The following is a 72,089-nucleotide window of genomic DNA, read 5'->3' on the forward strand; positions in this document are numbered from 1 at the left end:
CCACTTCCTACCATTGTCTGTTTAGCTTAGAATATTGTGTCTGTACATGCGTGGATTTTATGCAGATTACAGGTATTGGGTATCGACTTCCCTGAATTGCCAGGATGAGCGTACCCTATCGCATTATCTCAATGGTAAGAGAGGGGAGACAAACTCTTAAGTCCAATTCCTAAACCCTTTAGCCAATTGTCCTAATTGATAATTAGGGCGAGTATCTGAGTTAAGTACCCTTCGAATGCATCAAATGATGTTATTTCATGATTATAACCCTTTTTGTTTGATTTAGTATGTGTTCTTCTATGATGGGTTTTCATATATTGTCTTTATGAGTCCTTGATGTATTTTCTATTAATTAAGTTTAATTAGAAAAAAGATTAATTAACGATTTAATTAATAGAAAATTATTATGATATTTTAATAATTGATTATATTTAATTAATTGAGAAATTAATTAAATAAAAAGAATTAAATTTGGAGATAAAAGTTTTAAGTATAATTTTAGAATGTGATAATATTTATTTAATTTAATTATAATATATATTTAGAGTTCATTTTTAAATAAATGCTAAATATTATTATAAATTAAATTAATAAATATTTTATCAATTAAAGTTTCTTAAATAAATTAAAAGTGAAAAAGATATTAAATTATTAAAGGTTTCTAGATCGTATGATCTAAGCATGAGTTTAAACATAAAAGAAATTAATTAAAATGATTAATTAATGATTTAATTTAATTGAAGATTATTATGATATTTTAATATTTGAGTATATTTAATTAATTGAGAAATTAATTAAATAAAAAGAATTAAATTTGGAGATAAAAGTTTAAGGATAATTTAGAACATTATAATATTTATTTAATTTAATAATAATATATTTAGAGTTCATTTTTAAATAAATGCTAAATATTATTGTTATTTAAGTTAATTAAATATTTTATCAATTAAGTTTCTAAAATAAATTAAAAAGTGAAAATGTATTAATTATTAAAAGTTGTAAGATTGCATGATGCGAGCATGTGTTGAAAATAAAGAAATTAAAAGATAAAATAAGAGGAAATTATAATGTTGTTTTAAATTCATAAAGTGTGCATGGGTTTAAAAGTAATAAAGATTAAAAATAGAAGTCAAGTGGAAAAATTAAATAAAGTTATTTAATGATTCATTTAATATGCATTAAAAAGATAAAGCAAAGATTAATAAGAGTTAATCTTGAGTTAACTCAGTTGAGGAAAGAGTCATCTCAGGTGAACACACAATTAGTGCCCTGATTTGAGGAGAAAACTCTTTATCACAACTTTAGGGGACGAAAGACATTGGACATGGGATTTGGGAGACAAAAATTTTGGGAGACGAATTTTGGAAGTGAATTTTCAGAAGGAGAATTCTAGGAAAGATTTTTCAGAGGAAAGTTATTCTCTCAGGATTTTTCAGGGATTTCATATTAGCATCAGGAGCAGGTAGGGTCTTGTAATTTTTACCACTAAATGATTTATGAAATTTAATATGTTATGGCTACTTCGTGCTTGTAAGAAAATTGATTTCTCAAATTTTGTTACATGAATCTTGTTGCCCTTCGTTCTCCATCTTTTGGCTACTCGATTGCATCTATAAACCTAGATTGAAAAACTATTTAGGAAAAATCCCGTCTTGTAGATTAAAGTAAGTAGGATTAAAATTGGGAAGGTTCGAATTTAAAGATAAAATCATAAATTGAAAATCTATATGGTTGACAACATTTTCTCTATCAGAATAATATGGTGATCAAATTAAAAGAATATATATATATATATATATATATATATATATATATATATTTATAAAATTATATATATATAAAGAGAGTTATTTAATTAATTTTTATATATTTATAAATCTTGTTAATTAAATAACAATGTTCTATGGTCCATGTTTTTTTAAATTCTAAATGAATACAAAATTTAAAATAAATTAAATAAATCAATGTATGGGTGGGGGCTATCCCATGCACACCCCCCCCCCCCCCAACGTAACATTGTTTCTTCCTTTTGCAGTCTGATTGTTGTACGCAGTCGTACCTACTGACGCAAGACGACTGCGACAGTAGCCTGCGCTGCAGTCTCTGCAGTCAGAGACTCTGCCATCAGCGATTTAATATCGCTTGATGTGCATTTTTTAAAAATGTGTTTAAATTTTTTAATTATTAATATATGTTATTAAATTTTAAATTATGTTTAAAATTAAAAGATTTCATTGTTAATTTTATTAATTAATAGTTATTAAATATTATTTAATAAATGAATGTCAATTATAGTTATTGAATTAGTTAATAATTATAAATATTATTTATTAGAGATTTTTTTTAAAAGACGTTGTTTATTAATTATTTATTTATTATTAAATAATTTATAATTATTAAATTAGTAAGGTAAATTGGTATTGGGATTAACTAAAACTAATAAGAAATATCATAATTATGTTAGTATTTAAAAATTTGATTGAGATTATTATTATTATTATTTAATAATCAATTATTATTATTTTTAATAATTAATAAATGATTATTATTGCTCTTTTAGTGATGATTTTCTAAGATCGAGTATGAGTTTAACTCATAGGGTAATCTATGAAACTTAGTGTCTTGAAATAAAGATTAAACTGGAAAACTGGACTTTACTTTTAACTCAAACAATGTGTTTTCTAGATTAAACCCAACTATGCCACTATGATGTTTTCTATGTTCTATCTATGCTTTGAGGTGTTGGGGGTCGACTTAGTTTGACCAGTTTAGGTTGTTACCAGAGGCTCTGGGTTGTGAATGTGATGTTAGGATGATTTGGTCTCGATCTTTCTTAACCCGACCATGGTAATGTGATGGAGTGCTCTATGACATGTTTGTGACTATTGTTTGTTATTGCTTTCCAGTTTCCTGGTGTGAAGCTGAAGTGTATGTATATAAGATACTTGACTTAACCATTTTTGAGTCATCGATCAGTTATATTTCTTAACCATTTTTGAGTCATCGATCAATTATATTTCTTAACCATTTTTGAGTCATCGATCAGTTATATTTCTTAACCATTTTTGAGTCATCGATCAGTTATATTTGATAACCATTTTTGAATCATCAATCAGTTATCCTTGGATTTATTTTCGATCGCTTGAGAGGACTGAAGTGTTTGTTATGTTCTTGATGATGTCATGTGTTGACTTGACCATTTTGGAGTCTTTGATCAGTATTGTGATTTATTATTGGGATACTTTCTGGTTGCTCATTGGAGGACCATTGGATTTTGTGATTTATCATTGATGCCTTCAGTTGCTGATAGAGAACTGTTGTGATCATATGATTATTATTTGATGCTTATCTGTTGTTCATGAAGAACTGATGTAATTTTTGTGGCTTATCTTTTATGATGTTTTTCAGTCGCTTGTATAGGACTGAGGTAATTTTATTATGATTCTTTGATTTGTGATTTCATGAGCCTAGGGTAGGTTATCTATGTGTAGTGTCGGAAAGTGGCTTGCAATGGGGATCGGGGCCCTAAGAGGCTGCCTGGAGTAACCCATTGTAAGTTGTTTTAACAAGTGAAGACATCTCACCTAAATACTGACTTAAATGAACCTAATAAGATAATTATATGTTTTGTCCCATACCTTGAGTGCTAGTACAGACTAGGATGGGGTAGAGAGAATGCTTGGTTACGACCTTGCATTCTGCAGTATGCCTCGTCAGTACGAGAGGATACTAGTGGCCGCAGGAATCACTAGGGACCCGAGATTCCTAAGGGATTGCTCAGGTAACTTCTACGTGACTTTTGCGATGACACTTTCCCGCTTGCATAGCAGGTTTCCTACGTGTCTTTGTGGTGCCTCTGGGTCTAGATGTCTATCTATGTTGGAACCTTTGCGTTAGTGTACTTTTAGGATTTCCCAGACTTAGAGAGTACTTGTGTTTTGTGTTTTGATACCTTGTTTGGGACTTGAGACTATCTCCTCAGCACGGTGGGAGTGGACCATTTAGGTTCCACGCGGTCGGGTGGTAGTGCTTTTTACTCTAACCATTGAGATCCGTCTATGGTCACCGTGGCTGGAGCTTTCTTGGTTGGCATTTACCTTCACTATGTTCTTGGATTATTAGGATGGATGGTTAGATTTTATGATAGATGTTTTATCATTATGGATGTATGGATGTATCAGGTATGTTATTAGTTTCATTTATTCTACTGTACTTTGTATCATGGATTTGAGGATGATGTATCTTTATCTTTACATATGTATATTCTTTTAAGCCTTTCATACCCTATGACATGTATAGTGGATGATTGAGCATTCCGAATTAATTTTCCAAGAGGCATTCGGAGCAAATGTATATTATGGACATTGGACTTTCTAATTATTCTTTCATATGTATGTGGTAGTTGTTAGACTTAGAATTAATTAAATTTAAATGTGACTAAACGTCTTGGGATCCTTAAGGAATGTAACTTGTGATGTATGTTTGTTGATGATTACATGTTATTGCTTCCGCTACTATGTGTTTGATGTGTATGTTATACATTCTTACTTTTAAAAAAAAAATGTTTAGCAAACTTAGTGAAACTCTAGGTTAATTCTTTTGGATCCCTTGGCGGGGCGTTACACAATAATTCAATGCAAATTCTCATTCAACCTTTCAAAATGAAGAGATGAGGGTCTCTTAAATAGACTTTCATGGAATTCATCAACGGTTCAGATCGATTTCAATCAATGGTCAGGATTAAAGGTGAAGTTCAGTCATAAAGAGAGATTTCCAAATTAAAGGGAGTTAACAGATTTAATTTGAGTAAAATAAGGAGTTAACTTATTCAATTTGAGTAGAAAAAAGAGTTAACTGATTTAACTCATTTTTGATCAATAGTGAACTGAAAATTTCCTTTTTTGAACTGAAGAGAGATTTTTTTGAAATATTTAATTTAATAAAATGAGATATGCTCTCATAATTACTTTTTCTATTTAATTAAATAGTCTTTAATTACTTAGAGACACTTTTCTTTTTTAATTAAATAACTTCATTTAATTAGTTAGGATTGGCTTCTCATTTAATTAAATAACTTTGTTTAATTAATTAGAAGTAAGTACTCCATTTAATTAAATAATTTTGTTTAATTATTTCAAAATTCTTTTCGAAACTAGTCAACTCAAGTCAACTGTGGTTAAATCTGGTCAACTTTTGGTCAAACTTGATCTTTGCGTATGTGAATATGAGCAAATGTGAGTATGAATTCCAGCAACAATTCCATGCAAATTCTCATTCAACCTTTCAAAATGAAGAGATGAGGGTCTCTTAAATAGACTTTCCTAAAATTCATCAACAGTTGAGATCGATTTCAATCAGCGGTCAGGATTAAAGGTGAAGTACAGTCATAAAGGGAGATTTCGAAATTAAAGGGAGTTAACATATTTAATTTGAGTAAAATAAGGAGTTAACTGATTCAATTTGAGTAGAAAAAGGAGTTAACTGATTTAACTCATTTTTGATCAATAGTGAACTGAAAATTTCCCTTTTTCAACTGAAGAGAGATTTTGTTGAGATATTTAATTTAATAAAATGAGATATGCTCTCATAATTACTTTTTCTATTTATTTAAATAATCTTTAATTAATTAGAGACATTTTTCTTATTTAATTAAATAACTCCATTTAATTAATTAGGAATGGTTTCTCATTTAATTAAATAACTTTGTTTAAATAATTAGAAGTAAGTACTCCATTTAATTAAATAATTTCGTTTAATTATTTCAAAATTCTTTTCGAAACTAGTCAACTGAAGTCAACCGTGGTTAAATCTGGTCAACTTTTGGTCAAACTTGATCTTTGCGTATGTGAATATGAGCAGATGTAAGTATGAATTCCAGCAACAATTTGATGCAAATTCTCATTCAACCTTTCAAAATAAAGAGATGAGGGTCTCTTAAATAGACTTTCCTGGAATTCATCAACGGTTGAGATCGATTTCAATCAACGGTCAGGATTAAAGGTGAAGTTCAGTCAGAAAGGGAGATTTCCAAATTAAAGAGAGTTAACAGATTTAATTTGAGTAAAGTAAGGAGTTAACTGATTCAATCTGAGTAGAAAAATGAGTTAACTCATTTAACTCATTTTTGATCAATAGTGAACTAGAAATTTCCCTTTTTGAATTGAAGAGGGATATTGTTGAGATATTTAATTTAATAAAATGAGATATGCTCTCATAATTACTTTATTTATTTATTTAAATAATCTTTAATTAATTAGAGACACTTTTCTTATTTAATTATGTCATGCCCTAAATTTACCCTAAGTGTACATTAATCACAAATTTTTTATTTATTTTTTAAATTATTATTATTATTATTATTGTTAATTAATTAATTTCATAATCCTAAATAACCTCCAAAAGACATATGTGTGTTACAACTATATCATCACTGAGTTGGACATCCCTCTCACATCTACTGACCCAAGGTTTGGAAAGAGAATACTCATACCTACTACTTCAATCTGTACTCCACATTTCAATGTCATCTTTACTAATTTTTCATATGAGTTAACATTTCTTCAATGCATGTAACCCTCGATTAACCATCCATTAAAACTATCATCAACTTTGATGCCAACTAGGCAATCGATTCAATAGTGAACTGAAAATTTCCCTTTTTGATCTGAAGAGAGATTTTGTTGAGATATTTAATTTAATAAAATGAGATATGCTCTCATAATTACTTTTTCTATTTAATTAAATAATCTTTAATTAATTAGAGACATTTTTCTAATTTAATTAAATAACTTCATTTAATTAATTAAGAATGGCTTCTCATTTAATTAAATAACTTTGTTTAATTAATTAGAAGTAAGTACTCCATTTAATTAAATAATTTCATTTAATTATTTCAAAATACTTTTCGAAACTAGTCAACCATGGTTAAATCTGATCAACTTTTGGTCAAACTTAATTTTTAATATGTGAATATGAGCAAATGTGAGTATGAATTCCAGCAACAATTCGATGCAAATTCTCATTCAACCTTTCAAAATGAAGAGATGAAGGTCTCTTAAATAGACTTTCCTGGAATTCATCAACGGTCGAGATTGATTTCAATCAATGGTCAGGGTTAAAGGTGATGTTCAGTCATAAAGAGAGATTTCCAAATTAAAGGGAGTTAACAGATTTAATTTGAGTAAAATAACGAGTTAACTGATTCAATTTGAGTAGAAAAAAGAGTTAACTCATTTAACTCATTTTTGATCAATAGTGAACTGAAAATTTCCCTTTTTGAACTGAAGGGAGATTTTGTTGAGATATTTAATTTAATAAAATGAGATATGCTCTCATAATTACTTTTTCTATTTAATTAAATAATCTTTAATTAATTAGAGACAATTTTCTTATTTAATTAAATAACTTCATTTAATTAATAAGGAATGGCTTCTCATTTAATTAAATAACTTTGTTTAATTAATTAGGAGTAAGTACTCCATTTAATTAAATAATTTCGTTTAATTATTTCAAAATTCTTTTTGAAACTAGTCAACTCAAGACAACCATGGTTAAATTTGGTCAACTTTGGATCAAACTTGATCTTTGCGTATGTGAATATGAGCAAATGTGAGTATGAATTTCAATAACAATTTGATGCAAATCCTCATTCAACCTTTCAAAATGAAGAGATGAGGGTCTCTTAAATAGACTTTCTTGAAATTCATTAACGGTTGAGATCGATTTCAATCAACGGTAAGGATTAAAGGGGAAGTTCAGTCATAAAGGGAGATTTCCAAATTAAAGTAAGTTAACTGATTTAATTTCAGTAAAATAAGGAGTTAACTGATTCAATTTGAGTAGAAAAAGGAGTTAACTGATTTAACTCATTTTTGATCAATTATGAACTGGAAATTTCCCTTTTTGAACTAAAGAGAGATTTTGTTGAGATATTTAATTTAATAAAATGAGATATGCTCTCATAATTACTTTTTCTATTTAATTAAATAATCTTTAATTAATTAGAGACACCTTTCCTATTTAATTAAATAACTTCATTTAATTAATTAGGAATGACTTCTCATTTAATTAAATAACTTTCTTTAATTAATTAGAAGTAAGTACTCCATTTAGTTAAATAATTTCATTTAATTGTTTCAAAATTCTTTTCGAAACTAGTCAACTCAAGTCAACCGTGGTTAAATCTAGTCAACTTTTGGTCAAACATGATCTTTGCGTATGTGAATATTAGCAAATGTGAGTATGAATTCCAACAACAATTTGATGCAAATTTTCATTCAACCTTTCAAATGAAGAGATGAGGGTCTTTTAAATAGACTTTCCTGCAATTCATCAACGGTTGAGATCGATTTCAATCAACAGTAAAGATTAAAGATGAAGTTCAGTCATAAAGGGAGATTTCTAAATTAACAGGAGTTAACCGATTTAATTTGAGTAAAAAAAGAAGTTAACTGATTCAATTTGAGTAGAAAAAGGAGTTAACAGATTTAACTCATTTTTTATCAATAGTGAACTGAAAATTTCACTTTTTGAACTAAAGAGAGATTTTGTTAAGATATTTAATTTAATAAAATGAGATATGCTCTCATAATTACTTTTTCTATTTAATTAAGTAATCTTTAATTAATTAGAGAAACTTTTCTTATTTAATTAAATAACTTCATTTAATTAATTATGAATGGCTTCTGATTTAATTAAATAACTTTGTTTCATTAATTAGAAGTAAGTACTCCATTTAAATTAAATAATTTTTTAAAATTATTTCTAAATTCTTTTCGAAACTAGTCAACTCAAGTCAACCGTGGTTAATTTTGGTCAACTTTTGGTCAAACTTGATCTTTGCGTATGTAAATATGAGCAAATGTGAGTATGAATTCTAGCAACAATTCGATGCAAATTCTCATTAAACCTTTCAAAATGAAGAGATGAGGGTCTCTTAAATAGACTTTCTTAGAATTCATCAACGGTTGAGATAGATTTCAATCAACGGTCAGCATTAGAGGTGAAGTTCAGTCATAAAGGAAGATTTCCAAATTAAAGAGAATTAACCGATTTATTTTGAGTAAAATAAGGAGTTAACTAATTTAACTCATTTTTTATCAATAGTGATCTAGAAATTTCCCTTTTTGAACTGAAGAGAGATTTTGTTAAGATATTTAATTAAATAAAATGAGAAATGCTCTCATAATTACTTTTTCTATTTAACTAAATAATATTTAATTAATTAGAGACACTTTTCTAATTTAATTAAATAACTTTATTTAATTAATTAGGAATGGCTTCTCATTTAATTAAATAATTTCGTTTAATTATTTCAAAATTCTTTTTGAAACCAGTCAACTCAAGTCAACCGTGGTTAAATTTGCTCAACTTTTGGTCAAACTTGATCTTTGCATATGTGAATATGAGCAAATGTGAGTATGAATTTCAGCAACAATTCGATGCAAATTCTCATTCAACCTTTCAAAATGAAGAGAAGAGGGTCTCTTAAATAGACATTTCTGGAATTCATCAACAGTTGAGATCGATTTCAATCAACGGTCAGGATTAAAGGTGAAGTTCAGTCATAAAGAGAGATTTCCAAATTAAAGGTAGTTAACCGATTTAATTTGAGTAAAATAAGGAGTTAACTGATTCAATTTGAGTAGAAAAAGGAGTTAACTCATTTAACTCATTTTTTATCAATAGTGAACTGGAAATTTTTGTTTTTGAACTGAAGAGAGATTTTGTTGAGATATTTAATTTAATAAAATGAGATATGCTCTCATAATTACTTTTTCTATTTAATTAAGTAATCTTTAATTAATTAGAGACACTTTTCTTATTTAATTAAATAACTTCATTTAATTAATTAGGAATGGCTTCTCATTAAATTAATTAACTGTGTTTAATTAATTAGAAGTAAGTACTCCATTTAATTAAATAATTTCGTTAAATTATTTTAAAATTCTTTTCAAAACTAGTCAACTCAAGTCAACCGTGGTTAAATCTGGTCAAATTTTGCTCAAACTTGATCTTTGTGTATGTGAATATGAGCAAATGTGAGTATGAATTCCAGCGACAATTCGATGCAAATTCTCATTCAACCTTTCGAAATGAAGAGATGAGGGTCTCTTAAATAGACTTTCCTGAAATTCATCAACGGTTGAGATTGATTTCAATCAACGATTAGGATTAAAGGTGAAGTTCAGTCATAAAGGGAGATTTTCAAATTAAAGGGAGTTAACAGATTTAATTTGAGTAAAATAAGGAGTTAACTGATTCAATTTGAGTAGAAAAATGAGTTAACTGATTTAACTCATTTTTTATCAATAGTGAACTGAAAATTTCCCTTTTTGAACTGAAGAGAGATTTTGTTGAGATATTTAATTTAATAAAATGAGATATGCTCTCATAATTACTTTTTCTATTTAATTAAGAAATATTTAATTAATTAGAGACACTTTTCTTATTTAATTAAATAACTTCATTTAATTAATTAGGAATGGCTTCTCATTTAATTAAATAACTTTTTTTAATTAATTAGAAGTATGTAATCCATTTAATTAAATAATTTCGTTTAATTATTTCAAAATTCTTTTCGAAACTAGTCAACTCAAGTCAACCGTGATTAAATCTGGTCAACTTTTGGTCAAACTTGATCTTTGCGTATGTGAATATGAGCAAATGTGAGTATGAATTCTAGCAACAATTTGATGCAAATTCTCATTCAAACTTTCAAAATGAAGAGATGAGGGTCTGTTAAATAGGCTTTCCTGGAATTCATCAATGGTTGAGATCAATTTAAATCAATGGTCAGGATTAAAGGTGAAGTTCAGTGATTAAGGGATATTTCCAAATTAAAGGGAGTTAATAGATTTAGTTTGAGTAAAATAAGGAGTTAACTAATTCAATTTGAGTTGAAAATGGAGTTCACTGATTTAACTCATTTTTAATCAATAGTGAACTGGAAATTTCTCTTTTTGAACTGAAGAGAGATTTTGTTGAGATATTTAATTTAATAAAATAAGATATGCTCTCATAATTACTTTTTCTATTTAATTAAGTAATCTTTAATTAGTTAGAGACACTTTTTTTATTTAATTAAATAACTTCATTTAATTAATTAGGAATGGTTTCTCATTTAATTAAATAACTTTGTTTATTTAATTAGAAATAAGTACTCCACTTAATTAAATAATTTTGTTTAATTATTTCAAAATTCTTTTCGAAATTAGTTAACTGAAGTAAACCGTGGTTGAATCTTGTCAACTTTTGGTCAAACTTGATCTTTGCGTATGTAAATATGAGCAAATGTGAGTATGAATTCCAGCAAAAATTCGATGCAAATTCTCATTCAACCTTTCAAAATGAAGAAATGAGTGTCTCTTAAATAGACTTTCCTGGAATTCATCAACGATTGAGATCGATTTCAATCAACAGTCAGGATTAAAGGTGAAGTTCAGTTATAAAGGGAGATTTCCAAATTAAAGGGAGTTAACAGATTTAATTTGAGTAAAATAAAGAGTTAACTGATTCAATTTGAGTAGAAAAAGGAGTTAACTGATTTAACTCATTTTTGATCAATAGTGAACTGGAAATTTCCCTTTTTGAACTGAAGAGAGATTTTGTTGAGATATCTAATTAAATAAAAGGAGATATGCACTCATAATTCCTTTTTCTATTTATTTAAATAATCTTTAATTAATTAGAGAAACTTTTCTTATTTAATTAGATAACTTCATTAAATTAATTAGGAATGGCTTTTCATTTATTTAAATAATTTTGTTTAATTAATTAGAAGTAAGTACTCCATTTAATTAAATAATTTCGTTTAATTATTTCAAAAAAAAATTTGAAACTAGTCAACTCAAGTCAACCGTGGTTAAATTTGGTCAACTTTTGGTCAAACTTGATCTTTGCAGATGTGAATATGAGCAAATGTGAGTATGAATTCCAGCAACAATTCGATGCAAATTCTCATTCAACCTTTCAAAATGTAGAGATGAGGGTCTATTAAATAGACTTTCTTGGAATTCATCAACGGTTGAGATCGATTTCAATCAACGGTCAAGATTCAAGTTGAAGTTCAGTCATAAAGGGAGATTTCCAAATTACAGGGAGTTAACAGATTTAATTTGAGTATAATAAGGAGTTAACTGATTCAATTTGAGTAGAAAAAGGAGTTAACTGATTTAACTCAATTTTGATCAATAGTGAACTGAAAATTTCCCTTTTTGAACTGAAGAGAGATTTTGTTGAGATATTTAATTTAATAAAATGAGAAATGCTATGATAATTACTTTTTATATTTAATTAAGTAATCTTTAATTAATTAGAGACACTTTTCTTATTTAATTAAATAACTTCATTTAATTAATTAGGAATGGCTTCTCATTTAATTAAATAACTTTGTTTAATTAATTAGAAGTAAGTACTCCATTTAATTAAATAATTTTGTTTAATTATTTCAAAATTCTTTTCAAAACTAGTCAACTAAAGTCAACCGTGGTTAAATCTGGTCAACTTTCGGTCAAACTTGATCTTTGCGTATGTGAATATAAGCAAATGTGAGTATGAATTTCAGCAACAATTCAATGCAAATTCTCATTCAACCTTTCAAAATGAAGAGATGAGGGTCTCTTAAATAGACTTTCCTGGAATTCATCAATGGTTGAGATCGATTTCAATCAACGGTCAGGATTAAAGGTGAAGTTCAGTCATAAAGGGAGATTTTCAAATTAAAGGGAGTTAACAGATTTAATTTGAATAAAATAAGGAGTTAACTGATTCAATTTGAGTAGAAAAAGGAGTTAACTGATTTAACTCATTTTTTGTCAATAGTGAACTGGAAATTTCCCTTTTTGAACTGAAGAGAGATTTTTTTGAGATATTTAATTTAATAAAATGAGATATGCTCTCATAATTACTTTTTCTATTTAATTAAATAATCTTTAATTAATTAGAGACAATTTTCTTATTTAATTAAATAACTTCATTTAATTAATTAGGAATGGCTTCTCATTTAATTAAATAACTTTGTTTAATTAATTAGAAGTAAGTACTCTATTTAATTACATAATTTCGTTTAATTATTTTTTTAAAAATTTTGAAACTAGTCAACTCAAGTCAACCGTGGTTAAGTCTGGTCAACTTTTGGTCAAACTTGATCTTTGCATATGTGAATATGAGCAAATGTGAGTATGAATTCCAGCAACAATTCGATGCAAATTCTCATTCAATCTTTCAAAATGAAGAGATGAGGGTCTCTTAAATAGACTTTCCTAGAATTCATCAACAGTTGGGATCGATTTCAATCAACGGTCAGGATTAAAGGTGAAGTTCATTCATAAAGGGAGATTTCCAAATTAAAGGGAGTTAACAGATTTAATTTGAGTAAAATAAAGAGTTAACTGATTCAATTTGAGTAGAAAAAGGAGTCAACTGATTTAACTCATTTTTTATCAATAGTGAACTAAAAATTTTCTTTTTTGAACTGAAGAGAGATTTTGTCGAGATATTTAATTTAATAAAATGAGATATGCTCTTATAATTACTTTTCTATTTAATTAAATAATCTTTAATTAATTAGAGAAACTTTTCTTATTTAATTAAATAACTTCATTTAATTAATCAGGAACTGCTTCTTATTTAATTAAATAACTTTGTTTAATTAATTAGAAGTTAGTACTGGGTATGTGCAGGATCATGGTATGCCAAAAAGTGGCGATGTGAAAAAAAAAGAGTTTGAAGACGCCTAAAAGTGCTTCAAAATCCGCTCTGACTTTTTTTTACCTATCCAGGAACCAAACCTGGTATGTTAAGCCGAGCCTTATCGGATATCCGATTTTAAATCCAATATCTGACTAATAATTAAAATCATAATAGTATGATATATTATTTAATATTATTATTATTATAATTATTATACTATAATATAATAATAATATTATTATTATATTATAATCATATAATATTATACTATAATAATAATATAATAATAACATATTATATTATAATAATATAATATAATATTTCATATATTATAATATATAGTAATGTAATATTATATATATATATATATATATATATAATATAATAATAAAAAGTAATATCTTATAATATAATATATAATAAAAAAGTATAATATATTATAAATTATAATAATATAGTATAATAATAATATTTTGTATTATAATATATAGTAAATTAATATAATAAATATAAAATATAATATAAAAATATATAAAATGTAATATATATGTTATATTATATATATTATCATATCAGATATTCGATATAATATCGAATATCCGATACCTGTGTATGGATTGAACACAAAATCACAAACCCAAGGCCCTTATTTTCACGCAAATTTTGGCCAGTCGGATTGGATATTAGATACCAAATCGAATATCAAATATCAGGTATGTTTCCCCCCTTCCCCCCCCCCCCCCCCCCCGACTCATTTTCAACCTAAATTTAATAGATTTTAACATAATTTTGTTTGTTTTAGTTGAATCTAGGGTTTGTTTGTTTTAGTTGAATCTAGAGTTTTTTTGCAATTCAATAGGAATGGCTGATCAAAATAATGACACTGAGGTAGGGAATAATATTCCTCGCAACCCACCACCAAATGATCCTCTACCTCCTCAAAACCCTCCTCGAATCAAGGATTTGATAAATGAAAATCTCACTGAGTTGAGAGGTTTGCATAGAACATACAATAATGTACTTGCACTGGCTCCTATGTTATCCACGTTAAACACCATAGTGGATAACATTGAAACCCTTACAAACCAACAAAATGTCGGTCTTCGTTGGCATGATGAAATGCACTAGATGTTTGATGATGGTTTGGATTATGATGAGGTTGCGGCCCTCAACATAACCAAAGACAATTTGGCAAGCCTTTTTTGCTAACCCAAAAACAGGTATACTAGTTGACCCATAAAAAACCAAACTATCGATTAAATGGTGCACAAATGACACCATACGTGCAAATTTTTAGGACCGTTGGTGGATGGTCTTTGATATCCCTCCACATGGCAATTTAGACATACCATTTTTTTCCCTTAAAAAATTATATGCAGAATTTGTGTTGAAACTTAAAATGAACTATTGGAGCATGAAGCCCAACATGAGCTTAGGACTAGGAGCTCCTCAGGATAGACCCTCTTCCCAGCGAAAGAAACTTGGCACTTACCCCCCCCCCCCAATATATCCCCCCCCTCCTTAAGTGTAGCATCCAAATATTATGGCAGAGGCTAGCTCTCAGACCATCAGAGCCATTCATACACTGAGTAGCCTAATGATATCTAAGGCTAGGTCAGTCATGCCTCCTCGTGTTGATGATGTTGGTGCCAGTTCATCATAGGCTAGCTCATCACACATTTGTGTGCCTCACACTTGCATTACATGCAAGAATATTTTCTTGGGTCCCATAGGTGATCTTCCTGAGTATCATTTTGTATTAGACGAGGATACACCAGACGCACGTGCAGAGGCTACAGACCCTGATGCGAGAGAGGAGGGGAATGCAGAGGCATGGACTCCTTCGGTGTTGGTATGTGTATACATTTTTTTTTTATGACATATGTGATTTAAAGTTAATTTTTATAATAGAATAATTTTAATTTATAAGCCATACTGACTTTTACATGTATGTGATCTTCATTCATGTTTAGTTGATGACTGAGGAGGAGCTCAGACAGATAGATGATGCTACACTCTCGGCCATTTCATTTGGCCTTGAGACATCTATGGTACATTATGTTGTGTTTGCATTTCTTTTTTCTATTTGATATTGTAGCATATATGGTTGCTAATCTTTCTTTTATCTTGCAGATACCACCTGCCCTGGGGGGACAAAGTGCAGGGGGTGAGCCAACATGCATTGACAAAGGAAAGGTAATTAGATGTTTTTTAATTGATTAAATATTGATGCATTCTTGTAGAATGTTTGTGGTAATCTCATTTAATTACATTATTTATTGTATATAGGGTGTGGCTACTAGCGATGAGCCTATACAGATTCAGCGTCCTAGATCATCAGGAATTTTCATTCGCACAGAGAGCCCCATTGTATGTATAAGTATCATTTATTTTTAATTTTTTTAATTGATGCAGAGGAAAGTATGATTGTTGTTCTATACAATTTCTGTGATTTTTTCCGTACCAATAATGATTCATGTCTTGCATATGTTCATTACAACTTAAATAGGCTTATATGCACCTGTCCAACCGACCAAGTTGGTTACAAAGGTTTATTTAATCAAAAAAATACCAAATTACTACTTTCCCTCCAAAACTAATATGACTATTTGAATTTGAATTTCAAATTTCAAACTCTAGTTTTTATGCATTCCCTAACTTTCTAAACTATTCCATTGACTCAAAATTGGTCATATGGATTTATTAAATGCAACTAAGTAAATTTCTAGAAAATTGAAGTTTTTATTATTTTTTCTCCAATCCACCATACACTCTGATCTCCCCCTTTCAACTGAGATCACATATGACATATATAAAGGTCTACATGACCGTTGGAACAACCATATAGGTGTTCCCAACCATAAAACAAACAAACAACCACTTTTTGCTAATACTGTTTAGACTCTAAATACCCTATTCTAAGGCCTTTTGGTCCCATGGAGTCACTTGGTTTATAACCACACCAAAATTCTTGTGGACCTTACATGTGCCTTTATTACAAAACATATACCAACTTGTAAAATATGGACCAAACCTTTATTACAACTTCCTAATCTACTTGAATCCTCGCTTTCATGGAGTGGCAAGGTGTCCGGCAATAGAGATACTTGTTCCCCCCTGCCACATAGGTTAGGTGCCCTGCACCACCTTTCCTCTCTCTCATTCTGAACACTAGTCCACCAAGTGAGTGATGTTCCTCTCAATCTTGTTGTTGCTACTTTTACCTTCTTATCTGCCTCTATGTCTTCAAGATCAAAGTAGTTCTCAAGGGCCTCTATCCACCCTAGCACTTCTTCACTATAATTTTTACCTTGTTATATTGGATAATCAATATGGTTCTTCCCACGATTACCTTGTACTGCCTTAATGATTCTCATAAATCTCCTTTCGTCAGGATCATCTGTTGTCTCATGCTCTTGCCTTGCATTACCAACCTCTTCTTCTTCATGGTTCTCTCCATGATTTCTTCCTCTAACCTCTTCTCCTCTAGGTTCTTGCCTTTCCTTTTCTAAGGATTCTATCCTTGCAATAAGCTTCAGCCTCTCTCTTCTCATCTGTCTTTCTTCCCTCACTCTAGATGCTTCAAGTTCTCTCCTCTCTCTTTTCTCTTTTGCCAACTATTCTCTCAATTCTTCAAGTTCTCTAGCCATTTGATTTTTAGGAGGCATTTTGATGACAAGTTTTCTTCCTTCCCAAGGGCCAACTCACTGATTCTCTTTCTTTCTTCACCAAGAAATCTCTGGACACCACTTATGTACCTTTCAACTCTGGGACACACAAGGAGGAATTAGACACACCAAGGCTTCAACAAAGGGACCAGCACACTAAGGATTTTCAAGATTATAGGTCTTGGTCACACTCCTAAACACCCAAACTTAAAAACCCTCCTTAAAATGGCTTAAAAATTAGGGCCTGCTTGTTCAAACCCCAAAACTCAATTCTAGAATGTTTTGACTTGTCTAATGACAAGATATGATCATGACAACCTACATGAACCTATCAAATGACTCATCTACCATATGAAATCCTAAAATCCTATCTCATGCCCAATTACAACTTTCTTCCACATATGAGTCCAACATTATAACTTTGTATGCTTCCATGAGCCATAATTAGTGCAAGGATTGCCCAATTGACTTCAAGAGATGTTCCATGACCTCTGTAATGCCTTGGATCTTCAATGTTCCCCTGATGAGCATGGGATGCTCTTGCATCACTTATCTTCATAAATAAATTCAAAACTAATGTCCGTGATATTAACAACTACTATTTTTTATCTCATAGGAGACTCCTAGTGCACATGAGGTTCGGTGGGACAGTTATGTAGATTTGATGATGCAGCCACTCACTCCTGAGAAGGAGCCTACAATAGTAAGTTGTAGTTTGAATTCATGATTAAATATGTTATAAATTTAGCATGCTATGAATTATAATGTTATAGTTTAAATTGTAGATTCATCTGACAAAAGTATTTGAACATATACAACCCATAATCACAGAGGTACCAGCATTGCCGAGGGCATACGAGAGGACTCCTGACCGGCGCAGGAGGTCAACGAGAGAGGTATTTATTATGAAATTTTGATAGTATTAATCTCCAATACGGAAAAGATCATTATGCATTTTAGTAATTCAATGTTAGATATGTAGAATCATATAAATTTAGTAGTCTAACTTTGGGTTTTCCTTTTTTGTTTATGTAGGAGGCGTCTGATCCACCTAGTGCAACGAAGAGGCTGCATTTTGATCATCCACCAGCACCCTAAGATAGTATAGTTTTCGTAGGATGCATCATGAGACATTTTGAGATGGCATATGCCACATTGTATACAGAAACATTAATATTATACACATTCTGATGGCAGGATCAGCCACATTTTGTATATGGATCTATGTATTTTGATATATATATATATATATATTTGAGTACTTTGTCTATGGATACATGTATTTTGATATATATTTTTTTCATTTACGTCCACAATGATATACATATTAATTTAGTATCTAGTATTGTTCAATTTATCGTGGATCATGTGGCATGCCCTAAATTTTACTAGTAAAAAAACAACAATTTTTTTTTTTTTTTGTAGCTTATGAAGTCGCATAAGAAATTACATATTGTAAAACAAGGTTATCATTGAATAGGAGTTCAAGACTCATGTGAATAGTGTGAAGGTGTTAACATTTTAGTCACAGGTGGTTTTCAAATAGATTGGATGATAGTCTAGTTCAAGTTAGTGTCATGAGTCAAACGAGCAAGTTCAAGATACAACACTCATAAATTAGTGAGGTAATTCATATCCTAACAAGCCTCTGATACTAATATTCTATTAGGGTCTGTCAGTTGTATCATATGGACTAGGTTGTGATTCTAGCATGTAAGGGAAGGGGATGAGAATTACTTATTATCCTCATTACCAATGTACACACATTCATTAATCATTACAATATATATTAATGTTACAATTACTATATTACTATATCCTCATTATCTATCAACATTGCTTCCTCACCAAACTAGCACTCACTATAGTTTTCTAAACACAAAAATTACTATTTCAATACATAAATTAAACTCACTCTAACAAAAGACAATTACTAACTATCTAGCTCATCAACTACTAACTAATCTAGCTACATTGCCATGCTTTTACATTTACTATTTTAATTACTATAATTACTATACTATTACATTTACTTTTTACATTAAATTACATCTAACTATTCACCATAAGCTCACTTTCTCACTATCAATATTATTATTATCAAAGCATGTTAAGATTCAAAGTAGTTTCATAGTAGGAATTAGTAAGCACATAAAATGAGGAACTCTTAGTAAGTCTAAGGGCCAATTGAAAGTACTTAACTCAATAATAATTCACGATCTGTATTTAAACACATCCTACTACACCATCGTATTGAGTGTGTCAATTTAAATTTGTTAGATGAATTGTTTATGCAAGGATTTGGTGCAAGCGTATAAATAAGGTTTGTATATAACATATCTTGTGGTTCTGACATATATGTATCAATGTATCAATGTGCTTTATTGACTAGATAAAACTAGATTTGAGTTACTATTTTAATCCACCATCCATCCTTATCCTTGATTCCCCAATCCCATCATCCCGACAAATTACTTCATATTAAAACCCTATTATATGTACATCCAATCAATCTTGGCTTTTATTTTATTTTTGAGTTAAATATTTAAATTTGTCATATTCTCTAACATGCACACTAATATGCCTTTATTTATTTAATTACTAATTTATTATTTGAGTGTTGGATGTGACTTAGAGGTCACAAGATTGTAATGTGTACCATTCTATCACTTAGAAAATATATTAGTCTAGGACACTCATTAGTCTCTATATGCTATTATTATTTTTATTTTTATTGGATAGCAGTCTAGAATCTGGGAATATTCTTTAATATTTTATTGCTCTGTATTAAGGAAGGGATTTATTTGCCTTTACCATACATTTTCTAGAGAGGAAAATGCATGCCTATAGCAATGTATCTCATAGATTTTATTATGTCTTCTCTTACAAAAAACTTCATTTTGTTATATCATAAAATTAATTTGATGATTTTCTTGCTTAGAATTGCATTAAGCTTGGTAATTAAAATCAATGTTATCCATGCATGTGATATGAACATAAAAATTTCCTTCCAAATTATTGAGTGCACAACAAGATTGTAAGCAATCTACTAAGTTATAAATTTATACAATCAATGGTATCACATAACATCTATGGATTGTTATTATCAACTAGTCATTTACAATACCACAAGGAGAAAACTTTCTTTCACATTTTCAAATGATAACAATGATGTCAAAGCAAATCTTTGACTCGTACCAATGCTTTCATAACAATATAAACTCCAAATGAAACATGCATATACAACCTTATCAATTATTTCTTCTACACGTACATTAGGTAACAATGATACAATCTCCTTCCATCACAATGGGGCAACATAAGGGACTTTTCAAAATCATAAGGAACATGGACATTGAAAGATATGGACAATGAGTAGCATGAAAATTGTCCAACATGATCATTGAGAACATGAACAAGCTGGTGAATCCTCCTTCACAAATGAGGGCACAATGTCAAGTTTTCTCATCCAACATCAATCTGCAAGATGATCATTCCAAGCCATTTCCATTGCTCCCTTGGACACAAATCTGCATATGCAACACAACAAAATAACAAGGACCATGGGTGCTTTCCACCCAACCATAGGCCTCAAAGAGACCACCCCCGCGCTAGGGAACAAGGCTCAAACTGGGATACACATACAATCTTTCAATGCATAAACATTACATTTCAAAGTTGAACAATTTCCCCCCAAGACTATTTCACAATGGCTTCATAGATGGAATCATAAACATAGGGTGAAGGTGTGTTCTAAAATGGAGACTTTCCATACCAAACTATATTTGCAATAAACAATTCTCATGCCCTCTCGGGGCTATCATAATTCACCAAATTTCATGCCCTCTTGGGGCTATCATAAATGAACCATTTAATGCCCTCTCTGGGCCTCCACATTTCCTCCTCCAAACCCACTACCATTAGCTGTAACTCCTCAAACTTCCTTTCTACACCATACTTTCCTTATCACCCCCAACAAGATATGAAATGTTATGGCATACAATGGAGCCCATACTCCGAGGTTCTCAATACATTTTCCAAACCCAACTTAAGCCCTTCACCCTGGACTTCTCTTCCCTTCCCACAAGGGTGAGTGTAAGTCCCATGCCCATAACAATACTCAAGCACAAAACAAGAAAAAAAAACCAAGTAGAAATAAAACAAGAAATTTTCAAGAGCACATCACATTTTCACAACACAATATCAACACCCATAATACAACAAGGAAATAGATGAAATCCAAACCTCATACTCACAATACTCCACACAATACAACAAGATGCACAATGGTGTCACACTAATATACATGGAATGAACACCATTGAAGCACTCACATGAATGCTACTCCACAATGCAATGCAATGCATACTCCATTGATAAACTCCACACTTGCATATTTTCTTAACCATGCTAAAAGAAAGAAATGGAAAAGAAGCAAGTTTGAGATACCAACCTTGGTCCAAGCTAGGGTAAGGATAGTTGTAGTAGAGCTCCCCTAATCTACCTCCAAAACCTACATGTCTCTAAAATTAGAGAGTGGGTAAACACCCCACTAGTTTGGCCAAGACCCTCTAATAAAGCCTTCCCACTAACTTATTTTAGCAAAAAAACTAAGCCACTCCATCCTTACGAACTTGTCTCTTCTAACGGTTCAGCAATAGCCCTCACGAGCTCTTAGTTATGACCCTTGATGGATCGACCTCAAAATGCACTTAGAGCACCTTGAAGTCTCCTTGGTATGGGGTGGCCGCAAATGATGGATGGTCTTCGTGGCCAGAACAAGGGTGTGACTAGGGTTCACCTGCCCATCTGGAGCTAATGGCATTGACAATTCGATGCCAAGATCAGCGGTTTCAAAGTTACGTTGTGGTGCACCTATGAACTGAGGCACACTACAAGTTTTCGCATCAAGTGAGATTGCTATTCTGAATCCAAATAGAATGTGATCTCTTGAAAATGAGATAGTTTATTTTAGGCCTCAGGATCACCATCCTGTAGCATTTGATAGTTCATCGATAGCCCTCACGAGCTCTGAGTTATGACCCTCGAAAGATTGACCTCCAAATGCACTTAGAGCACCTTGGAGACTCCTCGATACGGGGTGGCCGCAAATGATGGATGATCTTCGTGGCTAGAACAAGGGTGTGACTAGGGTTCACCCACCCATATGGAGCTAATGGCACTGACGATTCAATGCCAAGATCACCGGTTTCAAAGTTACGCTGTGGTGCACCTATGAACCGAGGCACACTGCGAGTTTTGGCATCGAGTGAGATCACTGTGCTGAATCCAAATGGAATGTGATCTCTCAAAAATGAGATAGGTTATTTTAGGCCTCAAGATCATCGTCCTATAGCATTTGACAGTTCATCGATAGCCCTCATGAGCTCTGAGTTATGACGCTCAAAAGTTTGACCTCCAAATCCACTTAGAGCACCTTGGAGACTCCTCGGTACGGGGTGGCCGCAAATGATGGATGATTGTTTGAAGACTACTCCATGTGTCACTATCTTTCTTGGAAAAAAAATTGCTTTTGAACATCAAGCTTGCAATATTATCAATTATTGTCAAACTTTTTCAACCAAGTCAAAACGTCAAATGCAAATATTTGTTTGCATTTTTTGCTAAGGGGAGTTTCATAAATTGACTTTGATTTTCTATGTCTCTAGTGCTTGAACATGCTTAAAATGGCTCTTTGGTCTTAGAGCTATTGGTATTTTCTAACTTCATGGTCTATGATATGCATACTAAGAATTTCTTTCACTAAATGGTTTCCTTGATCTATTGACTACACTTAAATTTGTTCACTTGTCATCTCTCTTTCTATATGTTCAATACAAAGAGCTAGAAGAGACAAATAATCTTTCTTACCTTCATCTCTCTAAGCACATGATAGAAATCAATTCTAAACTTGAGAAAAGGTTAGAGGAGAATATTGTATTCTTAAATTAATCTCCCTTAAGACCTTTACATACACACAGGGCATTCTTAAATTAATCTCCATGGAAGAAAATTTCATAAAACTAAAGATTCCATAGTGTTGAAACATAAAATCCAAGATCTCATTTATGATGGGATTGTTGATACCTCTAATGACTCATCCACTCATAGCCTTCATATCCAACTTCATATCATGTCATTATGCATGTGCTATCTTGCTTATTCACTTTAATTGCTTATCCTACATGCTATCTTCTTTCATGGATTTCATGGCTTATCCCAAATGTGCTTCATACAAATTTTCAATATGAAAGTCTTTCAAAACATTATACAATATTATGACTCTTTATGCTTTCAAATGCTATGATTGGTTGTAAAATGGAAGAAATCAAGTATTCTAATTGTTCATCCATACTTTCTAGATTTTTCTTATTTGATTAGTTTGATAAAAATAGTTTTAATAATCATAATGTCAGCTTTATGTCAAATAAGGAAAAAACCAAATTTGTAATAAGATATCTGCATGCAATTATCTTTCATATAGTTATAAATGCTCTTAAAATTGTCATTATAGCCTTGTATCACATGCAAGTATAATTTGGAAGAACTTGTTCAATATCTTCCTCTTATAATTCCTTACAAATAACCTACCAAAATACAAAAACCATATACAAAAAACTACACATTTTACATCATAATACATCATAAATTTTAGAAATTCTTCCCAATACCACCCCCCTCCAACTCTTCATGATGTACCTACATTCCAATATCATAAAAAAATTAGTAACTTATTGTATTAAACAAGATAATCATCAATTCATTAAATCATTATGAAGAAAATAATATAAGAAGTATATATACCTAGTCAAGTATTCCAATAGGGTCCTCTCTTTGTTTTAGGGTCTCCAACAAGGCTTCATGATCAGCATTAGCAACAGTAAAATTTTTTTTTACTTTTGGTCTTCCTTGATGCTTCAATAAATTTACATTTATTGCTATAATAAGATGCGAATATATGAGAATTACTTTTTGCTTCTGATAGTCTTCGAATGTAGGAATTCCATTCCTTCTAAGCATGTATGTCCCCAACCATGTTCCAGCAACAACCACTGAACCAGTAGGATACGTGAATCCATCATCATCTGTGATCGGTTGTGCAAGTTTTTGTTTGCCTCTTACACAATGTGCTAACCAATAATCAGATTTCTCATCATTCCCCTATGGTGCAACCAATGCAAAGACATGTCCTGGCTGAAGTAGATCTGATAGATGGTTATGCTCAAGTGAACTTTCCATGTCATCATTTTTGATAGAGGGTATGATAGGCAATGGAGTAAGATAATGTGGAGCCCATGTGTCCACCCACTCACTTGACTCATAGTGATCCCAATCACACTGAAAACAAGTACGACAAAAACAAGCTAGTTGTCGTGTCCAAATGGTCCATGTACTAGAATTAGAGCTTCGAAATGAATGCATTTTTGATGAGTCTCTCACTGTAGCACAATCTGATCTATCACCTATGGACCCTTCCTCAACCAACCAAAAGAACCTGTGTACCACTGAATTAAGAGTCCCCCCCTGTGATAATGCTAAACTACACCAATCAACAATGCTACGAGCATCAAAAAGCTCTGTTGTTGAAATCTTCAGTTGCTCCTTAACTAGAGCTCTCTTCACACATGCCCCTACTCCATCATGTTCCCCTTTTCCATGGCCGGACTCAAAAAAACTCCAAACATGAGGCACCTCTCTCTCTACGTGCATCCTACACAACCAATAAAACATGCGAGCATTCTTGAATTGACCTGTAGAGTTATCTGACCAAATGATATGTCTATCCATAGAAATTGCATGCTCGTGCAAGAAATCAAAAAAATTCTCGAAAAAATGTTGCACAAACTCGTGAGAGTGAGATCTATCATCACTCATATAAAATGATACTCTCTAATAATCTTTCGATTATCTTCCGCACTATTAGGAGCATGTCTATATGTTATGTTAACAAAAATTGCAATCTAAATAGAGTTGTAATACTGAGATTGTGTCTCATTTTGAGGTTGCAATGTGTAGTTCTCAGCAAAATCAACAACTAATATAATAGTGCCAATGGGAAAAGTCTCCTTACACGTTCTAAATTATTGATCCAACCACTGAGACCTGTGACTATGTCTTGCATACTTGTAAAAAAGATTTTCCTTGAAATCTGAAATAAAATTAGCCACATTGATATCTTTTCCAACCAATTCACATCTAGAGCTCTCACTCTCACTCTTCAATGTGTATTTCACCATTTCATAGACCCTTTTTTTCACTATTGTCTCTCCAAAATCTTGTTCACACCCCTCATGGAAACATGTGTCAAACTTGGATAAGCCACCACATTCTGAACACTTCTCATTTAAGAAAGAATTTTTATAAAAGGAACAACCATCAACTCTAGGACATAAGAGTTGATCTAACAAGTCTCTTGATGATTTTGGAAGCCCACTAGCCCCACTCTCCTCCAACATTTTTTTACTATGCAAAGTAGAACAGATGGAGCGTAATAGTTCATAGTGCATAGAAAACTCAACATGATATTTGCAACAACATGTATTTCAAATTTTGAGTGGCACACAATAAAATGGCATCAAAGATTCAAAAGCCCTTTGTGATATATGAACACTTGGATGACTCTCTCTAAATTGTTTGAACAACATAGTTTGACTTACCTCCAAATAGTGTTTAGGATGTGGCGTGCGGTCTCTGATGCCAATTCTCAACTTTAAGACATCTTTAGCATTGGGTGATACTCGTGAGTTAGAGTGCCAAAACTGTATAATTTCTTCATTCACATCGTCGAATAGCTTCTTATCAAAACGTGGAAGTCTCCCACCAAATGCCCATGTTTCATTTTGAAGAGGATCATCAATTTTCTCTCGTCGACTAAGTGCTCTTCTCAAAGTAGTACGATTTAGATTCAAATCAATACAAGTTTGTCTCATATATCTACCCTTTCTCAAATGATGACTTACCAAAGAGGTTGTAATAACCCTTCAAGGAGCTCTATTATCCTTCTCTCTGCTATTTTTCCCAACGCTATTGAGAGCACTGAAAAGATTCTTCACAATAATGGCATTTCTTTCCAACTTTTTATTGACACGAATTTTCAATTTGGAAAGCACAGGTCTCATCTTTTGCATCTTTAATAAGTGCATGAAAAGTTGGCATTGCTCTACCATTGTCTTGTTGCCGAAAAATATCTGATATAATCTTGAAGCCCATAACCGAATGGTTCTTTCTGATTTTTTTCCTTCCAAACTAGTCATAATCGTTTCATCAATTTCAATTATCCATTTTGGTGTTTTAGAACCTTCATGTCGATTATAATTAGGAGATATGTAAGGTTCTTGTGCATTAGGTTCCTGTGCATTGTCATCTTCGACATGGTCAATTATGCAATTTGGATTATGACTTGGCGGCATTTCTTCTTCAAAATTTTCAATCTCTACATTTTCAATTTTCGCATTATCATTTTCAATAGGTACATTTTCATTATCTGACTCTATGATTTCACCTTCTATTAATTCATCGTCAACTTGATTGATATTTAGCATACCATGTCTTTTTTCTCCGGTGTTTCATTTTGTCCTTTTCCCTATATGTCGCAAGGTCTTCATTGGATATCTTCCGTTTAAATTTATTCTTTCGATGACTGCTGCTCCCTATTCAGATGATAAATTCAAACACCTAAAGTTATATTTTCGAATTCTTTTCGATTGGTTGGGCCCCAAAACGTGACTTTTTACAAATCCCGTGAAAAAAGAGATAAAAAAGTAATGTTGTCGGGTCTATAGGGACAGTCAAATATTTGAAATTGATGCCAGTAAAATCGGATATCCGATATGGGAAAATGACTTTTGGGGGGAAAACTTGCTAAGGTTTCCTTCCTTTGCCACAATAATATTAATATTATGAAAATATTTGGAGGCAAACGACTTTAATTTATAACTAAGTTAATAGTATATTAGTATTAGTATAAAATATCAATAATATTAATATATAATAGTATAAATATACCTATAGTATCAATATTATTATTATACCTATAATAGTATTAATATTATTAATATAGATATAATAGTGTAAATATATAGTGTTTATTAATATTAAGCTACAATATATAGTATTACTATATATTATTATTATAGCTATAATAGTATTATTATTATTACTATACATATAATAATATTAATATTTAGTGTTTATTTATATTATAATTATTATCCTAAAATAGTATAAATAGTATATCTTTAAATATTACGTTATATATACTAAAATATTACATTATTATATAGATATATTAATAACATACATATTAATATAATAATATTTATAATATATATTATATTTAATACAAATATTATGTTGTTATATATATATATTATATTATTATACATATTAATATAATAATATATAATACAAAGAGGGTCGTCGTTTAATGGGTCAAAGAGGATCATAGGTCACCCTATGACCCCTTTTGACCCATATGAATGATTCGACTATTTTTCTAAGGGTCTTAGGATCCCTAGGGACAAATGTCATCGTTTAATGGGTCGAAGAGGGTCATAGGTCACCCTATGACCCCCTTTGATCCATAATACCCATTCGAATATGTCTCTAGGGGTCCTAGGACCCCTAGAGACATATATCATCGTTTAATGGGTCAAAGAGGGTCATATGACCTATGACCCCCTTTGACCCATATGAACGATTCGAATATGTCCCTAGGGGTCTTAGGACCCCTACGGACATATGTCATCATTTAATGGGTCAAAGAGGGTCATAGGTTACCCTATGACCCCATTTGACCCATATTACCCATTTGAATATGTCCCTAGGGGTCCTAGGACCCCTAGGGACATATGTCGTTGTATAATTGGTCAAAGGGGGTCATAGATCACCCTATGACCCCCTTTGACCCATATGAACGATTCAAATATGTCCCTAGGGTCCTAGGACCCCTAGGGACATATGTCATCGTTTAATGGGTCAAAGGGACCTATGACCCCCTTTGACCCATATTACCCATTTGAATATGTCCCTTGGGGTCCGAGGACCCCTAGGGACATATGTCATCATTTAATGGGTCAAAAGGGGTCATAGGTCACCCTATGACTCCCTTTGACCCATATTACCCATTCGAATATGTCCCTAGGGGTCCTAGGACCCCTAGAGACATATATCGTCGTTTAATGGGTCAAGAAGGTCATAGGTCACCCTATGACCCCCTTTGACCCATATGAACGATTCGAATATGTCCTTAGGGGTCCTAGGACCCCTAGAGACATATGTCGTCGTTTAATGGGTCAAAGAGGGTCATAGGTTACCCTATGACCCCATTTGACCCATATTACCCATTCGAATATGTCATATGTCATCGTTTAATGGGTCAAAGGGGGTCATAAGTCACCCTATGACCCCGTTTGACCCATATGAACGATTCAAATATGTCCCTAGGGGTCCTAGGACCCCTAGGGACATATGTCATCGTTTAATGGGTCAAAAGGGGCCATAGGTCACCCTATGACCCCCTTTGACCCATATGAACGATTCAAACATATGTCATCATTTAATGGGTCAAAGAGGGTCATAGGGTGACCTATTACCCCCTTTGACCCATATTACCTATTCAAATATGTCCCTAGAGGTTTGAGGACCCCTACAGACATATGTCGTCGTTTAATGGGTCAAAGAGGGTCATAGGTCACCCTATGACCCCCTTTGACCCATATTACCCATTCGAATATGTCCCTTGGGGTCCGAGGACCCCTAGGGACATATGTCATCATTTAACAGGTCAAAGGGGGTCATAGGTCACCCTATGACCCCTTTTGACCCATATGAACAATTCGACTATGTCCCTAGGGGTCCTAGGACCCCTAGAGACATATGTCGTTGTTTAATGGGTCAAAGGGGATCATAGGTCACCCTATAATCTCCTCTGACCCATATGAACGATTCGAATATGTCCCTAGGGATCTTAGGACCCCTAGGGACATATGTCGTTGTTTAATGAGTCAAAGAGGGTCATAGGTTACCCTATGACCCCATTTGACCCATATTACCCATTCGAATATGTCCCTAGGGGTCCTAGGACCCCTAGGAACATATTCGAATGGGTAATATGGGTCAAAATGGGTCATAGGGTCATATGTCATCATTTAATAGATCAAAAGCGGTCATAGGTCACCCTTGTGACCCTCTTTGACCCATATTACCCATTCGAATATGTCCCTAGGGGTCCTACAACCCCTAGAGACATATCGTCGTTTAATGGGTCAAGAGTGTCATAGGTCACCCTATGACCCCCTTTGACCCATATGAATGATTCGAATATGTCCCTAGGGGTCCTAGGACCCCTAGGGACATATGTCATCATTTAATGGGTCAAAAAGGGTCATAGGGTTACCTATGACTCCATTTGACCCATATTACCCATTCGAATATGTCCCTAGGGGTCTTAGGACCCTTAGGGACATATGTCATCGTTTAATGAGTCAAAGGTGGTCATAGGTCACCCTATGACACCCTTTGACCCATATGAACGATTCAAATATGTCCCTAGGGGTTCTAGGACCCCTATGGACATATGTCGTTATTTAATGGTTCAAAAGGGGTCATAGGTCATCTTATGACCCCCTTTGACCCATATGAACGATTCGAATATGTCCTTAGGGGTCCGAGGACCCCTAGGGACATATGTCGTTGTTTAGTGGGTGACCTATGACCCCCTTTGACCCATATTACCCATTCGAATATGTCCTTAGGGGTTCGAGGACCTCTAAGGACTTATGTCATCGTTTAATGGGTCAAAGAGGGTCATAGGTCACCCTATGACCCCCTTTGACCCATATTACCCATTTGAATATGTCTCTAGGGGTCTTAGGACCCTTAGAGACATATATCACTGTTTAATGGGTCAGAGAGGGTCATAGGTCACCCTATGGCCTATGACCCCCTTTGACCCATATTACCCATTCGAATATGTCCCTAGGGATCCTAGGACCACTAGAGACATATATCATCATTTAATGGGTCAAAGTGGGTCATAGGTCACCCTATGGCCCCCTTTGACCCATATAAATGATTTGACTGTCCCTAAGGGTCATAGGACCCATAGGGACATATGTCATCGTTTAATGGGTCAAAGGGGGTCATAGGTCACCCTATGACCCCCTTTGACCCATATGAATGATTGGAATATGTCCCTAGGAGTCCTAGGATCCATAGGGACATATGTCATTGTTTAATGGGTCAAAGAGGGTCATAGGTCATCCTTTGACCCATATTACCCATTCGAATATGTCCCTAGGGGTTTTAGGACCCCTAGAGACATATGTCATCGTTTAATGGGTCAAAGGGGGTCATAGGTCACCCTATGACCCCCTTTGACCCATATGAACGATTCGACTATGTCCTTGGGGGTCCTAGGACCCCGAGGGACATATGTCGTCGTTTAATGGGCTAAAGGGGGTCATAGGTCACCCTATGACCCCCTTTGACCCATATGAATGATTCGACTATGTCCCTAGGGGTCTTAGGACCCCTAGGGACATATGTCGTCATTTAATGGGTCAAAGAGGGTCATAGGGTGACCTATGACCCCCTTTGACCCATATTACCCATTTAAATATGTTCGTAGGAGTCCGAGGACCTCTAGGGACATATGTCATCATTTAATGGGTCAAAGGGGGTCATAGGTCAGCCTATGACCACCTTTGATCCATATTACCCATTCGAATATGTCCCTAGGGGTTGTAGGACCCCTAGAGACATATATCATCGTTTAATAGGTCAAAGAGGGTCATAAGTCACCCTATGACCCCCTTTGACCCATATTACCCATTTGAATATGTCCCTAGGGTTCCTAGGACCCTTAAGGACATATTCAAATCGTTCATATGGGTCAAAGGGGGTCATAGGTTTGAATATGTCCCTAGAGGTCCTAGGACCCCTAAGGACATATGTTGTCGTTTAATGAGTCAAAGGGGGTCATAGGTCACCCTGTGACCTCCTTTGACCCATATGAACGATTCAACTATTTTCCTAGGGGTCCTAAGACCCCTATGGACATATGTCATCATTTAATGGGTCAGAGAGGGTCATAGGTCACCCTATGATCCTCTTTGACCCATAATATGCATTCGAATATGTCTCTAGGGGTCCTAGGATCCCTAGAGACATATATCTTCGTTTAATGGGTCAAAGAGGGTCATAGGTCACCCTATGACCCCCTTTGACCCATATGAACGATTCGAATATGTCCCTAGGGGTCTTAGGACCCCTAGGGACATATGTCATCTTTTAATGGGTCAAAGAGGGTCATAGGTTACCTTATGACCCCATTTGACCCATATTACCCATTCGAATATGTCCCTAGGGGTCTTAGGACCCCTAAGGACATATGTCGTCATTTAATGGGTCAAAGACCTATGACCCCCTTTGACCCATATGAATGATTCGAATATGTCCCTAGGGTCTTAGGACCGCTAAAGACATATGTCGTCATTTAATGGGTGAAAGAGGGTCATAGGTCACCCTATGACCCCCTTTGACCCATATTACCCATTTGAATATGTCCCTTGGGGTCGGAGGACCTCTAGGGACATATGTCATCATTTAATGGGTCAAAGGAGGTCATAGATCACCCTATGACCCCCTTTGACTCATATTACCCATTCAAATATGTCCTTAGGGGTCCTATGACCCCTAGAGACATATATCGTCGTTTAATGGGTCAAGAGGGTCATAGGGTGACCTATGACCCTCTTTGACCCATATGAACGATTCGAATATGTCCCTAGGGGTCCTAGGACCCCTAGGGACATATGTCGTCGTTTAATGGGTCAAAGAAGGTCATAGGTTACCCTATGACCCCATTTGACCCATATTACTCATTCGAATATGTCCTTAGGGGTCCTAAGACCCCTAGGGACATATGTCATCATTTAATGGGTCAAAGGGGGTCATAGGTCACTCAATGACCCCCTTTGACCCATATGAACGATTCAAATATGTCCTTAGGGGTCCTAGGACCCCTAGGGACTTATGTCATTGTTTAATGGGTCAAAGGACCTATGACCCCCTTTGACCCATATGACCCATTCGAATATGTCCCTAGGGGTCCGAGGACCCCTAGGGACATATGTCATCGTTTAATGGGTGAAAGAGGGTCATAGGTCACCCTATGACCCCCTTTGACCCATATTGCCCATTCAAATATGTCCTTAGGGGTTCAAGGACCCCTAGGGACATATGTCATCGTTTAATTGATCAAAGAGGGTCATAGGTCACCCTATGACCCCCTTTGACCCATATTACCCATTCGAATATGTCCCTAGGGGTTGAAGGACCCCTAGAGACATATATCGTTGTTTAATGGATCAGGGAGGGTCATAGGTCACCCTTTGACCCCCTTTGACCCATATTACCCATTCGAATATGTCCCTAGGGGTCCTAAGACCCCTAGAGACATATATCATCGTTTAATTGGTCAAAGAGGGTCATAGGTCACCCTATGACCCCCTTTGACCCATATGAACGATTTGATTACGTCCCTAGGGGTCGTAGGACCCGTAGGGACATATGTTGTCATTTAATGGGTAAAGGGGGTCATAGGTCACCCTATGACCCCCTTTGACCCATATGAACAATTCAAATATGTCCCTAGGGGTCCTAGGACCCCTAGCGACATATGTCATCTTTTAATGGGTCAAAGAGCGTCATAGATCGCCCTATGACTGCCTTTGAGCCATATTACCCATTCGCATATGTCCTTAGGGGTCCTAAGATTCGTAGGGACATATGTCATCGTTTAATGGGTCAAAAGGGGTCATAGGTCACCCTATGACCCCCTTTGACCCATATAACGATTTGACTATGTATCTGGGGGTCCTAAGACCCCTAGGGACATATGTCATCATTTAATGGGTCAAAGGGGGTCATAAGTCACCCTATGACCCCCTTTGACCCATATGAACGATTCGACTATGTCTCTAGGGGTCCTAGGACCCCTAGGAACATATGTCATTGTTTAATGGGTCAAAGAGGGTCATAGGTCACCCTATGACCCCCTTTGACTCTTATATATTAATAATATACATATTAATATAATAATATATATATACATATACATATTACATTATTATATTTAGTAAAAATATTACATTATTATATAGATATATTAATAACATACATATTAATATAATAATATTTATAATATATATTATATTTAATAAAAATATTACGTTGTTATATATATATATAATATTATTATACATATTAATATAATAATATATAATACGTATTATATATATATATATAAATTATGTTATTATATTTAGTAAAAATAATAATAATATATATTATATTTATAGATTGTAATAAGATTAACATAAGATATTATTATATATTACTAGATTATATCTTGTATGTTTACATTACGTTATTATATATATATATTATATTAAAATATGCCTTTACATATTAATATAAATGAAATAATTTAAAAATAAAAAAATTGGAATGTTTAAATCGAATTTCCCTCCAAAATTTGAAGATTTTTAGAATTTGACTACCGAGCCATATCGGATATCCGATCAGGCTTGGTATTTACTAAGCCTGCCCGGTCAACCCCAAATACGTGTTTATAGAGAGTTTCAGTAATACTCAGACTTTGGGTAGCCGTCTGACAATGTTATTTTGATCGAAATTGAATGAAACAAAATGAGATTATTTATTAGTTAATTATCAATCAAGATTATTGTAAAGTGTTGATTGACATACTAAATGAAAAATAGCTATAACTTTCAAACAGTATAACATTTTTTAAATCTAAAAGTTGTGTCACATTCTATACTTTGCCTAGTAGAAGAAAATAATAATAATAATAAATTTGATCAAATTTTCTATTAGTTAGGGTGGTCAGACACGAGACTTTTTTTAATCCGAAAAAGTTTTGGTAGAAAATTCATATTTAATTATTTATTTGGAATAAAAATATCAAAAAATATGCATCACATCCGAGCATGAGTCTAATTTTCATATCTATAATTATATTAAAAAAAAATTATGATTTGATTTTGATTAAGGTGGTCAGACATACACCTACTTTTTATTTTCGCCCTGAAATTTTTTTAGTACTACATTAAAATTCAAACTTTTGACCAATCAATTATTTTTTTCTCCTGATAAGGCCTAGTAGTTTAGAAACTATATTCAATTTTCTACAAATTATTTTCTTACAACTTTTTGATATAAAGTCCATAACCACTTCAAAATTATGTGTCAAGTTGACATAAACCTGATTTGCTGATTTTTCACTGCCACTTAAGGCCATAGTTTGGTACACCATGATCTTGCACATATCCTACTCCATTTAATTAAATAATTTCGTTTAATTATTTCAAAATTCTTTTCGAAACTAGTCAACTCAAGTCAATCGTTGATAAATCTGGTCAACTTTTGGTCAAACTTGATCTTTGCGTATGTGAATATGAGAAAATGTGAGTATGAATTCCAGCAACAATTCGATGCAATTTCTCATTCAACATTTCAAAATGAAGAGATGAGGGTCTCTTAAATAGACTTTCCTGAAATTCATCAACAGTTGAGATCGATTTCAATCAACGGTCAGGATTAAAGGTGAAGTCCAGTCATAAAGAGAGATTTCCAAATTAAAGGGAGTTAACAGATTTAATTTGAGTAAAATAAGGAGTTAACTGATTCAATTTGAGTAGAAAAAGGAGTCAACTGATTTAACTTATTTTTGATCAATAGTGAACTGAAAATTTTTCTTTTTGAACTGAAGAGAGATTTTGTTGAGATATTTAATTTAATAAAATGAGATATGCTCTCATAATTACTTTTTCTATTTAATTAAATAATTTTTAATTAATTAGAGACACTTTTCTTATTTAATTAAATAACTTCATTTAATTAATTAGGAATGGCTTCTCATTTAATTAAATAACTTTGTTTAATTAATTAGAAGTAACTACTCTATTTAATTAAATAATTTCGTTTAATTATTTCAATTTTTTTTTCAAAACTAGTCAACTCAAGTCAATCGTTGTTAAATTTGGTCAACTTTTGGTCAAACTTGATCTTTGCGTATGTGAATATGAGAAAATATGAGTATGAATTCTAGCAACAATTTGATGCAAATTCTCATTCAACCTTTCAAAATGAAGAGATGAGGGTCTCTTAAATAGACTTTCTTGGAATTCATCAACGGTTGAGATCGATTTCAATCAACGGTCAGGATTAAAAGTGAAGTTCGGTCATAAAGGGAGATTTTTAAATTAAAGGGAGTTAATAGATTTAATTTGAGTAAAATAAAGAGTTAACTAATTCAATTTGAGTAGAAAAAGGAGTTAACTGATTTAACTCATTTTTGATCAATTGTAGTGCCTACCCCTGGTTCACATTTTGTTATCGTTGCTGAACTCTTTTAGAACTAGTTTTATGTTATTGGTTAGTAGCATTTTTTTGAGATTATCAAATATTGTGCTATTGATTCAGTTTATTATGTGATGAGATTACTTAGACTCTACATTTCATTTATGTATGATGATTATTTTTAATGTTCACAATTATTGATGATGATTATTACATTGCTTTCAATTATTAATAATGATTAGTAAGATGATTTATTATCATATGTGCTTTTTTATGGATACTTACCCCATACTTGCATGTGTATGGTGTGCGTGTTTGCCTTGCGTGTTTGCTTTTGTATGGCGTATCTGATGTGATTAAGGAAGGGAGTTGTAGTCACCTGCTAGTCGGGATCTACACGATGCACCACTTCCTACTATGTTGTCTGTTTAGTTTAGTATATATTGTGTTTGTACATGCATGATTTTTATGCAGGTTGTAGGTACTAGGTATCGACTTCCCTGAATTGCCAAGATGAGCATACCCTATCACATTATCTCAATGATAAGAGAGTGGAGATAAATTCTCAAATTCAAATCTCAACCCTTTGAGCCATTTGTCCTAATTGAAAAATTAGGACAAGTATCTGAGTTGAATACCCACCGAATGTGTCGGATGACATATTTCATGATTTTTAACCCTTCAGATTTATTTTGTATGATTTGTTTTATGATGGGTTTTCATATTTTATCTTGGAGGTCTATGGTGAATTTTTCATTAATGAAATCTTAATAAATAGATTTAATTAATAAATTATTTATTTGAAAAAATTAATAAAATATCATGATCTTTGATATTTTGATTGTAATTAATTAAATGTGAATTATTGGAGAAAAGGAATTAAATAAAAAAAAATTAGAAATTAAAATTAATTATAATTATAAAATAATAATAAAGTAATCAATAAAATAATAATAAATAAAGTTATAAAAATTAAAATGAAAGTTAAAAAATTTAAATAGAGATTATTTAAAAAGTAAATTGAAGTTATAAGCTTGCATGGAAATTAACATGTGTCAACAACACGGGGGTTAGTGCATCAATTAAGCACAAGGTGTCTACAATTCTATGACTCACCAAAAAAGAATTGGAAAAGACCCATGCTTAGTTGGTGACACCTTCCAGCTATTTCAAGAAGCATTCCAAAAGTTTCTTGAGAGCTCTTGATATTCAGGCATTCATAGAAGCTTATATGAAAAGCTGAATGGAAGTTACAAGCTTAATGGAAGCCTCGAGCTACAAGCTAAAAAAAAATTAGAAACTTCAAAGCTTACATACATGGGAGAAGATTCATATGCTCATATATTTTCTACTTGCTTCTATGCTCCTTCTAGCTCTTCTAATCACTTGGAGGATTTGATCGGCTTGGATTCTTGGAAGAATTGTGAAAGATGGAGAAGGAAGGAATTTTATATGGACTTCTGAGGCATGGCAAATTAGCATCAGTGTCAAGGTGCACTCGTGATATTCTCATATTCCTTTTGCACTCTTTCTCTTCCTGTCTTCATCATATCTATTTTATGTGTCTGAATACTCTCTGTATTTGAAATTGGAATCTAGACATTTTATTTGGATGAGAAGAAAACAATAGAAAAATCCTAGATCCAATTAATGAGAAATAATTAGATCTTAATCAGATTTGGGTTCGAATTTATATTGTGAAATTAGATAGACAAGATTTGAAATTAAAATAAAAATTTTATTGTGAAAATTCGAACGATTAGATGTAATCTTTCTATCAATTATATTTTTAGATGCGTACGAATAAACTCTTTTATGGTTAAATTTAGAGAACAATTATTTTAAAAAGAAATTTTTAATTGTCCTGTCGCTGCCCTTTGGATAGACCCGAACTCAGTCATTCATAACTTTTTATCGGAATCGAATATATTCGATCGCTCCGGTCAGAACTGACGCAACTTGGCCCTCTCCAACATATTTAAATTTCATCCCGATCCAATGGTTCATTAGGGAGATATGGCCATCGTATTGAGACTTTTATTCAAGGAAAAATATTTCTCCATTTTCCATAACCAAGAGTTCTTTATCCTTAAACTTCACAAAAATAATATATCAAAGCATGGAATGAATTAAAAATAGTATTGAAATCTTCCCTTATTAGAATCTTATTAATATGCATTAGTTTTATATGATTTATTATCTAATCTAATTAAATGAAATTTAATTAAGATTAATTAATAGTAGAAGATGTGTAATTAATTACTAGTCAATCTAAGTAAATGGATGAGAGAAAATTAAAAGAAAAGAGATTTTAATATAGTAGAATTTTTATAATGTATATTGAATACTATTTAATATATATTAAACAATTTTAGACTTGTTTAATAAAGATGATAATGTTAAGAATTTGGAGTTTATTCATGTTAAAATCTATAATGAGTCTTATTGGTTTGGTGATAGGGATCTTTTTCAAATAACGTTTATATAGACAAAATATTATTAGAATGATAAATGGTCATGGATTGTGAACCTATATTAATTGATTGATTTAATTGATCAAGTTATAATCTTCTTATTCGAAGACTAGTAATTGGTTCTTATAATGAATAATGATCATTGAAAAGTTGAAAAGTTATTTAATTAGTAATATGAATCTCAGTTAAATGAAGAGAACAATTTAATTAAAATTCAATGATGATCAGTTTAGTGAATAATTATTCTTAAGTTATTATTAGAATAATGCTATCGGAGAACTAATGGGTTGACTTGTAGGTCAAATGATAACTTTATACATTTGAAAGTATACTTGCAAATAGAAAATTGGAAACTCCTACACATTATTCAACTATGTGAATTTAGTAAACCAAAACATGTGTTTGCATTGTGTATTCTATATGCTTCTTGTTTTGAGTTTTGGGTGGACTAGTGTTGACCAATCTTAAGTTGTTGCTAGAGGCTCGAGGGTTATGAGATGTGATGACATGTTGATCTTATTTGGTCTTGATCTTTATAAGCCCAACCATGGTTATGTGATCGTATGCTCTATGAAATGTTTGTATTTGTTCTTCAGCCTTCATATGTGAAGCTGAGATGTATATATATCTAAGATGCTTGAGCTAATAATTTTTGAGTCATCGATCAGTTATCCTTGGATTACTTTCTAGTCGCCATGATGAGACTGAAATGTGGATTTATTTCTTGATGATGTCATGTTGTGACATGTTTGACTCAACCATTTTGGAGTCTTCGATCAGTATGATTATGAGATATTTTTGGTTGCTTGTTGATAACCATTTATCTTGAGATATATTTTGGTTATTGAAAACCAATTGATTATTATGATTATCAGTGATGCCTTCAGTTGCCAATAGAGAACTATTGTAGTCATGATTTTCTATGGATGCTTTTTCAGATACTCATGGAGATTTGATGATTCTTATCTTGGAGATTTGATGATTCTTATTATGGATATTTGATGCTTTTATACATATTTGATGATTTTATTATGGATTATCTTTTATGATTTTGAGATTTATGATTCCATGAGCTTAGGGTAGGTAATCTACTTGTAGTGTTGGGAAGTGGCTTGCAATGGGGGCCGGGGTCCAAAGTGGCTGCTAGGGTAACTCATTGTAAGTTTGGTTAATAAGTGATAACATTTACACACTAAATAGAGATTAAATGAACCTAAAAAGATAATTGTTTTGATGTTCATGCCCATGCCTTGAGTGCTCGTACAGGCTAGGATGGGAGTAGTGAGAACGCATGGTTGCGACCGTGCATTTCGTAGTATGCCTCATCAGTATGAGAGGATACTAGTGGCCACATGAGATCAGTATGGACCCGTGGAGTTTAGCTAACTGCTAGGGTAACTTGTACGTGATAATTGCGATGAAACTTTTCCGCTTGCAGAGTAAGTTTCCTACATGTCTTTGTGTGCCTCTGAGAATTAGATGTCAGTTTTGTGTGATGGAACCTTTGAGTTAGTATACTTTTAGGATTCCTGGACTTATAGAGATTTGTGCTTCATGAATTGATATCCTGTTTGGGACTTGAGATTATCTTCTCAGCACAGTAGGAGTGGACCACTTAGGTTCCACGCGGCCGGGTGGTAGTGTATTTTCACTCTTATAATTTGAGATCCGTCCGAGACACCGTGGCTGGAGTATCCTTGGTTGGTATTTATCTTCACTATGTTCTTGGAGCATTATGATAGATAATATACCTTATGATGGATGTATTTACTGGTATGTTTCTTATATTGATAATTTTGCTTTACTTTGCATATGTTAGTTGATGATTTATTATGCTTTATTTTGCATGTTAGTAGGATGTTTTAAGAGTGACATTTCTGCTATGTTAATACCGATGATCTTTTCGATGCTTTGGAATGTTACGCACGAAGGGATGGCTAGGATCCATGATGGTCTAATGATGCTATCTACAGTTGGGAGGAACCGTGCACTTAGTTATTTATGTTTGTGATATATGGTTATCTTTTGTGATGAATATTTATATCTTTTGTGATGATGTATCATGTATGATATGTGGTTTCATTTATGTTATTGCATCATGGATTAATATTAGATGATGATGATGTACTTTATTTACTTCGATGTTTATTCTTTTGAGCTTTTTATACCCTGTGATATGTACAGTGGATGATTGAGCTAAACTGAAATATAATTACAAAAAGGACACTTGTATATTGTTTAAGTACATTGGATGTATCATTGTTATTTCATAAGGATGGGATGTTAGATGAATAGTTAATTTAGATGTGATACAATGTTAAGGGATCTTTAAAGAATGTAACCTGTTATGTATATATGTTATATTTATTTTCATTTGAATTGTTGCTATTGCTTCCGCAAATATTATGAATGGTTTTATCTTTCATGTTTAAAAAAAAAAATTGTTTGAAAAATTTAGTAAAATTCTTTGGATCCCTTGGCAAGGCATTACATCAATAGTGAACTGAAATTTTTTCTTTTTGAACTGAAGAGAGATTTTGTTGAGATATTTAATTTAATAAAATGAGATATGCTCTCATAATTACTTTTTTTTATTTAATTAAATAATATTTAATTAATTAGACACACTTTTCTTATTTAATTAAATAACTTCATTTAATTAATTAGGAATGACTTCTCATTTAATTAAATAAATTTGTTTAATTAATTAGAAGTAAGTACTCCATTTAATTAAATAATTTTGTTTAATTATTTCAAAATTCTTTTCAAAACTAGTCAACTCAGGTCAACCGTGGTTAAATCTGGTCAACTTTTGGTCAAACTTGATATTTGCGTATGTGAATATTAGCAAATGTGAGTATGAATTCCAGCAATAATTCAATGCAAATTTTCATTCAACCTTTCAAAATGAAGAGATGAGGGTCTCTTAAATAGACTTTCTTAGAATTCATCAATGGTTGAGATCAATTTCAATCAACAGTCAGGATTAAAGGTGAAGTTCAGTCATAAAAGGAGATTTCCAAATTAAAGGGAGTTAATAGATTTAATTTGAGTAAAATAAGGAGTTAACTGATTCAATTTGAGTAGAAAAAGGATTTAACTGATTTAACTCATTTTTGATCAATAGTGAACTTAAAATTTCCCTTTTTGAACTGAAAAAATATTTTGTTGAGATATTTAATTTAATAAAATGAGATATGCTCTCATAATTACTTTTTCTATTTAATTTAATAATCTTTAATTAATTAGAGAGACTTTTCTTATTTAATTAAATAACTTCACTTAATTAGTTAGGAATGGCTTTTCATTTAATTAAATAACTTTGTTTTAATTAATTAAAAGTAAGTAATCCGTTTAATTAAATAATTTAATTTAATTATTTCAAAATTCTTTTCGAAACTAGTCAACTCAAGTCAACCGTTAATAAAATAATAAAACGAGCATATCTCAACTTAAATAATTATTAATAGAGATTAAATTAACAATCATAATTATTAAATTATTTAAATTAATTATTAATTAAATAAAATTAAACATAATTAATATTTAGCCGTTAATGAGCATATCTCAACGGTTAATGAGTTAAGTCAATCAACTTATCTCTTTGACCACGGTTAATTATTTAACCGTTAATAATTAAATAAAATGTGAATTTACTCAAATTAATTAAAAGGGAAATTTCTAATTAATTAAAAAAAGTTATTTAATTAATCTCTTAAATTATTAATTTAATTTAATAATTAAGTTAACTGGCTCCGAGAACTAAAAGAGTAGAGAAAATAAGTAATTTAGTTGTTTAATAAAGGGAGATTTCCAAATTAAAGGGAGTTAACAGATTTAATTTGAGTAAAATAAGAAGTTAACTGATTCAATTTGAGTAGAAAAAGGAGTTAACTGATTTAACCCATTTTTGATCAATAGTGAACTGGAAATTTCTCTTTTTGAACTGAAGAGAGATTTTTTTGAGATATTTAATTTAATAAAATTAGATATGCTCTCATAATTACTTTTTCTACTTAATTAAATAATTTTTAATTAATTAAAGACACTTTTCTTATTTAATTAAATAACTTCATTTAATTAATTAGGAATGGCTTCTCATTTAATTAAATAACTTTGTTTAATTAATTAGAAGTAAGTACTCCATTTAATTAAATAATTTCGTTTAATTATTTCAAAATTCTTTTCGAAACTAGTCAACTCAAGTCAACCGTGGTTAAATCTGGTCAACTTTTGGTCAAACTTGATCTTTGCGTATGTGAATATGAGCAAATGTGAGTATGAATTCCAGCAACAATTCGATATAAGTTCTCATTCAACCTTTCAAAATGAAGAGATGAGGGTCTCTTAAATAGATTTTTCTGGACTTCATCAACGGTTGAGATCGATTTCAATCAACGATCAGGATTAAAGGTGAAGTTCAGTCATAAAGGGAGATTTCCAAATTAAAGGGAGTTAATAGATATAATTTGAGTAAAATAAAGAGTTAACTGATTCAATTTGAGGAGGAAAAGTAGTTAACTGATTTAGCTCAGTTTTTATCAATAGTGAACTGGAAATTTCCTTTTTTGAACTGAAGAGAGATTTTGTTGAGATATTTAATTTAATAAAATGACATATGCTCTCATAATTACTTTTTCTATTTAATTAAATAATCTTTAATTAATTAGAGACACTTTTCTTATTTAATTAAATAACTTCATTTAATTAATTAGGAATGGCTTCTCATTTAATTAAATAACTTTGTTTAATTAATTAGAAGTAAGTACTCCATTTAATTATTTAAAAATTCTTTTCGAAACTAGTCAACTCAAGTCAACCGTGGTTAAATTTGGTCAACTTTTGGTCAAACTTGATCTTTGCGTATGTGAATATAAGCAAATGTGAGTATGAATTCCAGCAACAATTAATAAAATGTGAGTATGAAATTATTTAAATAAATGGAGTACTTACTTCTAATTAATTAAACAAATTTATTTAATTAAATGGATGCACCTTATACAGCACTCCGAACGTGCCTTATGGGGCACCCAGAATGCATGAGCAAGTAAAGAGCACTCCGACATCGAGAATGCGCCTTATGGGGCACTCAGAAGGCACCAATAGGAAGAAAGGCGCTAGTTTCCACGGGGATAACATCTTCTAATGAATCCACATTGTTGAGAATTTCAAGATGAACGGAGGTGGGGGTGAAAAGTTACGACCCTCAAAAGTTTTCGAATATGATGAGTTGTAACGTATAAGCTTCTGTCAATCATAAGAACGCATTGTTATTGTATCGACTGTTTCAACCACACAGGGATCACTTTGTTGAGGAACATTGTTTTAACATCGTGTCCGTCATCTAGAATGCAACTCGTCCGGGATAGGAAGAGAGACGCAGCAAGTTCCTATCCCGGAGTTGGAAGTAGGCTTGGGGACCCAAAATGAAGTGGAATTGGGGAAAGGGGACGCGCGATATAAAATGGGCTCCGAGAACTAAAAGAGTAGTCCAAATATAATGATGACATAGTTTAAGAAGTAAAAGAAGGGCGCAACACCGGGACTTCCCAAGAGGTTACCCATCCCAGTACTACTCCAGCCCAAGCGCGCTTAACTGCAGAGTTTTGATGGGATCCGATGCACTAACGCTGGTATGATCACACCCGACATGAAACTATTGCGTTCTCACCTTAGGGCATGCATCGAGTTGCACCTCATCTGGGATGAACCTTGTCCAGCACTCCGAACGTGCCTTATGGGGCACCCAAAATGCACGAGCAAGTAAAGAGCACTCCAACATTAAGAATATGCCTTATGGGGCACTCAGAAGGCACCAATAGGAAGAAAGGCATGAGTTTCCACGGGGATAACATCTCCTAATGAATCCACATTGTCGAGAATTTCAAGAAGAACGGAGGTGGGGGTAAAATGTTACGACCCTCAAAAGTTTTTGAATACCATGAGTTGTAACGTATAAGCTTTTGTCCATCATATGAACACATTGTTATTGTATCGACTGTTTCAGCCACACGGGGATCACTTTGTTGAGGAACATCATTTTAACATCGTGTCCGTCATCTAGAATGCAACTCGTCTGGGATAGGAAGAAAGATGCAACAAGTTCCTATCCCGGAGTCGAAATTAGGCTTTAGGACCCAAAATGAAGTTGAATTGGGGAACGGGGTCGCGCGATCAAAAATGGGCTCCGAGAACTAAAAGAGTAGTGCAAATATAACGACGACACGGTCTAAGAAGTAAAAGAAGGGTGCAACAATAGGACTTCTCGGGAGGTCACCCATCCCAGTACTACTCCGACCCAAGCACGCTTAACTGCGGAGTTCTGATGGGATCTGTTGCACTAATGCTAGTATGATCGCACCTGACATGAAATTGTTGCATCCTCAACTTAGGGCATGCATTGGGTTGCACCTCATCTGGGATGCACCTTATCTAGCACTCCGAACGTGCCTTATGGGGCACCTAGAATGCACGAGCAAGTAAAGAGCACTCCGAGATTCAGAATGCGCCTTATGGGGCACTCAGAAGGCACCAATAGGAAGAAAGGCTCGAGTTTCCATGGGGATAACATCTCCTAATGAATCCACGTTGTCGAGAATTTCAAGAAGAACGGAGGTGGGGGTTGAAAAGTTACGACCCTCCAAAGTTTTCGAATACCATGAGTTGTAATGTATAAGCTTCTGTTAATCATAAGAACGCATTGTTATTGTATCGACTGTTTCAGCCACACGGGGATCACTTTGTTGAGGAACATCATTTTAACATCATGTCCATCATCTAGAATGCAACTCGTCCGAGACAGGAAGAAAGACGCAGCAAGTTCCTATCTCGGAGTTGGAAGTAGGCTTGGGGACCCAAAATGAAGTTGAATTGGGGAATGGGGACGCGCGATCAAAAATGGGCTCTGAGAACTAAAAGAGTAGTGCAAATATAACGACGACACGGTCTAAGAAGTAAAAATAAGGGTGCAACACCGGGACTTCCCGGGAGGTCACCCATCCCAGTACTACTCTGGCCCAAGCGCACTTAACTGCGAAGTTCTAATGGGATCCGTTGCACTAACGCTGGTATGATCGCACCCGACATGAAACTGTTGCATCCTCACCTTAGGGCATGCATCAGGTTGCACCTCATCTGGGATGCACCTTATCCAGCACTCGAAACGTGGCTTATGCGGCAGCCAGAATGTACGAGCAAGTAAAGAGCACTACGACATTAAGAATACGCCTTATGGGGCACTCAGAAGGCGCCAATAGGAAGAAAGGCGCGAGTTTCCACGGGGATAACATCTCCTAATGAATCCATGTTGTCGAGAATTTCAAGAAGAACGGAGGTGGGGGGTGAAAAGTTATGACCCTCGAAAGTTTTTGAATACCATGAGTTGTAACGTATAAGCTTTTGTCCATCATAAGAATGCATTGTTATTGTATGGACTGTTTCAGCCACACAGGGATCACTTTGTTGAGGAACATCATTTTAACATCGTGTCCGTCATCTAGAATGCAACTCGTCCGAGACAGGAAGAAAGACGCAGCAAGTTCCTATCTCAGAGTCAGAAGTAGGCTTGGGGACCCAAAATGAAGTTGAATTGGGGAACGGGGACGGGCGATTGAAAATGGGCTCCGAGAACTAAAAGAGTAGTGCAAATATAACGACGACACGGTCTAAGTAAAGGAAGGGTGCAACACCGGGACTTCCCGGAGGTCACCCATCCCAGTACTACTCCGGCCCAAGCGTGCTTAGCTACGTAGTTCTGATGGGATCCAGTGCACTAACGCCGGTATGATCGCACCTGACATGAAACTGTTGCATCCTCACCTTAGGACATGCATTGGGTTGCACCTCATCTGGGATGCACCTTATCCAACACTCCGAACATGCCTTATGGGGCACCTAGAATGCACGAGCAAGGAAAGAACACCCTGACATTAAGAATGCGCCTTATGGGGCACTCAGAAGGCACCAATAGGAAGAAAGGTGTGAGTTTCCATGGGGATAAAATCTCCTACTGAATCCACGTTTTTGAGAATTTCAAGAAGAACAGAGGTGGGGGGTAAAAAGTTATGACCCTCGAAAGTTTTGGAATACCATGAGTTGTAACGTATAAGCTTCTGTCAATCATAAGAACGCATTGTTATTGTATCGACTGTTTCAGCCACACAGGGATCACTTTGTTGAGGAACATCGTTTTAACATCGTGTCCATCATCTAGAATGCAACTCGTCTGGGACAGGAAGAAAGATGCAGCAAGTTCCTATCCCAGAGTCGGAAGTAGGCTTGGGGACCCAAAATGAAGTTGAATTGGGGAACAGGGACGCGCGATCAAAAATGGGCTCCGAGAACTAAAAGAGTAGTGCAAATATAACGATGACATGGTCTAACAAGTAAAGGAAGGGTGCAACACTGGGAATTCCCGGGAGGTCACCAATCTCATTACTACTCCGGCCCAACCGCACTTAACTGCAGAGTTCTGATGGGATTCGGTGCACTAACGCTGGTATGATCACACCCGACATGAAATTGTTGCATCCTCACCTTAGGGCATGCATCGAGTTGCACCTCATCTGGGATGCACCTTATCCAACACTCTGAACATGGCTTATGCGGCACCCAGAATGCACGAGCAAGTAAAGAGCACTCTGACATTAAGAATACGCCTTATGGGGCACTCAGAAGGCGCCAATAGGAAGAGAGGCGCGAGTTTCCACGAGGATAACATCTCCTAATGAATCTACGTTGTCGAGAATTTCAAGAAGAACGGAGGTGGGGGGTGAAAAGTTATGACCCTCAGAAGTTTTCGAATACCGTGAGTTGTAACGTATAAGCTTCTGTCCATTATAAGAATGCATTGTTATTGTATCGACTGTTTCAGCCACATGGGGATCACTTTGTTGAGGAATATCGTTTTAACATCGTGTCTGTCATCTAGAATGCAACTTGTCCAAGACAGGAAGAAAGACGCAGCAAGTTCCTATCCCAGAGTCGAAAGTAGGCTTGGGGACCCAAAATGAAGTTGAATTGGGGAACGGGGACACACGATCGAAAATGGGCTCCGAGAACTAAAAGAGTAGTGCAAATACAACGATGAAAAATTAATTAATTAATATAAATTAATTAATAAACATAGTTATTAATTTTATTATTTAATTAATTAGAGTTAACAGATTTAATTTGAGTAAAATAAGGAGTTAACTGATTCAATTTGAATATAAAAAGGAGTTAACTGATTTAACTCATTTTTGATCAATAGTGAACTGGAAATTTTCCTTTTTGAACTGAAGAGAGATTTTGTTGAGATATTTAATTTAATAAAATGAGATATGCTCTCATAATTACTTTTTCTATTTAATTAAGTAATCTATAATTAATTAGAGACACTTTTCTTATTTAATTAAATAACTTCATTTAATTAATTAGGAATGGCTTCTCATTTAATTAAATAACTTTGTCTAATTAATTAGAAGTAAGTACTCCATTTAATTAAATAATTTCATTTAATTATTTCAAAATTCTTTTCGAAATTAGTCAACTCAAGTCAACCGTGGTTAAATTTGGTCAATTTTTGGTCAAACTTGATCTTTGTGTATGTGAATATGAGCAAATGTGAGTATGAATTCGAGCAACAATTCGATGCAAATTCTCGTTCAACCTTTCAAAATGAAGAGATGAGGGTCTCTTAAATAGATTTTCCTGAAATTCATCAACGGTTGAGATCGATTTCAATCAGCAGTCAGCATTAACGGTGAAGTTCAGTCATAAAGGGAGATTTCCAAATTAAATGGAGTTAACAGATTTAATTCGAGTAAAATAAGGAGTTAACTGATTCAATTTGAGTAAAAAAAGGAGTTAACTGATTTAACTCATTTTTGATCAATAGTGAACTGGAAATTTCCCTTTTTGAACTGAAGAGAGATTTTGTTGAGATATTTAATTTAATAAAATAAGATATTCTCTCATAATTACTTTTTCTATTTAATTAAATAATCTTTAATTAATTAGAGACACTTTTCTTATTTAATTAAATAACTTCATTTAATTAATTAGGAATGGCTTATCATTTAAATAAATAACTTTTTAAAATTAATTAGAAGTAAGTACTCCCTTTAATTAAATAATTTTGTTTAATTATTTAAAATTTTTTTTCAAAACTAGTCAACTCAAGTAAACCGTGGTTAAATTTGGTCAACTTTTGGTCAAACTTGATCTTTGCGTATGTGAATATGAGCAAATGTGAGTATGAATTCTAGCAACAATTCCATGCAAATTCTCATTCAACCTTTCAAAATGAAGAGATGAGGGTCTCTTGAATAGACTTTCCTAAAATTCATCAACGGTTGAGATCGATTTCAATCAGCAGTCAGGATTAAAGGTGAAGTACAGTCATAAAGGGAGATTTCCAAATTAAAGGGAGTTAACATATTTAATTTGAGTAAAATAAGGAGTTAACTGATTCAATTTGAGTAGACAAAAGAGTTAACTGATGTAACTCATTTTTTATCAATAGTGAACTGAAAATTTCCCTTTTTGAACTGAAGAGAGATTTTGTTGAGATATTTAATTTAATAAAATGAGATATGCTCTCATAATTACGTTTTCTAATTAATTAAATAATCTTTAATTAATTAGAGACACTTTTCTTATTTAATTAAATAGCTTCATTTAATTAATTAGGAATGGCTTCTCATTTAATTAAATAACTTTGTTTAATTAATTAAAAGTAATTACTCTGTTTAATTAAATAATTTCGTATAATTATTTTAAAATTCTTTTCAAAACTAGTCAACTCAAGTCAACCATGGTTAAATCTGGTTAACTTTTTGTCAAACTTGATCTTTACGTATGTGAATATGAGCAAATGTGAGTATGAATTCCAGCAACAATTCGATGCAAATTCTCATTCAACCTTTCAAAATGAAGAGATCAGGGTCTCTTAAATAGACTTTCCTGAAATTCATCAACGGTTGAGATCGATTTCAATCAACGTTTAGGATTAAAGGTGAAGTTCAGTCATAAGGAAGATTTCCAAATTAATGAGAGTTAACGGATTTAATTTGAGTAAAATAAGGAGTTAACTGATTCAATCTGAGTAGAAAAAAGAGTTAACTGATTTAACTCATTTTTTATCAATACTGAACTGGAAATTCCCCTTTTTGAATTGAAGAGAGATTTTGTTGAGATATTTAATTTAATAAAATGAGATATGCTCTCATAATTACTTTTTCTATTTAATTAAATAATCTTTAATTAATTACAGACACTTTTCTTATTTAATTGAATAACTTCATTTAATTAATTAAGAATGGCTTCTCATTTAATTAAATAACTTTGTTTAATTAATTAGAAGTAAGTACTCTATTTAATTAAATAATTTTGTTTAATTATTTCAAAATTCTTTTTGAAATTAGTCAACTCAAGTCATCTGTGGTTAAATTTGGTTAACATTTGGCCAAACTTGATTTTTGCATATGTGAATATGAGCAAATGTGAGTCTAAATTCTAGCAACAATTCGATGCAAATTCTCATTCAACCTTTCAAAATGAAGAGATGAGGGTCTCTTAAATAGACTTTCCTGGAATTCATCAACCGTTGAGATCGATTTCAATCAGCGGTCAGGATTAAAGGTGAAGTTCAGTCATAAAGGGAGATTTCCAAATTAAAGGGAGTTAACAGATTTAATTTGAGTAAAATAAGGAGTTAACTGATTCAATTTGAGTAGAAAATGGAGTTAACCGATTTAGCTTGTTTTTTATCAACAGCGAACTGGAAATTTCTCTTTTTGAAATGAATAGAGATTTTGTTGAGATATTTAATTTAATAAAATGAGATATGCTCTCATAATTACTTTTTCTATTTAATTAAATAATCTTTAATTAATTAGAGACACTTTTCTTATTTAATTAAATAACTTCATTTAATTAATTAGAAATAACTTCTCATTTAATTAAATAACTTTGTTTAATTAATTAGAAGTAAGCACTCCATTTAATTAAATAATTTCGTTTAATTATTTCAAATTTTTTTTCGAAACTAGTCAACTCAAGTCAACCGTGGTTATATCTGGTCAACTTTTGGTCAAACTTGATCTTTGCGTATGTGAATATGAGCAAATGTGAGTATGAATTCCAGCAACAATTCGATGCAAATTCTCATTCAATCTTTCAAAATTAAGAGATGAGGCTCTCTTAAATAGACTTTCTTAGAATTCATCAATGGTTGAGATCGATTTCAATCAACAGTCAGGATTAAAGGTGAAGTTCAGTCATAAAGGGAGATTTTCAAATTAAAGGGAGTTAAAATTTTTAATTTGAGTAAAATAAAGAGTTAACTGATTCAATTTGAGTAGAAAAAAGAGTTAACTAATTTAACTCGTTTTTGATTAATAGAGAACTAAAAATTTCCCTTTTTGAACTGAAGAGAGATTTTGTTGAGATATTTAATTTAATAAAATGAGATATGCTCTCATAATTATTTTTTCTATTTAATTAAATAATCTTTAATTAATTAGAGACACTTTTCTTATTTAATTAAATAACTTCATTTAACTAATTTGGAATGGCTTCTCATTTAATTAAATAACTTTGTTTAATTAATTAGAAGTAAGTACTCCATTTAATTAAATAGTTTCATTTAATTATTTCAATTTTTTTTCAAAACTAGTCAACTCAAGTCAACCGTGGTTAAATCTGGTCAACTTTTGGTCAAACTTGATCTTTGCGTATGTGAATATGAGCAAATGTGAGTATGAATTTTAGCAATAAGTCGACGCAAATTCTCATTCAACCTTTCAAAATGAAGAGAGAAGGGTCTCTTAAATAGACTTTCGTTGAATTCATCAACGGTTGAGATCGATTTCAATCAATGGTCAAGATTAAAGGTGAAGTTCAGTCATAAAGGGAGATTTCCATATTAAAGGGAGTTAATAGATTTAATTTGAGTAAAATAAGGAGTTAACTGATTCAATTTGAGTAAAAAAAGGAGTTAACTGATTTAACTCATTTTTGATCAATAGTGAACTGAAAATTTCCCTTTTTGAACTAAAGAGAGATTTTGTTGAGATATTTAATTTAATAAAATTAGATATGCTCTCATAATTACTTTTTCTATTTAATTAAATAATCTTTAATTAATTAAAGGCACTTTTCTTATTTAATTAAATAACTTCATTTAAATAATTATGAATGACTTCTCATTTAATTAAATAAGTTTGTTTAATTAATTAGAAGTAAGTACTCCATTTAATTAAATAATTTCGTTTAATTATTTTAAAATTCTTTTCGAAACTAGTCAACTCAAGTCAACCGTGGTTAAATCTGGTCAACTTTTGGTCAAACTTGATAAAAATAAGGAGTTAACTAATTCAATTTGAGTAGAAAAAGGAGTTAACTGATTTAACTCATTTTTGATCAATAGTGAACTACAAATTTCCCTTTTTGAACTTAAGAGAGATTTTGTTGAGATATTTAATTTAATAAAATTGGATATGCTCTCATAATTACTTTTTGTATTTAATTAAATAATCTTTAATTAATTAAAGGTACTTTTCTTATTTAATTAAATAACTTCGTTTAATTAATTAGGAATGGCTTCTCATTTAATTAAATAACTTTGTTTAATTAATTAGAAGTAAGTACTAAATTTAATTAAATAATTTTGTTTAATTATTTCAAATTTTTTTTTGAAACTAGTCAACTCAAGTCAATCGTGGTTAAATCTGGTTAATTTTTGGTCAATCTTGATCTTTGCGTATGTGAATATGTAATGCCCCGCCAAGGGATCCAAAGAATTAACTTAGAATTTTGCTAAGTTTAGTAGCATTTTTTTTTTTTGAAAGCAAATACCACTTATAACTAATGCACAATAACAGAAGCAATAGTAATGTCCATCTGAAAATAAACATAACATAAATAACAGATTACATTCTTTAATATCTTTTAACGTTGAATTACATAAATGAATCCATTTAGTACAACATCCACATGAAATAATAATGATAAGTCCAATGTTTATACATTACATTTCAAATACTCAATCATCCACTTTACATGTCACAAGCTATGAAAAGCTCAAAAGAATATACATATATAGAATAAGGTACATCATGCTATTCTAATCTATGATACATCAAAGTAGAGATAATCACATGATACACATGATACATCATCATAGAAGTCATATACATTCATCATAAAAATCAAACAAAATAAACTAAGTGCACGGTTCTTCCCAACCGTTAATAGCATCATTAGACCATCGTGGATCCTAGCCATCCCTCCGTGTGTAACATTTCAAATCACCGAAGAGATCATCGGTATTACATAGTAGGAATGTCACTCCTAATAAATACTACATCATATGTAGAAGTAATCTAACATGCAAATAAAAGCATAAGATAACATCATCTAACATATGGTAATCATCAATGAAAAAGGATACATATCCACCATCATGAAGGACTCATCAGCCAGGATACCTCAATGAATCTCAAAATGATAAGAGTGGAAAATACACTACCACCCGACCGCGTGGTACCTAAGTGGTCCACTGCCACCGTGTTAAGGAGATAACCTCAAGTCCCAAATAGGCTATCAAATTCACATAGCACATATCTTTATAAGTCCAAGAATACTAAAAGTATACTAACTCAAAGGTTCCAACACAAAATCTGACATCTAATCCTAGAGGCACACAATGACATGTAGGAACCTACTATGCAAGCGAGAAAGTGTCATCCCAATTATCACGTACAAGTTACCCTGACAGTTAGCTAAACTCCATAGGTCCATATTGATTTCATGAGGCCACTAGTATCCTCTCATACTGACGAGGCATACTACAGAATGCAAGGTCGCAACCATGCGTCTCACTACTCCCATCCTAGCCTGTACAAGCACTCAAGGCATGGGCGAGAAAAAAACACTTATCTTTTTAGGTTCATTCAGTTAGTATTAGGTGTGAATGTTATCACTTATTAATCCAACTTAGAGTGAGTTACCCTGGCAGCCTCTTAGAGCCTCGACCCCCATTGCAAGCCACTTCCTGTCACCACATGCAGATATCCTACCCTAATGCTCATAGAATCATAAATCTCAAAATCACAAAAGATAAGCCATAATAAAATCATCAAATATGCATAAAAAGCATCAAATCTTCATGAGCTATCATCCATAGAAAATCATGAACACAACAACTCTCTATTGGCAATTGAAGTATCACTGATAATCAAATATCCAATGGTTCTCAATAACCAAAATATATATCTCAATCATATTGATCAAAGACTCCAAAAATGGTTGAGTCAAACATGTCACAACATGACATTATCAAAAATAAATCCACATTACAGTCCCATCATGGAGACTAGAAAATAACCAAGGATAACTGATCGATGACCAAAATAATGGTTAAGTCAAGTGTCTCATACATAAAAATCTCAACTATAACAATCAGTAGTCAGAACCAATACATAAAGCATTCCATCACATAACCATGGTTGGGTTTATAAAGATCGAGATTAAAACATCATCATGTCACCACAATCACATAACCCCCAAGCCTCTGGTAGACGTCCTATATTGGTCAACACTAGTCAACCCAAAACCCAAAATAATAGCTTAAAGAATACACAATGCAAACACATGTTTTGGTTATACCAAGTTTACAAAATGTAGAGATCTCAGTTTTAGTTTCCAAGTTTGAATGGAGGAACACATATATTGTTTTTGGGTAAAAGTTTTCCTTATTAGAACTAAAAAAAATCCATTTTCCAATTAATAATATTTGTTTGATACATTCCCCACCAAACTATTAATTCTTTATTTAATAATTTAAAACAATTAAATTATTAAATAGTTGAAAGTTATTAAAGAGTCACTTTTATGAAAATAAACCTTCAATATAAATCATTTATCAAATAATAATAACTTAAATTTATAAATAACATATTTACATATTATATATATACCCACACACACACACACACACACACACACACACACACACATATATGTATTTAAATATATATATATATACATATATATTTTAACATAAACATTATTTTTGCATCACATTAACATTAATTTACCCCCTCAAACACTTGCTATGGTACGTAGTACCTGTGATCGCAGGCACTGCGCCAACAGCAGGTATGTATTACCCTTGTTGCCGCAGACCTGTGACAGTAGGTCTCTGCCTTTCGCAGGCGTGGGTACAATTCGTGCCCATGGCATTTTATTAAATACATTTATTCATGCGATATCAATCGTGATGTGATTTATAAAATTTCTCCACTGCGATTTATCAATCGCTCATTCGACATATTATATATATATATATATATATATATATATATATATATATATATATATATATATATATATATATGTATGTATGTATATATATATTCAAATTTTATAATAGATTCATAATAAATGTATACATATGCATATATATATATATATATATATATATATATATATATATGTATGTATATATGTATATGTATGCTGATCTGAATATATAATCATGTATTTTTTTTTTTCCACAAAGATTATATCTACAATTTAAGAATAAAATATTTGCATTATAGAATGCATATAAAATTCTTCAATAAATTAATCTACCCATATTGAGAATGCATATAAATATGAAACTTCTCAGAAGACATATGAAAGACACGAAGAAGATAGGGAATGTGTGATGCAAAAATAGCATAATTAAAATCACAAAAATCTACCTGGATTCTGATGCTAAATCGCTCTTCCTTAGAAAATTTATAGAGAAAGCTCCTCCCTTCTTCAGAATTTTTGAGTCCTCCAATGCTTCAATTTCTCTCCCAATGCTATGTCTAAGCTTTTATGAATGCCTTAATATAAAGAGCTTTCAGGAAACATCTAGAATGCTTCTGGAAATAGCTAGAAGGTGTCACCAACTAAGCATGGGTCTTTTCCAACCTTCAAGATAAGCCATAGGGTTGTAGGCACCATGTGCTTAGTTGATGCACTAACCCCCGTGTTGTTGACACATGAGAAATAGAGAAGTGCGTTAATTCTCATGCAAGCTTATAACTCCAATTCACTTTAATATAATTTCTATTTAAATATTTATAACTTTTATTTTAATTTTTATAACTTTTATTATTATTATTTATTTATTACTTTATTATTATTTTATTATTATTATTAATTTTAATTTCTAATTTTCTTTTATTTAATTCTTTTTCTTCAATTAATTCTCATTCAATTAATTATAATCAAAATATCAAATAACATGATATTTTATATTAATTTTCTCAAATAATTAATTTATTAATTAAATCTATTTATTAAGACTTAATTAATAAAAAATTCACCATAGACTTCCAAGATAAAATATGAAAACCCATCATAGAGCAAATCACTCAAAATCAGTCTAAAGGATTAAAAATCATGAATTATGTCATCTGACACATTTGGTAGGTAAAATATCTAGATTTTTTTCCTACCTCACTAGGACAATTGGTTTAAGGGTTTGGGATTTGGACTTGAGAATTTATCTCCCTTCTCTTATCATTGAGATAGTATAATAGGGTACACTCATCCTAGATATTCAGGAAAATCGATACCCAGTACCTGCAACCTGTAGAAAAATTATGCATATACATATAATATATATATATATATATATATATATATATATATGCTAAGCTAAACAGACAATGGCAAGAAGTGGTGCATCGTGTAGATACCGACTAAGCAGGTGACTATGACTCCCTTCCTTAACCACATCAGAAATGCCATACAATAAGAAAATACGCACACCATACACATGCAAGTATGGGGTAAGTATCCATAATAAAACACATGAGATAATAATCATCAACTAATCATCAATAATAACTGAAAATAGTATAATGATCATCATGTATGCATGAAATGTAAAGTCTAAATGATCTCATCTCATAACCTCTGAATCCATAACATAATGTCGGATAGTGTCATAATAATACCACTAATCCATCAACATAAAATTAGTCCATCATAGTCTGATAATAACAACAATGTTCAGAAAAGATGTCGCCGAGGGTAGGCACTACAGAATATTAGCAAATGTGAGTATGAATTCCAGCAACAATTCCATGCAAATTCTCATTCAACCTTTCAAAATGAAGAGATGAGGGTCTCTTAGATAGACTTTCTTGAAATTCATCAACGGTTGAGATCGATTTCAATCAACGGGCAGGATTAAAGGTGAAGTTCAGTCATAAAAGGAGATTTCCAAATTAAAGGGAGTTAATAGATTTAATTTGAGTAAAATAAGGAGTTAACTACTTCAATTTGAGTAGAAAAAAGAGTTAACTGATTTAACTCATTTTTTTATCAATAGTGAACTAGAAATTTCTCTTTTTGAACTGAACAGAGATTTTGTTGAGATATTTAATTTAATAAAATTAGATATGCTCTCATAATTACTTTTTCTATTTAATTAAATAATCTTTAATTAATTAGACACTTTTCTTATTCAATTAAATAACTTCATTTAATTTATTAGGAATGGCTTCTTATTTAATTAAATAACTTTTTTTAATTAAATACAAGTAAGTACTCCATTTAATTAAATAATTTCGTTTAATTATTTTAAAATTCTTTTCAAAACTAGTCAACTCAAGTCAACCATGGTTAAATCTAGTCAACTTTTGGTCAAACTTAATCTTTGCGTATGTGAATATGAGCAAATGTGAGTATGAATTTCAACAACAATTCGATGCAAATTCTCATTCAACCTTTCAAAATGAAGAGATGAGGGTCTCTTAAATAGACTTTCCTGAAATTCATCAATGGTTGAGATCGATTTCAATCAACGGTCAGGATTAAAGGTGAAGTTCAGTCATAAAGGGAGATTTCCAAATTAAAGGGAGTTAACAGATTTAATTTGAGTAAAATAACGAGTTCACTGATTCAATTTGAGTAGAAAAAGGAGTTAACTGATTTAACTTATTTTTTATCAATAGTAAATTAGAAATTTCCCTTTTTGAACTGAAGAGAGATTTTGTTAAGATATTTAATTTATTAAAATGAGATATGCTCTCATAATTACTTTTTCTATTTAATTAAATAATCTTTAATTAATTAGAGACACTTTTCTTATTTAATTAAATAACTTCATTTCATTAATTAGGAATGGCTTCTCATTTAATTAAATAACTTTGTTTAATTAATTAGAAGTAAGTACTCCATTTAATTAAATAATTTCATTTAATTATTTCAACATTCTTTTCGAAACTAGTCAACTCAAGTCAATCGTGGTTAAATCTGGTCAACTTTTGGTCAAACTTGATCTTTGCGTATGTGAATATGAGAAAATGTGAGTATGAATTCCAACAACAATTCGATGCAAATTCTCATTCAACCTTTCAAAATGAAGAGATGAGGGTCTCTTAAATAGACTTTCCTAAAATTCATCAACGGTTGAGATCGATTCCTATCAACGGTCAGGATTAAAGGTGAAGTTCAGTCATAAAGAGAGATTTCCAAATTAAAGGGAGTTAACAAATTTAATTTGAGTAAAATAAGGAGTTAATTGATTCAATTTGAGTAGAAAAAGGAGTTAACTGATTTAACTCATTTTTTATCAATAGTGAACTGAAAATTTTCCTTTTTGAACTGAAGAGAGATTTTGTTGAGATATTTAATTTAATAAAATGAGATATGCTCTCATAATGACTTTTTCTATTTAATTAAATAATCTTTAATTAATTAGAGACACTTTTCTTATTTAATTAAATAACTTCATCTAATTAATCAGGAATGGCTTCCCATTTAATTAAATAACTTTGTTTAATTAATTAGAAGTAAGTACTCCATTTAATTAAATAATATTGTTTAATTATTTCAGAAAATTTTTTGACACTAGTCAACTCAAGTCAACTGTGGTTAAATCTGGTCAAGTTTTTGTCAAACTTGATCTTTATGTATGTGAATATGAGCAAATGTGAGTATGAATTTCAGCAACAATTCGATGCAAATTCTCATTCAACGTTTTTAAATGAAGAGATGAGGGTCTCTTAAATAGACTTTCCTGGAATTCATCAACGGTTGAGATCAATTTCAATCAACAGTCAGGATTAAATGTGAAGTTCAGTCATAAAGGGAGCTTTCCAAATTAGAGGGAGTTAATAGATTTAATTTGAATAAAATAAGGAGTTAACTGATTCAATTTGAGTAGAAAAAGGAGTTAACTGATTTAACTCATTTTTGATCAATAGTGAACTGGAAATTTCCCTTTTTGAATTGAAGAGAGATTTTGTTGAGATATTTAATTTAATAAAATGAGATATGCTCTCATAATTACTTTGTCTCTTTAATTAAATAATCTTTAATTAATTAGAGAAACTTTTCTTATTTAATTAAATAACTTCATTTAATTAATTACGAATAGCTTCTCATTGAATTAAATAACTTTTTTCTAATTAATTAAAAGTAAGTACTCTATTTAATTAAATAATTTTGTTTGATTATTTTAAAATTCTTTTCGAAACTATTCAACTCAAGTCAATTGTGGTTAAATATGGTCAACTTTTGGTCAAACTTGATCTTTGCGTATGTGAATATGAGCAAATGTGAGTATGAATTCTAGTAAAAATTCGATGCAAATTCTCATTCAACCTTTCAAAATGAAGAGATGAGAATCTCTTAAATAAAAATTCTTGGAATTCATCAATAGTTGAGATCGATTTCGATCAACAGTCAAGATTAAAGATGAAGTTCAGTCATAAAGGGAGATTTCTAAATTAAAGAGAGTTAACAAATTTAATTTGAGTAAAATAAGGAGTTAACTGATTCAATTTGAGTAGAAAAAAGGGTTAACTGATTTAACTCATTTTTGATCAATAGCGAACTAGAAATTTCTCTTTTTGAACTGAAGAGAGATTTTTTTGAGATATTTAATTTAATAAAATGAGATATGCTCCCATAATTACTTTTTCTATTTAATTAAATAATCTATAATTAATTAGAGACACTTTTCTTATTTAATTAAATAACTTCATTTAATTAATTAGGAATGACTTCTCATTTAATTAAATAACTTTGTTTAATTAATTAGAAGTGAGTACTCCATTTAATTAAATAATTTCATTTAATTATTTCAAAATTCTTTTCGAAACTAGTCAACTCAAGTCAACCGTGGTTAAATCTGCTCAAATTTTTGTCAAACTTGTTTTGTGCGTATGTGAATATGAGAAAATGTGAGTGTGAATTCTAGCAACAATTCGATGCAAATTCTCATTCAACCTTTCAAAATTAAGAGATGAGGTTCTCTTAAATAGACTTTCCTGAAATTCATCAACGGTTGAGATCGATTTCAATCAACGGTTAGGATTAAAGGTGAAGTTCAGTCTTAAAGGAAAATTTCCAAATTAAAGGGAGTTAACAGATTTAATTTGAGTAAAATAAGGAGTTAACTGATTCAATTTGAGTAGAACAAGGAGTTAACTGATTTAACTTATTTTTGATCAATAATGAACTGGAAATTTCCCTTTTTGAACTAAATAGAGATTTTGTTAAAATATTTAATTTAATAAAATGAGACATGCTCTCATAATTACTTTTTCTATCTAATTAAATAATCTTTAATTAATTAGAGACACTTTTCTTATTTAATTAAATAACTTCATTTAATTAATTAGGAATGGCTTTTCATTTAATTAAATAAATTTTTTTAATTAATTAGAAGTAAGTACTCCATTTAATTAGAAAAAATTGTTTAATTATTTCAAAATTCTTTTCGAAACTGGTCAACTTAAGTCAACTGTGCTTAAATCTGGTCGACTTTTGGTCAAACTTGATCTTTGCATATGTGTATATAAGCAAATGTGAGTATGAATTGCAGTAACAATTCGATGCAAATTCTCATTCAACCTTTCAAAATGAATAGATGAGGGTCTTTGAAATAGACTTTCTTAGAATTTATCAACGGTTGAGATCAATTTTAATCAACGGTCAGTTTTAAAGGTGAAGTTCAGTCATAAAGGGAGATTTCCAAATTAAAGGGAGTTAACAAATTTAATTTGAGTAAAATAAGGAGTTGACTGATTCAATTTGAGTAGAAAAAGGAGTTAATTGATTTAACTCATTTTTGATCAATAGTGAACTGGAAAAGTCCCTTTTTGAACTAAAGAGAGATTTTTTAAAGATATTTAATTTAATAAAATGAGATATGCTCTCATAATTATTTTTTCTATTTAATTAAATAATCTTTAATTAATTAGAGACACTTTTTTTATTTAATTAAATAACTTCATTTAATTAATTAGGAATGGCTTCTCATTTAATTAAATAACTTTGTTTAATTAATTAGAAGTAAGTACTCCATTTAATTAAATAATTTCATTTAATTAATTCAATTTTTTTTCAAAACTACTCAACTCAAGTCAACCGTGGTCAAATCTGATCAACTTTTGGTCAAAATTGATCTTTGCGTATGTGAATATGAGCAAATGTGAGTATGAATTCCAGCAACAATTCAATACAAATTCTCATTCAACCTTTCAAAATGAAGAGATGAGGGTCTCTTAAATAGACTTTCCTGGAATTCATCAATGGTTGAGATCGATTTCAATCAATGGTCAGGATTAAAGGTGAAGTTCAGTCATAAAGGGAGATTTCCAAATTAAAGGGAGTTAACAGATTTAATTTGACTAAAATAAGGAGTTAATTGTTTCAATTTGAGTAGAAAAAGGAGTTAACTGATTTAACTCATTTTTATCAATAGTGAACTGGAAATTTCCCTTTTTGAACTGAAGAGAGATTTTGTTGAGATAATTAATTTAATAAAATGAAATATGCTCTCGTAATTACTTTTTTCATTTAATTAAATAATCTTTAATTAATTAGAGACACTTTTCTTATTTAATTAAATAACTTCATTTTATTAATTAGGAACAGCTTCTCATTTAATTAAATAACTTTATTTAATTAATTAGAAGTATTTACTCCATTTAATAAAATAATTTCGTTTGATTATTTCAAAATTCTTTTCGAAACTAGTCAACCGTGGTTAAATCTGGTCAACTTTTGGTCAAACTTGATCTTTGCATATGTGAATATGAGCAAATGTGAGTATGAATTCTAGCAACAATTCGATGCAAATTCTCATTCAACCTTTCAAAATGAAGAGATGAGTGTCTCTTAAATAGACTTTCTTAGAATTCATCAACGGTTGGGATCGATTTAAATAAACGGTCAGGATTAAAGGTGAAGTTCAGTCATAAAGAGAGATTTCCAAATTAAAGGGAGTTAACAGATTTAATTTGAGTAAAATAAGGAGTTAACTGATTCAATTTGATTAGAAAAAGGAGTTAATTGATTTAACTCATTTTTGATCAATAGTGAACTAGAAATTTTTCTTTTTGAACTGAAGAGAGATTTTGTTGAGATATTTAATTTAATAAAATGAGATACGCTCTCATAATTACTTTTTCTATTTAATTAAATAATCTTTAATTAATTAGAGACAATTTTCTTATTAAATTAAATAACTTCATTTAATTAATTACAAATGGCTTCTCATTTAATTAAATAACTTTGTTTAATTAATTAGAAGTAAGTACTCCATTTAATTAAACAATTTTGTTTAGTTATTTCAATTTTTTTTTCGAAACTATTCAACTCAAGTCAATCGTGGTTAAATCTGGTCAACTTTTGGTCAAACTTGATCTTTGCGTATGTGAATATGAGCAAATGTGAGTATGAATTCCAGCAACAATTCGATGCAAATTCTCATTCAACCTTTCAAAATGAAGAGATGAGGGTCTCTTAAATAGAATTTGTTAGAATTCATCAACGGTTGAGATCGGTTTCAATCAATGGTCAAGATTAAAGGTGAAGTTCAGTCATAAAGGGAGATTTCCAAATTAAAGGGAGTTAACAGATTTAATTTGAGTAAAATAAGGAGTTAACTGATTCAATTTGAGTAGAAAAAGGAGTTAACTGATTTAACTCATTTTTTATCAATAGTGAACTGGAAATTTCCCTTTTTGAATTGAAGAGAGATTTTGTTGAGATAATTAATTTAATAAAATGAGATATGCTCTCATAATGACTTTTTTTATTTAATTAAATAATCTATAATTAATTAGAGACACTTTTCTTATTTAATTAAATAACTTCATTTAATTAATTAGGATTCTCTTCTCATTTAATTAAATAACTTTGTTTAATTAATTAGAAGTAAGTACTCCATTTAATTAAATAATTTTGTTTAATTATTTCAAAATTCTTTTCGAAAATAGTCAACTCAAGTCAATCGTGGTTAAATCTGGTCAACTTTTGATCAAACTTGATCTTTGCGTATGTGAATATGAGAAAATGTGAGCATGAATTCCAGCAACAATTCGATGCAAATTCTCATTCAACCTTTCAAAACAAAGAGATGAGGGTCTCTTAAATAGGCTTTCCTGGAATTCATCAACGGTTGATATCAATTTAAATCAACGGTCAGGATTAAAGGTGAAGTTCAGTCATAAAGGGAGATTTCCAAATTAAAGGGAGTTAACAGATTTAATTTGAGTAAAATAAGGAGTTAAGTGTTTCAATTTGAGTAGAAAAAAGAGTTAACTCATTTAACTCATTTTTGATCAATAGTGAACTAGAAATTTCCCTTTTTGAACTGAAGAGATATTTTGTTGAAATAATTAATTTAATAAAATGAGATACGCTCTCGTAATTACTTTTGTCATTTAATTAAATAATCTTTAATTAATTAGAGACACTTTTCTTATTTAATTAAATAACTTCATTTAATTAATTAGGAGTGGCTTCTCATTTAATTAAATAACTTTTTGTTAACTAATTAGAAGTAAGTAGACCATTTAATTAAATAATTTTGTTTAATTATTTCAAAAAAAAATTGAAACTAGTCAACTCAAGTCAACTGTGGTTAAATCTTGTCAACTTTTGGTCAAACTTGATCTTTGCGTATGTGAATATGAGCAAATGTGAGTATGAATTCCAGCAACAATTCGATGCAAATTCTCATTCAACCTTTCAAAATGAAGAGATGAGGGTCTCTTAAATAGACTTTCTTGGAATTTATCAATGGTTGAGATCGATTTCAATCAAAGGTGAAGTTCAGTCATAAAGAGAGATTTCCAAATTAAAGTGAGTTAATAGATTTAATTTGAGTAAAATAAAGAGTTAACTTATTCAATTTGAGTAGAAAAAGGAGTTAACTGATTTACCTCATTTTTTATCAATATTGAATTGAAAATTTTCTTTTTTGAAATGAAGAGAGATTTTGTTAAGATATTTAATTTAATAAAATGAGATATGCTCTCATAACTACTTTTTCTATTTAATTGAATAATCTTTAATTAATTAGAGACACTTTTCTTATTTAATTAAATAACTTCATTTAATTAATTAGGAATGGCTTCTCATTTAATTAAATAATTTTGTTTAATTAATTAGAATTAAGTACTTCATTTAATTAAATAATTTTGTTTAATTATTTTAATATTTTTTTTCGAAACTAGTCAACTCATGTCAACCGTGGTTAAATCTGGTCAACTTTTGGTCAAACTTGATATTTGCGTATGTGAATATGAGCAAATGTGAGTATGAATTCTAGCAACAATTTGATGCAAATTCTCATTCAACCTTTCAAAAGGAAGAGATGAGGGTCTCTTAAATAGACTTTATTGGAATTCATCAATGGTTGAGATCGATTTCAATCAACACCCAGGATTAAAGGTAAAGTTCAGTCATAAAGGGAGATTTCCAAATTAAACGGAGTTAAAAAATTTAATTTGAGTAAAATAAGGAGTTAACTGATTCAATTTGAGTAGAAAAAGGAGTTAACTGATTTATCTCATTTTTGATCAATAGAGAACTGGAAATTTCCCTTTTCGAACTAAAGAGAGATTTTGTTCAGATATTTAATTTAATAAAATGAGATATGCTCTCATAATTACTTTTTCTTTTTAATTACGTAATCTTTAATTAATTAGAGACACTTTTCTTATTTAATTAAATAACTTCATTTAATTAATTAGGAATGGCTTCTCATTTAATTAAATAACTTTGTTTAATTAATTAGAAGTAAGTACTGCATTTAATTAAATAATTTCGTTTAAATATTTCAAAATTCTTTTTGGAACTAGTCAACTCAAGTCAACCGTGGTTAAATATGGTCAACTTTTGGTCAAACTAGATCTTTGCGTATGTGAATATGAGCAAATGTGAGTATGAATTCCAGTAACAATTCGATGCAAATTCTCATTCAACCTTTCAAAATGAAGAGATGAGGGTCTCTTAAATAGACTTTCCTGGAATTCATCAACGGTTGAGATCAATTTCAATCAACGGTCAGAATTAAAGGTGAAGTTCAGTGATAAAGGGAGATTTCCAAATTAAAGGGATTTAACAGATTTAATTTGAGTAAAATAAGGAGTTAACTGATTCAATTTGAGTAGAAAAAGGAGTTAACTGATTTAACTCATTTTTGATCAATAGTGAACCAGAAATTTCTCTTTTTGAACTGAAGAGATATTTTGTTGAGATATTTAATTTAATAAAATGAGATATGCTCTCATAATTACTTTTTCTATTTAATTATGTAATCTTTAATTAATTAGAGAAACTTTTCCTATTTAATTAAATAACCTCATTTAATTAATTAGGAATGGCTTCTCATTTAATTAAATAACTTTGTTTACTTAATTAGAAGTAAGTACTCCATTTAATTAAATAATTTTGTTTAATTATTTCAATTTTTTTTTTGAAACTAGTCAACTCAAGTCAACTGTGGTTAAATCTAGTCAACTTTTGGTCAAACTTAATCTTTGCATATGTGAATATGAGCAAATGTGAGTATGAATTTCAAAAACAATGTGATGCTAATTCTCATTCAACCTTTCAAAATGAAAAGATGAGGGTCTCTTAAATAGACTTTCTTGGAATTCATCAATGGTTGAGATCGATTTCAATCAGCGATCAGGATTAAAGGTGAAGTTCAGTCATAAAAGGAGATCTCCAAATAAAAGGGACTTAAGAGATTTAATTTGAGTAAAATAAGGAGTTAACTGATTCAATTTGAGTAGAAAAAAGAGTTAACTCATTTAACTCATTTTTTATCAATAGTGAACTGGAAATTTCTCTTTTTGAATTGAAGAGTGATTTTGTTGAGATATTTAATTTAATAAAATGAGATATGCTCTCATAATTTCTTTTTCTATTTAATTAAGTAATCTTTAATTAATTAGAGACACATTTCTCATTTAATTAAATAACTTCATTTAATTAATTAGGAATGGCTTCTCATTTAATTAAATAACTTTGTTTAATTAAGTAGAATTAAGTAGTAAATTTAATTAAATAATTTCATTTAATTATTTTAAAATTCTTTTCGAAACTAGTCAACTAGATTCAACTGTGGTTAAATCTGGTCAACTTTTGGTCAAACTTAATTTTTGCTTATGTGAATATGAGCGAATGTGAGTATGAATTCCAGCAACAATTTGATGCAAATTCTCATTCAACCTTTCAAAATGAAGAGATGAGGGTCTCTTAAATAGACTTTCTTAGAATTCATCAATGGTTGAGATCGATTTCAATCAGCGGTCAGGATTAAAGGTGAAGTTCAGTCATAAAGGGAGATTTCTAAATTAAAGGGAGTTAACAGATATAATTTTCAAGTAAAATAAGGAGTTAACTGATTCAATCTGAGTAGAAAAAGGAGTTAACTGATTTAACTCATTTTTGATCAATAGTGAATTGAAAATTTCCCTTTTTGAATTGAAGAGAGATTTTGTTGAGATATTTAATGTAATAAAATGAGATATGCTCTCATAATTACTTTTTCTATTTAATTAAGTAATCTTTAATTAATTAGAGACACTTTTCTTATTTAATTAAATAACTTCATTTAATTAATCAGGAATGGCTTCTCATTTAATTAAATAATTTTGTTTAATTAATTAGAAGTAAGTACTCCATTTAATTAAATAATTTTATTTAATTATTTCAAAATTCTTTTTGAAACTAGTCAACTCAAGTCAACCCATAGTTAAATCTGGTCAATTTTATGTCAAACTTTGTAACGCCCCGCCAAGGGATCCAAACAATTAACCTAGAGTTTCACTAAGTTTGGTAACATTTTTTTTTATTTTTTTACATGAAAGTAAATACGATACATAACTTATTCAAAATAATGGAAGCAATAGTAATGTCCATCTGAAATTAAACATAACATACATAACAGATTACATTGTTTAAAGATCCCTTAACATTGAATCACATACAAGAATCCATCTAGTACAACATCCACATGAAATAATAATGATAAGTCCAATGTTTAAACATTACATTTCCAAATGCTCAATCATCCTCTGTACATGTCACAGGGTATGAAAAGCTCAAAGAATATACATATGTAGAATAAGGTACATCATCCTATTCCAATCCATGATACATCAAAGTATAGATAATCACATGATACATCAACATAGAAGACATATACATCCATCATAAAGATCAAACAAATAAAGCTAAGTGCACGGTTCCTCCCTACCGTTAATAGCATCATTAGACCATCATGGATCCTAGCCATCCCTCCATGCGTAACATCCCAAGTTACCAAAGAGATCATCAATATGAACATAGTAGGAATGTCACTCCTAACATATACAACATCATATGTAGAAAGTAATCTAACATGCAAATATAAGCATAAGGTAACATCATCTAACATATGCTAATCATCAATGAAAGGATACATATCCACCATCATGAAGGACGCATCAGCCACGATGTCTCAATGAGTCTCAAATGATAAGAATGGAAAATACACTACCACCCGACCGCGTGGTACCTAAGTGATCCACTCCCACCATGCTAAGGAGATAATCTCAAGTCTCAAACAGGCTATAAAAATCACATAACACATATCTCTATAAGTCTAGGAATCTTAAAAGTATACTAACTCAAAGGTTCCAATCACAAAACTGACATCTACTTTCCAGAGGCACACAATGACATGTAGGAACCTGCTATATAAGCGAGAAAGTGTCATCGCGTTTATCATGTACAAGTTACCCTGGCAGTTAGCTAAACTCCACGGGTCCATACTGATCTCATGCGGCCACTAGTATCCTCTCATACTGACAAGACATACTATGGAATGCAAGGTTGCAACCATGCATCTCACTACTCCCATCCTAGCCTGTACAAGCACTCAAGGCATGGGCGAGAACAAAACACTTATCTTTTTAGATTCATTCAGTTAGTATTAGGTGTGAATGTTATCACTTATTAATCCAACTTACAATGAGTTACCCTGGTAGCCTCTTAGGACCTCGGCCCCCATTGCAAGCCACTTCCCATCACTACATGCAGATATCCTACCCTAATGCTCATGGACTCATAAATCTCAAAATTACAAAAGATAATCTAGAAAATTATCAAATATGCATAAAAGCATCAAATCTCCATGAGCAAACATCCATAGAAAATCATGAATACAATAGCTCTCTATTGGCAACTGAAGTATCACTGATAATCAAAAGTATCCAATGGTTCTCAGTAACCAAAATATTTCTCAATCATACTGATCGAAGACTCTAAAAATGGTTGAGTCAAACATGTCACAACATGACATCATCAAAATAAATCCACATTACAGTCCCATCATGGCAACTAGAAAATAACCAAGGATAACTGATCGATGACCAAAATTAATGGTTAAGTCAAGTGTCTCATAAATAAAAAATCTCAACTATAACAATCAGTATTCACATCCAATACATAGAGCATTCCATCACATAACCATAGTTGGGTTTATAAAGATCGAGATTAAAACATCATCATGACATCACAATCACAAAATCCCTAAGCCTCTGGTAGATGTCCTATAACTGGTCAACATTAGTCAACCCAAAACCAAAAACAATAGCATAAAGAATACACAATGTAAACACATGTTTTGGTTTTGCTAAGTTTTTAGTTTTGAATTCAAATGCAAAAGTCTTAGTTTACATTTCGCAAACTATATCAAGTGCAGAAATTTCACGTTTTACCTAACCCATGTATTTGTTTGATAGATAAAGAGTTTCTCCATTAGACTCAATTTTCTAATTGATCTAATAATATTTTATTCATATAAACTTTTTTTGAAAAAAAGACATTTCCATTGAACAAAATTTACATATATCAAAACTTATATCACGTTCTAATAATTAACCTTAATTAACTAAATTAAGTTAATTATTATTATCTCTTAATTATAATTATTAATCATATTCTTTTAATCTTTTATCTTTACAAAATGGTCCATCTATATAAATCATTTTAATTAAAATAATTATTTATAACTATTATACATATACTTATATACATATATATACATATATATATATATATATATACACATAAATATATATTTATATATTAATATCAATTGATAATAACTTTTTAAAAAAAAATTATATAAAAATTGATAACAATTTATAACCAAAGCCGAAAGCAATTTATATGTTTGAATCACCGTCGATGACATGCGATCATACCCGTCGCGGGTACCCTGCGACCACTGCCGTATGGCAATTTTTTTGTCGCAGGTACATTACGTTGCAAGTACCCTGCGACCCGCCAATATAAATATCGGTGGACAGATAAAGGTGGGGGGGGGGGGGGTACATACCCGCCCAGACTTATTTATTTATTATTATTATTATTTTTTAAATAGCATTTTTTTTAAAATGCTTTTTGCAAAGATAAATCATGATGCGAATTCTTAATAAAATATAACGTTTTTAATAAAACGTTTCCCCATTGATGCGGTTCAAAATTGAATAATAAAATGCCCTTGTTCAGTATATATATATATATATATATATATATATATATATATATATATATATATACATACATACATATATATATGTATATATATATATGTATGTATATATATATATATATACACATACATACATATATATATGTATATATATATATATGTATGTATATATATATATATGTATATATATATGTATGTATATATATATATATGTATATATATATACATGTATATATACATGTATATGTATACATGTACATATATACATATATGTATACATATACATATATGTATACATATACAAATATGTATACATATACATATATGTACATATACATATATGTACATATATATATGTATACATATATATATGTATATGTATATATATATATATATATATATATATATATATGCATTCGCAGACTTTAATCAAATTTTACAGCATATATATATAAATATTTTTTGTATGCAGATTTGACCAATATAAACATGCATATAGACAATTTATTAAAAACCTTTAATTTTCAGAATTCCCCCAGAGGCGTTTGATCTCCAAAATTTCTAATAATTAATTCTAATGGGTTTGACTATGAATTTCAACCCTAGCCCCGTTTTCCTTTTTGATCTATGCATATAAAATTCTCAAATAAATTTATATGCCCAAATTGAAAATGCATACAATAAAAATATGAAATTCCTCTGAAGACATATGGAAGACACGAAGAAGATAGGGAAAGCAAGATACGGAAATAGCATAAATAAAATCACAAGAATCTACTTGGATTCTGATGTTAAATCGCTCTTCCTCAGAAAACTCAAAAGGCAAGCTCCCTTCTTCAGAACTCTCAAATCCTCCAATGCTCCAATTGCACTCCAAACGATATGTCTAAGCTTCTAGGGAAGCCTGAATATAAAGAGCTCTCAGGAAACCTCTAGAATGCTTCTAGAAACAACTAGAAGGCGTCACCAACTAAGCATGGGTCTTTTCCAACCTTCTTGATGAGCCATAGGGTTGTAGACACCATGTGCTTAATTGATGCACTAACCCCCGTGTTGTTGACACATGAGAAATAGAAAGTGCGTTAATTCCCATGCAAGCTTATAACTCCAATTTACTTTTTATATAATTTCCATTTAAATATTTATAACTTTCATTTTGATTTTTATAACTTTTATTATTATTATTTTATTTATTACTTTATTATTATTTTATAATTATTATTAATTTTAATTTACTAATTTTCTTTTATTTAATTCTTTTTCCTCAATTAATTCTCATTTAATTAATTATAGTCAAAATATCAAAGATCATGATATTTAATATTAATTTTCTCAAATAAATAATTTATTAATTAAATCTATTTATTAAGACTTAATTAATAAAAAATTCACCATAGACCTCCAAGATGAAATATGAAAACCCATCATAGAACAAATCATACAAAATTAGTCTAAAGGGTTAAAAATCATGAATTATGTCATCCAACACATTCGGTGGGTAAAATATCCAGATACTTCTCCTACCTCACTAGGACAATTGGTTTAAAGGTTTGGGATTTGGACTTGAGAATTTATCTCCCTTCTCTTATCATTGAGATAGTATAATAGGGTATGCTCATCCTGGCAATTCAGGAAAGTCGATACCTGATACCTGTAACCTGCAGAAAAACCATGCATGTACATACTATATATATATATATATATATATATATAATGCTAAGCTAAACAGACAATGGCAGGAAGTGGTGCATCGTGTAGATCCTGACTAAGCAGGTGACTATGACTCCCTTCCTTAACCACATTAGAAATGCCATACAATAAGAAAACACGCACACCATACACATGCAAGTATGGAGTAAAATATCCATAATAAAACACATGAGATAATAAACCATCTAACCGATTATCATTAATAACTGAAAACAATATAATGATCATCATGTATGCATGAAATGTAAAGTCTAAATGATCACATCATATAACCACTAAATCCATAACATAATGTTTGATAGTCTCAAAACAATACCACTAATCCATCAACATAATACTAGTCCATCAAAGTCTGATAATAATAGCAACAATGAGTCTAGAAAAGATGTGAACGAGGGTAGGCACTACATCCACCCCCCCTTGGATTAGGCTTACTCCTAGAAGCCTACAAACAAGTAGGGATATAACTCCCGTAATCTAGCTGCATCCTCCCAAGTAGCTGAAGAATCATCAGTAGGGTCCCATTGGACCCTTACTTGCTCGATGGTTCGACCCCTAAGGGTCAACCCTCGCTGCTCCAGAATACGAACTGGCTCCAAAGCCTACTACCCGTCCTCTACCTGCAACGCATTCCAATCAAGAGCATGCACAATATCAAGAATATACTGCCTAAGCACTAAAACATGGAAAACATCATGAATGTGAGCTAGGCTGGGCGGTAGAGCAAGACGGTAAGCAACCGGGCCAGTCCTCTCCAAAATCTCGAATGGTCCCACAAAGCGAGGTGCTAGCTTAGAACCCTTTCCGTACCGGATTGGACTCCTTCAGGATTGCACTCTCAAGAAAACCTTATCACCCACAGCAAACTGCTTATCTGTCCTATGAGCATCGGCATACTTCTTCTGCCTATCCTGTGCCGCAGTCAAATGCTCACGGATACACACTACCTATTGCTCCATATCATGAAGTATCTGAGGACCCAATAGAATGCGATCCTCGAGGTTGTCCCAACTCAATGGTGTACAACAAGGATGTCCATATAATGCCTAAAAAGGTGTCATGCCAATAGAACTATGATGCCCATTGTTGTAAGAAAACTCCACTAGGTAGAGATAGTCCTCCCAATGTGTCTGCCTATCCATCACATACATCCGTAACATATCCTCCAAAACCTGGTTCACCCTCTCTATCTGACCATCAGTCTCTGGATGATATGCCGAACTAAAGTTTAGCTGTGCTCCAATCTCATGCTACAATGATGTTCAGAATGCAGATGTGAATATATGATCTCTATCAGAAATGATCTTTCTAGGAATACCATGTAATCTCACA

At 31.5% G+C, this 72,089-nt stretch overlaps 5 pseudogenes; all 5 read right to left on the reverse strand.

Moving 5' to 3' along the window:
- Positions 1–43,749: 43,749 nt before the first annotated feature.
- On the reverse strand, positions 43,750–43,868 carry LOC149538529 (5S ribosomal RNA; annotated as a pseudogene).
- Positions 43,869–44,465: 597 nt separating this feature from the next.
- Positions 44,466–44,584, reverse strand: LOC149538530 (5S ribosomal RNA; annotated as a pseudogene).
- A 599-nt stretch (positions 44,585–45,183) lies between these two features.
- On the reverse strand, positions 45,184–45,302 carry LOC149538531 (5S ribosomal RNA; annotated as a pseudogene).
- Positions 45,303–45,897: 595 nt separating this feature from the next.
- Positions 45,898–46,015, reverse strand: LOC149538532 (5S ribosomal RNA; annotated as a pseudogene).
- Positions 46,016–46,613: 598 nt separating this feature from the next.
- On the reverse strand, positions 46,614–46,732 carry LOC149538533 (5S ribosomal RNA; annotated as a pseudogene).
- Positions 46,733–72,089: the final 25,357 nt, after the last annotated feature.

This window comes from Cupressus sempervirens, chromosome 9, assembly GCF_028749045.1.
Source record: "Cupressus sempervirens isolate cs-2001-9-10 chromosome 9, ASM2874904v1, whole genome shotgun sequence".
NCBI classification, from domain to species: Eukaryota; Viridiplantae; Streptophyta; class Pinopsida; order Cupressales; family Cupressaceae; genus Cupressus; species Cupressus sempervirens.